This window comes from Macrosteles quadrilineatus, unplaced genomic scaffold (assembly GCF_028750875.1).
Source record: "Macrosteles quadrilineatus isolate MER2022 unplaced genomic scaffold, UCM_ALF_1.0 Scaffold_8__2_contigs__length_117827958, whole genome shotgun sequence".
NCBI lineage: Eukaryota > Metazoa > Arthropoda > Insecta > Hemiptera > Cicadellidae > Macrosteles > Macrosteles quadrilineatus.
Window position 1 is genome coordinate 61858649 of NW_026542601.1, and position 54537 is coordinate 61913185.

The following is a 54537-nucleotide window of genomic DNA, read 5'->3' on the forward strand; positions in this document are numbered from 1 at the left end:
GATAGACTTTCTCTGGAGTAATTCTCCAGAGGTTAATGTTACCTCTTACATCCAAGAGTACCAAGATTATTACAGGAAGCTCTCAAGTGATAAAGATAAGAATTAAATTTGCCCTTGATACTTTTCATTAACAAAGATGTATGAAACGTGGACCGTTATTCACAAAGACCATATACATAGTGCACCATGGCATTATTTATTACATGTACAAAAGGATGGAGTAAATATGAATCCTCATTTGTGTTACTGTATAAACAACATATATCTTTTTGAGCAAATTAAAATTATTTTAACAATTTAATTTAATTTTTGTTATGTTTTATTGTGGTGACATCCCTAAAAGTCTTTCCCCATTCCCTTTGAGTCCGGGAGCAAAAATCCCCCTCCCATTCATATACTGGACTTTCTCCCCCCCCCCCCAATAGCTTAGCCAGACAGTCCCCATTCCACACCGAAATAAAATTAAGGACTTACTATTAAGTCAGAAAAAACAGCTAACTTAACTGATAGTTCAACATATTAGGAACAATCGTTTTCCAATTCATACTAAATTATGGACACGATTAAATGTTACAAATTTTTGATGATTTTGAAAATAAATGGCTAAGCTCATTAAAAATTAGGGAGGGTCCCTTCACTTAAACCAGAAGTGATGAAATAGCCACAAACAGACACAACACAACACAAGACTAGTTAGTTAGCTGTTACGGGACTGAAGAAAATGAAACATTTTTTTCTTCCTGTGTCCTCTCTGAGACTGTGTTGTTCTATCTGCTGCATCATAAAGTCAACAGATCATCTCTTGCTATCGCGGCAAATTGTTTAACATTTTGTGGGGTCGCAAATATATCATCATTGCTTCCTGTAGTCTCTAAGTTTGAACCCACGACGTTTTGATTACCAGGCGAGAACTATAACCAATACCCAGCAATAGTGAATAAATATTGATCATACTTTCAAATAGATGTGTCATACCTCACTTGCTACTGCACTGGCTTACCCCTTACAGGTCTACTAGTAACTTTTGCTCAGGAGTAATAATAACCTTGCACTGCCAAAGGGAATCAAAGACACATTTCATGATTCATTATCCTAAAAATACTTTTTATTTCATCATATCACAATCGCTTAAATAAAATAACAAGTTAAATAATTCAACAATAATTTATAAGTTAGGGAGGATGAGGCACTGAAGTGAAGGATGACAGGGCTGTAGTGGCCCTAATGGACGGAATGTGATGCTCTCGCCATCATTATGTGTCTTTGGTGCCTGAAACAGACAAAAGATCTTGTCAAGACAAGAGATTTGAGAAGTACATAGAGTAAGGCATATCCTATAACAGTGTGTATACAGTGTGTATATATTGTTATATCTGAAATACTTACTGTGCTGGTTTTACCCTGATTCAGGATTCCATGGACTCAGGATTAAATATTGAATAAATTGACATTGACTAAATACCAACTACTATAATAACATCTACTTCTAAACTAAATCAAGTTCTAAGGTGTCGTAGCAGTGATTGCTATAATTAGTTGAACACACTAATAGTGAGTTCAGTTTAATGACTCTTTGGACCATACAGTGGTGGCGATAAGAACCCACGGCCCCCCGCTAGTTTATTTACCGGGCACTTCTCCCATAATCTTTAAAAACATTATCACAGGTATTTCCAAATGAGCTTGAACTTGGGCTTGCCGTGGCATCTCCCTAGACACCTCGCATCATCATCGTTCTTCCATGATCTTGGAAAAATTCTGAATATCTTCATAGGGTCAATGAAACATTATCATCGTCTACGTGATTGAAACCAAACCCAGGACATCTCCAGCGTCTCATCATCTTCTCCGGCGATTACGGCCAAATCCCTAACATCTCCTTCGGGGACGGAAACAACATCTTTTTTCAGAATCGCGGCAAAATCCTAAATATCTCCCGCTGAAAAATAAACGTCATCATCGTCTTCTGAGATAGCGTCAAAATCTTGAATGTCTCGCACAGTCACGATATCGTCTTCCACTATCGCAGCAAAATCCTGAACGTCTCCCGCGTTCGTGTGGACATTATTATGGCCTACCACAAAAGAGGCAAAATACAGGGTGCGGCATAAAAACTTATCTATTTTTTTGCAGTGTACTGTTCAGCGACAGGACATCTGAGGGTGGTGGGGGTAGGCTTGTTGGAAAGCCTATTCGATGCCATTATAGAGTCATAGTCATAGAGCAGTGGTCAACCTGAGCAACACGCGTTTGTTATGTATATTATAGTTGTTTTAAAAAGTAATGATTCAGTCATTGCAACTCACCGGCATTTCCATGCATTCTATAAATTAGGTCAACATGGAGAGGTTCCGGTGCGATTATCTGTATAGATAGTCAACAGAATTAAACAGATTAATACACATTAATCTGTAGGGTTAAGAATTAAGATCGAACCTCATAACTAGTTTAACCGAGCGGTCAGATATGTTCCAAGCAGATGTTTGTTTTTAGGCGTGCCTACGAGGACCGTTTTCCACAGCAGCACGGACTCTATAGAATTTTTGTTGTCTGACGTCCTATCTGACTTTGCACAGCTTGTCAGCTTCTTTTTGAACTCAGAATTCATTGTTCTAAAGTTGGTAACACACCACATGATTGTGCCACTTGACGGTATCAACCTCGCCCTAATAAAAAAAATGCACGGAACTGCCACTAAGTTACAATGACTGAATCATTTTTTTAAAATTCGACTTGATAACAAACGCATGATGCTCAGGAGACCAATGATCTATGACCACAGATAATGGCATCGTGTAGGCTTCCCAACGAGCAAAACCCTATCACTCTCAGATAACCTGTTGCTGAACAGTGCGCTACATAAAATAGATCAGTTTTTTTGCCGCGCTCTGTGTTAAACATCTCCCGCAACCGCGGAGACAATATCGTCATCGCCAACCGCGGGGTAATGTTATCCTAGACATCCGCAATCGGCAAAAGCTTGATTGATCCTCACAGACGTGTTCTGCAGTCGCAATGTTGTCGAGGTCGTAACAGCTCGGCTCAAGCTCAATTTTTTGACTTTGTACTAGATTTCTCAAGGTTTTAACAAAATGTTGTAATAAAAAAGGTATAGTAATATACTCATATCAATATTCTTATGATAGGAGGGCCCGTATGGCAGGGCCCGCTTCGGGTCTGGGTCCGATAAAATTTCCCGAAAAATCCCGGTCAAGGCTCGCGGGCCCCCCAGCTCACAGGCCCTGTAGGGGCGCTATGGCCGCCACAGGCACTATAGTGTTTCTTCCATACTGCTGTTCATATATATTGTAGTGAGGGTAGTTTAAAATCAATTAATCAATTGTTTGAGAAGGAAAAACCATAAACAAACATTTGTCATGAACAAATAATGTCACCAAAACACCAAAACGCATGATACAAAGCCAAAAACAATTAATAAAAACTGTTTTTAGTTCACAAATCTACAGGCTTTCAATGATTATACTTTAACTGCTATTCAGTCCAGAATACAGGTAAATACTTCTATTACACTTTTTCCATTTGTAATTTTTTTTACATTATTTAAGATTCACAGCGGTTTCTATGTTTGAAAACTCGCCATTTAAAGATTATTTTAAAGTCAGAAAAAATGGATTAGTTCAAGAATATGAAAATAAATTAGACTTTGTGACTGATAATATTCACTAAATTAAATTGTGCAAACACAGGAATAATGTAAATGTGATACTTGGGTTAGCTGCTAGATTAACAGCTACTGTCATTAAATTACTATCCTAATATTTTACCACATTTTTGACATTAACAGGTCATATTGGTTATATTTATACTTTACATTTCACATGAGTTTCAAAAATATTCTAGTCTTTAAGTTATTTTGAGCAAAATATGAACCTGTTAAAGATGAAGATGAATGAAAATATACTTACACTTGTTACTGACACACACACACAGACATACGTCATGGGATGATAACATCTACAACACAAATGGGTTAGTGGTGTTACTGTTAAGTAAACATAATGTTAAACTGTTATTGATATCATGCATTGAATCTACCACCCTACTCATGCAAGGGAACCTCCACCAGGACTGTATTTACATAGCATCTCTTAGAATATTTACATTTTTTCTGTTTGATAAGAATTAACTGAGATTTGAGTGTGCTGTGGTTAAATACTTAGCAAAATGGATTGCTGCAACATTTGCTTGGTGTTATTTACAAAACAATACTGTGCAGGTTTAGCAGTATTTTATCTTTGGTTGAAAGGCATTTCACTGATTACACAATGTAAATGCGAATAACTACATCTTAATGGATGAATATCTTGGGTTACCAATACCAATGTTGAAAGTATTAAAAAGAAAAATAACTGTAAAAAATAAACCCTTAATAGTTTAAAATTTCTATCTACACAAATCCAAGAGACATGTCACAACATGTAGGGGAGGAATAATAGACCGATCCAGGATAATGTTTCTCCGTCTTCATCCTTCAAAAAGTGAGTGCGTTTTCTTTTAGCTGGGTTAGTTTATGGATTTTTTTTGTGTGTTTTGGTTGATTTGTACTTATGTGTAATAAATCACACTTACTGTCTGTGCCATTTGCTGATATTTTTCTTCCATAAGTATTTAGTAGTTCCAATATGACCCCGTTCGTCCATCCGAATCCAGTTTGGAACTCGTATTCTCCCCCAGTTCCCGTCTGGCCAAGTAATGTCACGTCGTACTGATAACAAATTAAATGTACATGAGTGACTCAAACTTGCATAGCCTAGAAGGATAATAATAATATAAAAGAGGTACTAAAGTATGTCACATCAGGAGACGAGAAAATAACTTCCTTTGAGTTAGGAAATCTAGATCTTTTCAAGGCATGTTGGTGTGTATCAGGTTTTTGTACTTAATAAGCTGAAGAGAGTGGAATTAAATATTTATACAAAATATACTAAAAGTTTGTTACAAAAAACATTACACAAGCTTATGATTCTTGCTGACAGTATTAGAATAAACCACATGCTTTACTTAAATGTTCAAAACTATGGAGTTGTGCAGCGTTACTATGATTCTTCAAACTAAAATTAGTCCCTACTTTTAAAAATCAAATCGCTTTGTTAACTTTATTCAGAACGACAAACAGAACACCCTTCTATTACCAACCAGATTTGACTAGAACTCAGCTAAATACAATATTTTGTCACATTCATGGAGAGAAACAATGTCACTCATCAGTTTGAATTAGCCTGATTAACAGTAAAAGTACCAACACCAGTGCAATAAGTATTAATGTCAGACATTTCTAAAAACTGTAATACAATAATATTAGCTATGTCTAATAACAATAACACTAGTGATATTCCAACTTAAAATCATTAAGTTTGGATATTCAAGCTATTTTTACTACTGATTAGTACAACCATATACTAACCAACACAAGTAGACTTCTCATCTGATTGTCAATTTTGAAGCCCGTTTTTCGTGTTTAATTCATGTCCGGTGACAATGAAATTTTGTTCCTATTATTCTAAGGTTAATTTCATGATTTGTGCTTAACTGGTTATATAACTAGGGGACGTGTTATTGTTTATAATTATATAGTTTTATTTGGTTAAACGAGGTTTTTGACTGAATTAACAAAAATTGTAAGCAAAACACAACCTTTACAGTGCACCGGACAGAACAAACAATAAAATTGGCTTCAGCTGTTCCATAAGGATGAGATATCTACTTAGGGAGTATGTTTTATCTATGAACACAAATTTGTACAACCTCAAAACATGTGGTACCTACTTTTTCAAACATTTTGCGGAAGATCGCGTAACCCTTGTAATTGCTGCGTAGCCACTTGGTCGCGTAGTGTTGCGCAGCTTGTTTCCCCGCCGGGGTTTCTAGCCTGTCCAGCCCCTGTATGAGTATTGCCTGCAGCGGGGGCCAAGCGTTGGGGAAGTCCCACTGTTCACCTGAAGCGTTCAGTGAAGTTGGAACACCACCTGGACATGACAAGTTCAAAATGTATTTTCAAAGAACATTGAAACAATGAAAGTTGAAAAAGTGGTCTTGACATAGTGACTTGCTTGGTAATGTAAAATTTAAATTTAGTTTCTAGTGTTTTTTTTTTTGTTTTTTTTTGGCAAATCCCAACCTAAGTTGGTGTAAAACATACTCAATTATTTTGGAATTAAATCAGATGACTAATATTGTAAGAACAACAGATGGCGTAAATTTAAAGGGATAAAAACTACTGTACTATAGTTCGGCCGCTTAGAAAGCGTCCTCCTCTAGCATTGGTTTAGCATTAGCGCGCAGGTCGCTTTCTAAGCGGCCGAACTATAACCAATTAGAATTTAAGGTGGCTTGAGATTGACACCTTAAAACAAATTAGTGTCATCTGTACTAAGAGAGAATATTAGGAAAAAATAGCTAGCACTAACCAACAATCTAGATCAATCTAGATTAGATGAGCTAGCACATAAATCTTTTACAAAAGAATTTCAAACCTCCGATCTTTGTTTATTTGTCTTTTTGTGTTAATACGACTCTACCTGTGGATGATCAAATACTGTTCTATAAAATCACTAACTGGTAAAGGTAATTTTTTGTGAAATTTTGCACATAAACTAAAATACCTTCCTTCTCTATAGCAACACTTTGTACTTTCTATAGAAGCCTCGTATGCATATCGACAGATAAAAAGACACTAACCGATATATTCGTCCACTTTACTCTCTTCCAGATAATTGAGGGCAAGCCTTGACACAACTTCACGAGGAAATGAGTAGCTCCTAGTCCACAACGGGGCAAAGTTGCTCATGTAAAAGTAGTCTCGAGGCTTCAAATTGACAAGGTCATAGTCCATCCAGATGCCCTTGTCTCCTTGCCACAGAATCTGAAACAACACATAAGTTATCAGATATGACAGGCTCCAATTAGCTGTTAAGTGAGAAAAATTGGTTTGCCCAAACAATCCACAAATTTAAATTGTTATAGTTTTGTAGGATCTAGACGAATTGCAAATTCAGGCATAATTGTTTTACTAAAATTAGATCCCATCAGAGTGAGAGTACATAGTTGTAGTTCTCCGAGGCACTGTACCGAGTTGCATCCTAATGTATAGATGAAAGCACAAGCTTTGAGCAAAAGTCTGTTAAAACCATGACAGCAGTGTCGTCGGTTCGCTTCCTAGTGCCATCACTTAAACATTATCTATACAGTTTGTTCTTGATAAACGCCATACACAGGTCTTAAGGTCCATGTGAACGGGTGTATTCCAGGTTTTAAGCCAAACTATACCTACATCTTTTAAAAATGCATATTGCAAACATATTCACATCAAATAAAATATATTAAATTGGCTATTTACTTACAGCTTCAATAGCTTGAAGTAGTTTGTCAGCTCTGTATTGGTAATGTGATGCTTTCTTGGGATCACCGAGAAGCTTGTAGAAGTTTGAGAGAAGTCTGGCGTTCTGTTCAAGGAAGGCGTTGAGATCAACAGGAATGATGTGAGGAGCATCAATGTTGGAGAGGTTACCTGTGAGGAACATAGTTTGTAATTTAGATAGTACAAATAATGTAGATTAGAGAAATATCAACTTTGCTAACTGACTAGAGTAGACTAAAATATTATTTCAATCTTCCCACTGTTTTCCTTAACACTTACCTCACTTAGGTTATGAATTCACAATTTTCTAATCAGAAAAAGGCAAGTTTAAACTTAATAAAGGGTGAATAATAGATACATTTTAAGCTGAATTACCTCTAATAATATTTCAGGAAACTAACCTCCATTGGTTCCGTTCTTTATGAACCACCTGGTAGAGAAGTCGTGACCAGACTCGGCGGCAGACTTAAGACTGATGTAAATCTCATTCTTTTCTTCTTGGGTTGGTAGCCGGTCTGCTGTTAAGAAGTCCTCCCTAAAAATGTGTGAAGAATGAATTTACTGGTTGTTAAACATACTATTACATTTACATAAACATAATTTTACTATTACTATTAATTCTAAATTTTTAATATAGTTAGCAGCTATCCCACCGTGTAGCTGTGGAAATTTATCAGTGCAAATATAAGTTATTTACCACAAATGTTTTATTCTTAATTCCTTGATCTATAAAATGCATAAAACAGCTTATTGCAGAGTAGAACAAAATACCAATATTGCATTTGTGTTCTGGTTTACTGCTACAACATCCGATATGGGGTACTGGTCATCATGAGTAACACTCTGTCACTTATCCAGTAGCAAAGAACACAGACAAGCTATGAATCCATAGATTAGAGTGTTTGGTTTTTTTGGCTTTGTGTTTGAGAGCCACATTGTCTAAGGAATTTTTTCCCAACCAATAGATTGTGGATCAAAGTATTGAATCACATCTTGGTTTGTCAGGTATGGTGTTTGTCGGTCTGTTAACTCGCTTATCTCTAAAGGGAACGTCTCATTAGAGTTTAGTAGTAGTAATTTATAATAATTTCCATTAGTCTAGTCTAAAACCTCCTAGCCCTCAAACTTACCTGTAAGACTCTGGCCTGGGCCCTGATGAAGGACTGTAGTATCTGGCCAGCTTGTAGCAAATATTGTTCTTCTTTAATCGGACCATTCTATTTGCCATCCAGAAATTGAACTCTTTCTCTAACAACTGAAACATAAATATAAAAATCATTAAAATTTCATCATAAAATTTCCCCTCCTTTACCTTATTCTGTTATAGGCCATCCTAAGGTGTGCTATAAGTGGAGCGTGCTGAGGGGTGGATGGCACCAGGCCTCTTTTGTATGGTGTCTGAATGGTACTTGCAGGATACCAGGGGACCTCCTGCAGTAAGCAGCCTTACCTGGGCATGTAGGGCTCTGTCCAGGTCGACGTCAGATCCCTCAAAACCACGAGAACCTTGTGGAAAGTGCGATCCTCGAAGAGTGGGGCTGAGCGGGACAGAAACCTGCTGGTACCTACGCTTCTTAGATGGAACCTGATGAAGTCAGGAAGAAAGTGGATGAAAGGAAGGCATCAGCAGCGCAGGGCAAACCGGCGCCAAGAAAAAGAAAAAGGGGGACACAAGAGATTAGCCCATACCCCTGAATAAGAACGGTTTGAGAATGTTAACAGGTTTTCTAACTGTACATTGTAGGCTCAGAGATAATCTGAGAAAAAAATAAATATCGTTCAAGAAAGTAACTGCCGGTTCTGCCAATCAGGGAAGAAACACCCAGCCATCTATTGGCTGAATGCAACTCATTTGGACGAAAGAGAGCCAAGAGCTTGGGAATGCACCAAGTAGCAGTTGGAGATTTTCCTCAGTTATAACCCCACCCCACCTGACGCTGAACTTCACTAAGGAGTTAGGATTGGAGGGCGTTCTCTGGACTGGAGACTAGTTTGGACGGGGAGCACAATAGATCTTACAGGTGTAATCTTCCCCTAGGTATCATCAGTATTGGTATGGTAGCAATTGTGATGGTGGCATGGTAGCTCAAACGGCTAAGGCATTGCATTAACAAGTGCAGTGCTCCATATTAAGGTTACTGATGTGTGACCTAGCTGGTGGAAAGGCCCCAACTTGAATAAGCGGTTTGGACTGAGTGGAAGTTGAATGGATTAGTGAGTTTAGTAGGGAATTGTTATCTACTGCTTTGTTTTTCTTAACAGTCGTAGCCTATATACTATAGAGGAGGAGGACATTTTTTTTTTCTGGCTTTTATTTTGGTTAAATATGGACATATCCTTTTGAAATACGTATGTCATAACAGATATAGTCTAAAACAAAATAAATATATTCATTGGATTTTGGGTTTCTAACAAATAATGGTTACAGTACAACTGAGTTTACATACTTGGCCAGTTAATAGTTTAGTAACACAAGAGTATTGGTATTGTTCACTTATCTACTAAGACATGAATAAATCATTCACCTCCACTAAAAGATTACTTAAGCGCAATACATTACAATAATGATGCAACAATAGCCTATATTTTGTATGCCTCTGATAGGTATGCGATAGCTGATATTTTGTGGGTCTGTGATATATGCGTATTCACGTCTCTGATAACGGCTTATCTAGGCCAAGGACCTTAAAGGTGTTAAAGCAATCAGCTATTGGTTATTCAAAAGGCATTTGCGATTATTTGATGTCTCAAGAAAGGGAAGCCAAATGATAATACACTGTAGTGTAATTACAGTGAAATAAAACAAAAACCACTTATGACCAAATATTTTACTTACTACTATTCACGCATAACTGCAAACTAAAACTTATGAAAATTGTTACAAATGTGTGTTGTGCCTTGGGAGATAAGTTTATTACTAACTACATAGACAAACATAATAAATATAGACTGTCAGAGGATGATTCCGTGATGTGCCGCTCGGTGTTCGATTCGTTGCCGTTTTTGGTTCCTCGCTGTATGCTACCAGCAAACACTGCAGCAGTGTGCGCCGAAACTACACGGCAATCCTAGCGGTGGACGCCAGAACTTATGCTAACCGCAGCACAGCTGACGGTCTATATTTATTCTATTTGTCTTGAGAATTTGGTTGTCTATTTAGAACCAAAAAAATATAAAAATATAATTTGGTTGTCTATTTGGGGAGCGATCTAAAGCATTATTGTCTCAGGCTGGAGACATACGGTACTTGCAGTATGCTATTTTATACAACCAACATGTATAAAAGTTACTGTTGATAAGGTAAACTTACGTCAATGTTCTGCCGGACAAAGTCTAAATCCTTGGTATGCTTGTAATACTGATTGACCATTGGTATGAGCAATGGTGGCTGTGATCTCTGTAGGTAATACTTGCGACTGCCATTAGGTATCAGATTGTAGTTGCGCAACAGGTAGATTAAATTTTCTATGATACCTGCATACAAAAATGGATGTATCAGTTAATGCTTTATTGGTGTTTAAGGGAGTTAATGATTAAATCTGAAAACATTAAGAGGTTATACACTGAGCTATTTCTTAATGCCATGAGTCACAAGACTGAAATACTCTATGGACCTTTGCATTTGTTATTTCGTCCAGGAATTATAACAAGAAAGGTAAAAAATCTTTGATTATTTAATCTCAGAGTAAAAGTACTTTTTGAAAGATGTTCTGGCAATTGACCTTGAAAGAGTCATGAGCATTACTCTGTCCATCTAGAACAGCGACAAGTTAACTGCGGTTGATGTAAGTAGCCAAGAGAGAAAATGTGAAATCCATATATCTAGGGCCCTCTGTACTTAGTCACCAAAATATGGTACCTACGAAAATGGAAAATAGGAAATGAAAAAAGAGAAGGCAATCTCCGTTCCTCTGTTCTTAAAAATCTGAATTTGTACCTGGTTGATAACTATCAATAACTTAGTAGATTTGCATTCTATACTATCGGACTTTTTGAAGCAATGATCAATCGTGTAGCATTACCCACCTCTAGCAGTATGGACCATATCACAGAGAAGTATTCCATTCAAGATCCAATATGTGTCCCAGTAGTACAACTCCCTAAACCTGCCTCCGGGTATCACAAAGCTGGAACAAACATGCTGTGGTTAGTTAGACAGAGGGTATAGACTCGCCTTTGGCTCGCTGGGGGCTCCGCCCCCAGGCCCCCTTTTTTGGTAGGGGGTAAATAGAAATGGGCCATGGCGCAAGACCTGCAATTGAGCCAAATTTCAGATCTTTAGCTATTTTAGAAGTGGGTAAAATTTATTTAGACCGATGGACCTGTAGGAATAACATTGGGGGGGGGGGATTCTATATTTCGTGGGGGTGGGTGTTATATTTGTAAAATGTAACTTTTCGGAAAGGGCGCAAGATCTACAATCATTCAAAATTTCAGATATCCAGTTAATCTAGAAATGTGTAAACGTGATTTAGACTTATGCACCTGTAAGAATAACATTGGGGGCATTTAATATTGGGGGGGGGGGGGGGTTGTAAATTCGATAGGGGGATGAAACCTTAAGTAAACCAGAGTAAATCTATAGCATGAACGGACCATGGGAACGGGGACTTATGGTGGTTTTTATGGGGTTACAAATGTTTTCTCCATAAGAATAACATGGGGCTCGTAAAAACTTTCAAATGTTGGCATTAAACCTAAGTTTTGGGGGTTAAGGAGTAAAGTTACGAAAAAACACGTACCGTGTAAAATTTTAACTAAAGTAAGGAGAATACAAAGCAATAATAATATTTGCAAAAAAGGAATGATTTAAGTATGAAAAAATAGCGAAAACCGGTAAAAAGTTGAAAGAAATTTACCAAATTTTGAAAGTAGGGAGTTTTTTGAACCCGAAAGAGTGCGATTTTCGGAATACACCCAAGAGGGTTTTGTAGAAAATTCAATTCCTGTTCCTGAATATACTTTCAAATCTTTTCTAGCTCTTACTGTTTTCGAGCTAAATCCGTTTGAAAAAAACGTGTTTTATCGTTTTCAGAGGTCCGCCATTTTGGATTTTTGGGGGGGTTAAAATTTGAAAATGGGACTTTTGAAAATTTCACCATTAGCTTATCATCCCTTACTACAATACTACCAAATTACAAGTCTCTAGCACATTTCTAAACGATTCATATGACCATACCAAAGTCATTATATTTCAATCTTATTCTCCATAAGAATAACACGGGGCTCGTAAAAGTGGCAAAAAACCTTCAAATTTTGAGATTAAAACTAAGTTTTGGGGGTCAAGGAGTAAAGTTACGAAAAAACATGTAAAGAGTAAAATTTAAAGTAAAGTTAGGAGAATACAAAGCAATAATAATTTTTGAAAAAAAAAATATTTAAGTATGAAAACATGGCGAAAACCGGTAAAAATGTAATAAAAATTCACCAAATTTTGAAAGTAGGGCGTTTTTTGAAGCTGAAGGAGTGCGATACCGTTAATATAAGATCCCCTACTACAATAATACCAAGTTTCAAGTCTCTAGCATGTTTCTAAACAGTTCAGATGAGCATACGAAAGTCGACCACTTTCAATGTTATTCTCCATAAGAATAACACGGGGCTTGTAAAAGTGGTAAAAAAACTTTAAATTTTGACATTAAACCTAAGTTTTGGGGGTTAAGGAGTAAAGATACAAAAAAACGTTAAATGAGTAGAATTTAAAGTAAATCAAGAAGAACACAGAGCACTAATAATATCTGCAAAAAGTAATTATTTAAGTATGAAAAAATAGCGAAAACCAGTAAAAATTTGAAAGATATTTATCAAATTTTAAAAGTATGGCGTTTTTTGAAGCTGAAGCAGTGCGATTTTTGGAAAACGCTTATTAGGGTTTTGTAGAAAATTTAATTTCCTTTCGCTAAAATTCTTTCCAACCTTTTCTAGCTCTTACAGTTTTCGAGCTACATCCTGTTGAAAAAAAACGTGTTTTTTCGTTTTCAGAGGTCCGCCATTTTGGATTTTTGGGGGGGTTAAAATTTGAAAATGGGACTTTTGGGAATTTCACCATTAGCTTATGATCCCTTACTACAATACTACCAAATTACAAGTCTCTAGCACGTTTCCAAACGATTCAGCTGACCATACCAAAGTCATTAAATTTCAATCTTATTCTCCATAAGAATAACATAGGGCTCGTAAAAGTAGCAAAAAACCTTCAAATTTTGAGATTAAAATTAATTTTGGGGGTCAAGCAGTGAAGTTACGAAAAAACAATTACCAAGTGAAATTTAAAGTAAAGTAAGGACAATACAAAGCAATAATAATATTTGCGGAAAACAATTATTTAGGTATGAAAAAATGACGAAAACCGGTAAAAATTCAATAAAAATTTACCAAATTTTGAAAGTAGGGCGGTTTTTGAAGCTGAAGGAGTCCGATTTTTGGAAAACGCCTAAGAGGGTTTTGTATAAAATTTAATTCCTGTTCCTGGATATACTTTCAAATCTTTTCTATCTCTTACCGTTTTCGAGCTACATCCGGTCGAAAAAAAGTGTTTTTTCGTTTTCAGAGGTCCGCCATTTTGGATTTTTGGGGGGGTTAAAATTTGAAAATGGGACTTTTGCAAATTCCACCGGTATTGTAAGACCTCACACTACAATACTACGCAAATTTGAAGTCTCTAGCACGTTTCTAAGTGGTTCAGATGGGAACACGAAAGTCGGCCATTTTTAATGTTATTCCCCATAAGAATAACATGGGGGGGGGAATTCGAATTTTCGGGGGGGTTAAAATTTGAAAATGCGACTTTTTGGAATTTTATGGGTGGTTTGGGCACTAGACCTACAACCACCGAAAATTTCAAGTCTCTAGCTCATCTAGAAGTGGTCTAGAATTTGTATCCCCAGTCAGTTACACATCGGATTGTATAGTATTTAGACGGGCTGTATAGTTAATTAGATATGAAGCTGGGAGGTCAACAGAGTGACAAAATAGCTATATCTTAAGCTATGGTTCCACAGACTAGGGAATTTTTGGCGTGCGGTGCGTAAAATCTGTAGGGGTGGTTTCCTGAGGCTGTGGAAATTACGTTATGGAAATTCATTCGTGTTCAACTAACTGCACGGTCACAATAATTGATGACTCCTTTCCTCTGGGGGATTCTGGACTGCCAATGCTTTCAGACCAGTATGATTTGTCTGCCGTGCGGAACCATAAATTCCGGTCGCGTAGACGTATGTCAGTGGAACCGGACCCAGGAAACTCCATTGAACCAGGGTCGTTGTAATTTCGCACCCCACGCCAAAAATTCCGTAGTCTGTGTAACCATAGCCTTATGGAGAAGTTAGCTGATAATTAGTCACCTGCTATCATTCTTAATATTTCACTGCGGAATGAGTAATACCAAACTAAGGAGAGGCTCTTTTTGTATCCTCATTGTGGGTACCGTAGCAATAACTTGTGGAAATTAAAAGTGGGACAGGTCTTGGATTAGTTGTGTGACTGAGCAGCTGAAACTTAGATTTAGTGAGTCAAAAAAAGTGAATTGCAGTGATCATGCAATATATCAATGACATGAATGTGCATTTTTGTTCAGAGTGACAAACTCTATGTGAGAAATTGGTATACATTACTACAGTAATTTCAGGTAGAGTCTTTCATAATTTTTCTTAACTTAAATGTTGTATTTATTTTGGTTTAGTTGAAAAGACAGTGACATCAGATTACAATAAAGTTACTTACACATTTTACAGATACTTTTTACTTGCAGCTAATTTATACCTTTAATTTGGCTATTTAGTATTATAATATATGAAGTCATCATTGTATTGGTATTTCAGACTTTAATGCATGAAGGAAAACTATTTTTGCTCACCATTCATCATTATTAACAACTAGTTAACTATTTGTTTCCGAACAGGAAAACTATCTTGTGTATCTAGAGAAAAAAACAGTGGTAAATAATGCCAGGACAACAATTTTGAGATAGCACAAGGAAAGGCTGGTAAATAATAATGTACAAGCCCACAATTGCATGATTCTCCTGATATGTAGATAATAACTAAGCTCTGAGATGGCGAATAGTTGACAAAAGAAGCCTACTATGTATTGTATGAAAATGCAGAGTTATATTATTCTTTTAGCTATAATTTTATCAATGTGCCAAGCCATCAAGAGTGCTAACGTTTTTAATCTCCAATTATCTAATATATAAAATAATGTAATTTGCACTTAATGATTAACCTATGCACTAATTTCACATAACAAATTGATTATTCACTGTTCTGTGAAACTTGTACGTTTATCAAATGTGCTGTACCTGTGACAACTCACCCATTAGGAACATAAAGTAGAGAGTAAAGACCCTGATTAATCTTAACGTCGGGTTTGACTTTCCGACTCAGAGTGAAGAAGACATTGTTGAGATCTTCAACCCACTGTTTGAACAGAGGATCGTCCACGCGGTCGACCAGCGACGGCTTGGTTGTGTAGTCAGTTGGTTTCCACTCCTGTAACATAACAATGAAATGTTTGACTTATGAACAAACTTGGATACTTGAGTACATTGGTTACTCATAAGACAGACTGGACTTGTAGTAATAGAAACTAGAACCCTTCTACTTGAAAACTAAATCAAAGCATGCATGTTCACTATCACTAAAAATAAACTTAAAAAAGTGTGCTGCCCAAATCAATTAACACATTTGCATACAATTGCCCAGTTATAATTGTTCAGAGAATGCAGGAGACAACAAATATCTCAGGTTTTACTGGGTGGCAAAATAGTATCAGACAGTTAAATATTTTGAAAAATAATAATAGAGCAACAGAATTTGCAGCAAGGTAGGAATATAAAAATAATTTAGACATCATTCAGTGTTATACAATTCCTCAGGGGAATGACCAGCTAGGAGACAGAAGAAAAAATTAAATTTAAGCATAGGTACTACCACATTATTGTTATTAGCAAAATTTTAAAATTCAAGATATCCTTGAATGGTTGCCATTTTCGTCCCAGTTCTCCTTTTGAGTTTGCGGTATTGTATTCTTCTCATAAAGACCTTTAGTTTGATGAGCATATCAACCTATACTTACTTTAAAGAATTTCTTCTGGCTTCTAGCAGGCTGTTCCCAACACAAAATTCAAAAAAAATGTCAGCCCACTGCCATTTTTGGATTGGTTGTCCGTTTGAGTTCGGATTTCTAACTGTATTGTATTCTACTAATAAAGACCTTTTATTTTATGAACATGTCAACCTATGCTTTCATTAAAGGTATTTTTTAACTTCTAGTGGGCCGACCCCCTGAGGAGGTAGAGTTTCATTGAATAATATGTTAATGGTTTAACTTTGCTCTACCCTTGTTATTTTTCAAAATATTTAACCGTCCTCAGACTTTTTTATCCTCCTGCAGGGAAAACAATATCTCTCAAGCTCATAGAGCGAATCATGCGAACCGCGACCCTGACAACAGTAAGATCTATGTTTCAATATTTGTTTCCAGCAGATTGTCATATCTTTAGAATGATTCACTTCCTGCTAGGATGCATAGAACAGTTAGTAAAAATATAAAATCAATCATTGCTTCAGTTAGTGAAAATATAAAACCAATCATTGCTTCAGTTAGTGAAAATATAAAACCAATCATTGCCTCTCATTTCATAAAAAAAATCTTGTTGGTTTTCACACACAAACCAAACTGGCCGAGCCTGGGATTGTTTTGATTTTCACATTACTTCAGGCTAGACCTAGGGGTTGGGCCATTATCACTTAGATAAAATCCATTGGTGATTTGGCGGGATTTGAACCCGGAACCAGGGCCGTCCGAAGGGGCGGGGGCAACCGGGGCAAGCTAATGATACATGTTACTGTATACTAAGTTTAAAAATTATATCTAAGCAATCACACTGCTTGTAGATAAAGTTTTCAACTCACTTCTAACTCGTCTCCTTGTTCAAAATTACTATCAACAAACTCTTGTAATTTGTCTGTCGGTGGCGTACCTCCATACTGCCTTCTGAGGGCTTCATACCTACAACAACAGCTCGTCAGCAATCTGTATCTGTTTACCATATCACAGTAGACAAAAAATTAGTTAAAATCAGAAACATCAGTAAACTTGCCAATAAAAAAAAATTTTAAGTAAGTGGCAAGAAACAAGTATAGTACCTTCATCTAAATAGCTAAACAACATCACCTCGCAAATGAATACACTTTAAACTTGAGCATTAATTGGTTGAAATAAATAGTTCAGCAGTAAGATTTTAAATTCAGCGTATTCATCAATAAAACTTCTGAATAATCTGACAACACTTCAGAGAATCGATAGTTTTCTTTTTCTACCTATTGGGAAATACATAAAAATCTCTCTACAGATTCTTGATCGGCATACTATTGTTGGAGTTGTATTGGGATTAGAAAAAGTTTGAAATCATAACCTTCTCCCCGTGGTAATATGAAAGGATACTGAAGACAAAAAAAGGATTTGTGTGTTTCATCAATTCTTTGGTTGGATTTGTCTCGTCTGTTGGTTACAACTTTGTCTAACTAATGTTTACCTTAACAATAAATATATAGGCTATCAGAGATATGTAAGCAACTATAAGTTCTAAAAGAACATAAAATTAAATGAATGTAATAACAAAATAAGTACAAAACAATTGGCAAAACAGTAACAACTTACTTAGATACAACTTCGTCTTCTGAGTACTTTAACTTCATGTCAACAAAAGTTTTGGAGTCTGTGTATAGCCTAGCCATCTGAACATCGTGAAGCAGCACACCCTGGCAGTAGATATTGCTGAAAACAGAACAAATACAAATAATTAAAAACAAATTTAAACACCAGGAAATTATCTTAGAACCATAATCAGGTAGCATCTGAAAAATTTTAATATGTTTTGTAAGTTTGATAAGTTATAGGTAAAATATTTGTTAAAAAAGGTTTTTCCAAAATGTTGTACACTGAGAAACACAAATAATTTTGTTTGGCTACATTGTGATAAGATAAAAACATTATCATATCATAATTTACTCTACATAATCCTTAACATGATCGGTTTCTTTAGCTAGAAAACCCAGGACCCTTTATTGAAAGCCAAATGAAAAAGGACAATTAGTTGGGCACATTTTCCAGCCCTCAAACAGCTATTAAATCTTTTATGATCAAATATTACCAACTATTCACAACATTACATAAATTATTTCCAAATTAGCATTGAAGTTTAAAAGTAATAAAATACAACATCAAATAAAAATTCAACAAGTTGACCGCTAATATGTTATTTAATATTTTGTTAAACTCAAGAAACCTATTAGATTCACATTTGCAGGAAAAAGACACATTTTAATGACTGTGTGACCATGTTGTATCTAATTTATAATAAATCCCCAATAACACTAATCCTCATAGAGAACTATGTAACAACACATATATACTGATGGGCAATGAAGTTAAGAATACAGGAATACCAAAATATAACATAGTTTTGTCATTAAAATGTGTCTCACAGTACTTTCAATTTGGGTTGTGCGTTATTAAACACCTGTATAAGCCAAGTTTGATTAAAAAAACACTTTGAGAAATGTGTGTGTGGCTGATGAATGGAAGATGTATTCTAGAATCTACGTAGCATATGTTTTGTTGTATCTGCTTAATGTTTAGTACTATTGGTAAATTACAGTGGTTTGGGCGACTAGAAAATACAATTAATGTCATTGAGTTATTTAATGACTATATAACTTCATTTAATCCCTATTAAATGAAGTATGAAGTATAGGAAAGTATTAGTAATACAACACAGGGTTAGACCAAAGGTTTAATTGATTTGTACCTGTTACAGTAAAAAAATATAACATTTACTACTGTTAAAATGTAGATATATTTCTGCTTGACCCTTTAGAGGCGAAAGTTAATTACATCAGTACAGACTGTTTGCTATTGGTGCATGTGGCAAAGATCCCGTATTTTGCTCAATTTTTAACTGTGCAGATCCAAAATAGCAAGATTCTGCGACTGGTGAATTGATCGTAAAATGACTCCAAATATTACAAAGAGACACCAAATTACAGAGTGAAGTAAGTTTCCATATCTACAACTTTTATTTTCCAAGATAACCAGAGTAAAGGTCGTACTCGCGCTGTAAAGGCCAATGTCTCTATAAAAACACAGCAGCAGCATGTTGGAAAATATTTTTCTTTTTTGTAACATATCCGTTATTATATTAACAAGTTTTATCTCCTTCATCGCAAATGTATGTCAAACCACGTTTAACCTGTAAAATTTTCATTCTACTCTGAACAAGAAAAATTGACTTTTAAGGCCTAATATATCTTGAAAACTTTATATTGACACCTTATTTAAAATTACTTTACCAATATATTTCTCATTAGTCCATACCAGTAAAGCTTGTTTCCTATGTTATGTGTTGCAATCAAACATTTTGGCTGTCTGCTTTGGAAATACATTTTTGAAAACAACACATTGTTGACTTTTGGTTAAACGTACCCAAGTCAAAAAGAAGAGAATTAAAGTTATGTGACTGGGTTATTTATTTTTTTAACGGTTTTCTGGTAAACATTTTCACGTTATTACAAAAAATATGTGAGGTTAGAAAGTGAATTTAGAACCATTGTTATGAGAACTATTATCTAAGTAAACACGGCCATTTGAATATGATAGTTTTTACTTGACAGGTAGGTTAAATGTAACCCTCACACATTTTATTCTTCGTATTTAAATAGAATAAATAGTACAGTTATATTTGCACAGCAGGTATAGTTGCCATGGGTTTTCAAACGCTACACGCTGAAATATAAAGGAACGTGTACATTACAGGTTGTTCATTTACTAAAGAAACAACTAGTGGTCTGCATTCATAAAGATTTCTTAATAAACATACATATATAAATAAACATATATAAATAGTAGGTACCCTAAATACATTCTTGAAATAGAGGTTTATAAAATAACGATAATGATGGTCAGTTAAATACAGATTATATACAAATGAGCTGCAAAAGAGTGCATATAACACCAAGTCGTTGATTGAAGTTCAGATGAACGTAAGTACAAGCATAGTCAAAGGTACAAGTTAGTAGAGCGAACCTGTTATAACAAAGAAAGCTGCTACAGAAGTTTTTACTAAGTAACAACCAGTTTGCGTTACGCACTTCCACATTACCGGAAACATTTTCGTTAATTGTTGAACTGTCGTACTTTCTCTTGAGCACTAGCACTGGCCAATACATTCTCTATGTAAACTTGTACAATTTATTGTTATGAAGTTAATGATAATTGATAAACGATTTTGTAAAGACCGTTACCAAATCGTAATATTTACGCTCTTTCCATAGATTAATTATAACTTTGCGCGTTTGAAAGAACGTTAGTTTCTTTCTTTTATCTGAAACATAACCATCAACGAGGTAGTGATAATTGTGGCATATATATAAACCGCACGGCTAAAATACTCCTTGCAGTAATAAAGTGTTCTATTAATCTAAAATTCCTATGAATGATGGTGCTGAAATGACTATGTTCGGATGAAAAATGCTTACCAAAGAAAACTAAAGGCCTAAGAACGTAGTAAATCGATAAGCTATTACGTGTTTAAAAATGCACGTCAAAGGGCCAAGAAAAGAACCCAAGGAATTCAAGGATGAAGAAGGGCCAATGACGTATAAACATTTTTCACTTTATTTATTTAATACAAGAGAAGAGGTTGTAATAATGTTCGAATGGGAGACTGAAAATCTTAAATGATTTCTAGCAATGAACTAGAACTACCGCGATGGCAAGCAAGTTACCAACAAGGAAAACATGACGTTTCTTTGATTATTTAACAAATGAATATTATCTTTCAAACAGATTGTTCAAAACTAACCGTGTATGCACAACAAAATGCATCGTTAAGTTGGTAACAACAACTCTACACTAATTAATCTGCTTTTTAAGAGTAACCTGGGTATTAATAAATAAGTTTATTCAGTTTTTCGGTAAGCATAAACCTTTTGGTATTTTAATTAAAACCACACTAAATATTGCTAAAAAAACTACTACAGTCGATTATCCCCAGCGAAAACAATACAGTACAAACTATCGCTTAAAAATACGTAAACATAAAATATGAGTATGAGTTACATTTTAAGCATAAAATCTTTCCTAATTAATCCTTTAGCGTTCCTCGTACACGTGAATTTTTAATGTCGTAGGTACTAAATTGTTGTTATGTTATGTTTGTTAGACTCAAAGACGCTAATAATAATTTTAAATTATAAATCCTTGTTATCTCCTGTTCCAAATGCTCAGCAAAAATTAAAATGATTAGCGCACTTATTTAATTGGTATAATTAAAAAAAAAAAAAACATTTAATAATGTTTTAAATCCGTTGGGTTTGTAGCTAAGACGTTATTAAGGTGATCAGATACGCTATCCTGTATTTTAGAAATAATGTATATCGTCAACAAACCCATAGAAAAAAAACAAAAAAAAATAACTAAGCGCTTCAAACGTTCAAAAATTGATCAAACCTAACACTTTTCAGTCCTTAAAACAACTATTTGAGATTTTCTTCTTTGTCTTCTACTACACTAGCCAAGTCTTCCCAGGTGCTAAAGCTGACTTCTTCCGCTTCCGCACTATTATCACAGTAAGTTCTACATTTGTTTGTCCAACCAAAAGGTACCATCTTCTCCTTGATTTTTCTTTGCATCTTGATTTTTCTATGCTTCGAAACAAACTTTCCTGGATCCACCAAAGAGGGAGAAACAGCTGAGGTTATCTTTTCTTTCGTAGCTGTCCAGAACCAGTCTGTCTTGGCAGATCGAGTTGTGAACTTGGACTTGGGTCGGGTTTTCGCGTTTTCAAAATCTGTTTCTAAACTTTTCTTGGCGTCACAAGAAGTTTCAAGTATTCTCAAATCGTCTTTGAATCCAGGTTCAAATTTACCTGATGTTTTCAACATCAAAACGTCTTTACTCAGATGCACTAATTCGTCAAGAAGAAATTTGCATTGCTTTCTCAATTCCATGTTCTCTTCTCGTAGAAAATGTACTGAATTCTTCAACTCCCTCGTCACTTCTTTCAATTTGAACAGCTCGTCTCGGACCACATGTGAATGCTCGTCCAAAATGCTTCCTACTGAAGTGAGGATCTGAGAACTCAGGTCTTCCCTTGATGAACTTTCTCTAATCCCGATCACTGGGGGCCAGTGGTAGAACTTTCTTGAAGAAGACAAATTCTTGGTTGGAGACATTTTCGAAGTCTTGGCAAAAGCCATGCTCGATTGCACTGAATAACGTGTAGAGGCCTGCACAACAAAGTGTCAATGTGGTTCCAACACACAGCCTTCCCCAACTGAGCGCAGCACACCTGCATATAGGATATCTCGCGAGATGTGAGATGCAACGATAAATCAATCAGTTAAGAGTTTAATTACATAAGTCATAACACGTGGAGAAAATAAATTAAACGTGCAAGATACGTATATTATGTCTAAAATTAAACGTTGAAAATGGCCAACTGGTTCAGGGCATTAGAGTAGAGCGAAAAGTCTTGTTTGTAGCTTGTCAGGTGATATTCATCTATATACCCATTAAATTGCATAATTTATGTCGAAATTGATCTAAGGAGCAGTCATGACACATGTCAGTTTGTTAATCAAACCTAGAATACCTTGCTCTAAAACAGAGCTGTTTATTATAATTTTGTGAGTGTGATCTAACGTTGAAGAGACAGAATCAAAGAGAGTCAAAGAGAGTAAGAGTAGAAAGCATGGTTTTGTACTTTGTATTTTTGCATGGTTTGCTTTGTATGACATATTTTATTTTGACCATTGCACTGCACGTATTTCCATATTTTATGCAATAAAGGGTTTTGATTTGACTTGACTCAAAACGGCTGAATCTTTTAAACAGGTAAATTTCAATATGCAAATGTGTGGAATTTCATTATGGAAGTCAATTGAGGGTATTTTAAATTTCAGATAAAAACGTGCTGCAATGACAAAACGTCCATACAATAATTTGCCTGGTATAATTTAGCTTGCCCTTGACTTAGACTACAATGAAAACAATGGCTTTAACGAGTATAACAATTAGGATACGGATTTCATTTAATCGTCCAATAAAACTATTTCATAATCTTGCCATATCTATTTATAATTTCAATGTGCTCATAAGATTTACTCAACACGTTTAAACCTACTCGCATCCAAAGCGATGTTTTAGCTGTCTTGGAGCCCTTTGGAGCAGACGACGGAGTTAATCATACTACCTTATCATACTAATCATATTAATTTTATAAGGCTGGATATCAATGTGTTTGTTTGAGGCTCAATCACACATTAACTACTGGTCGGATTGGGCTGAAATTGGGAATATCTCACGTTTCCCAATAAACATATATGAATATTCATTTTCACATTTCACGTGTTTAGCAATAACATAAAACACTGTGCATCGACGTGTGAAAATGTGTAGATATAATAGTGATCGTAAAGTAAAAATCGTAATTAAAATGTGTTGAAAAGCTGTTTGAATGTATTGTTTAATGTAATTTAAATACAAATAATTTCAATACATTTTTTCAACAGTAAATAACAATATTTTATTTCATTTGTGAATGCTAGCTGTTTTAGTTAGTTGCATATAAAGAATGATTTCATTATTGTCAAATCGTATGATTTATATTTTAATCAATTGATTGGTGCAATCCTGTATACTAATTTTTGCGTAATCGTGTAGTAGAGTATACGATACAATATACATAATTATTGTATAGCTACTGTGATATAACTTTTTTAAAACATTATATGTTTCAAATAATTAGAACTAGCAGCCAGCGTCACTTCGTGATTTCAAAATCCGTGATATATTTTAATTAACTTACAATTTTCTATTGATCTGAGATCAGTTGAAAGTTATCTATTTTTTACGTGATAATCAATAACTTATCAATGACTTGTAATTTGCCAAGCAAACCCTGAACATAACTTTGTAATTAGTGTTTCCAATACAAACTCGTGCATAAAAAAGTGAAACGAACTTATTTGAAAACACAAAGTCCTATCAACACACAAAACCTACATTTTCTTCTTTACATTTTGTTTAAATAACATTACAATATTTTACTTGAATTCATTAAAACATTACCAAATGTAACGATTACCCAATTTTCGTATGGGTGTAAACTAAATTGTATCATGGCCATATGTTTTTATGTAAACAAATGTAACTTTGAAAAGTTCAGATGATTGACAACAGGATTCAGCACAAACTATGAAATTTTAAGAGCCTTTAGACGAAGGGCTTTCACGGGATATCAACCAAACCCTCAAAAGGCACATCTAGCTAGAGGATAAGAGCTTTAAATTGATACCCAATATGCCTACGAAAATCAATATTTAAGGTCGATTTGCCGAATAAAAAAATCCAACAAATTCATTTAATAATATAGATGTTTATAAAAAAAACTATAGGGTTCGTTTTAGTCTCTATTGTCAAATACTAAGTATGGAATTATTACAATCCTAAATTGTTATACATAAAATGTATATATATGCCTATATGCGGAAAAATCATAAAAAAATATTTTATCGTCTCTCGGTGACTCACACACACTATAACAGTCATAGCTGTACCAAAATATTAGGGTAATCTCCTAAAATTATGCATTCTACGTACAAAGTGTAGGCAAAAAGTATGACGTCTTAATGATTGGGCCAGAAATACATCTAGAACATAATTTTATTCCCCCTGAATAAACATTCAATTAAATGTGCCAAAAGTTGATTAAACTCTATCAAGTAATGTACATTTTTTAGTAACGAGATCCTCCCTAAAAAGCTCAAAGCACATCTGCTAGGAAATATGTACTGTGATAAAAACACTGATTAATATTCCTCCACCATTCTAAGTCTAAAGTGCATACAGTACCCACACGATGGCACAATATCTTTCGCTTACAATAATCCAAAAAGTTAGAACATATCTGTAAACTCGATGATATCATCATGTTAACTGCAGTTCCATACAAATAATTTGCTAAAAAAACCCAGAAGAGATAAAAAATGCGCACTCTGAAAAATGTATTCGCTTTTTAAATTTATATATACATATATTTAATTGCAGGAGTAAAACAATCTTCAAATAACAACACTACGTGATAACAAAATCATTTAAATAAGAAAACCCAACCAGGCACAAATTTCCCAAGCGTTTCCACCACAAAAATATACCAAAACTGAAAAAAAAAATCTGCCGACCGCTACAAACCTTTCACAAGTGGGGGGAAGACTCCTTAAACTCTTGGGAAGAAGGGTGAGCGCTGACACTTCGTAGATCACCAATAGAAATACCGCGACACCATAGGACACCATCACCGACACCATAGTAGAGCGAGAGCGGCACCAACGACACCAGTGCTACCTCTGGGCGAACAGAGGAACTATATATATGTCACCTGGTGGCGCGGTCGCCAACTATCAGTAATGTATGCACAGATAGACCTAACCTTAAATCACTTTGGTGTCACTTGTCAACGAAATGGGATTTTATTGAAAAATGTTAATAATAAAAGTATAATAATTTCGGTCTCAAATAGACCAACACATTTTCTAATTTCAGTTTTTTTTTTTTACTATTTTACTCAGCAATGGATTTATAAATTAATTCACAATACCTCTCTTATTATGTCAATACATGAACTTTAACGCAGGTCTGCAACTATTTAGGATTGTCGTTTCTCGTAATCGTATAAAATAAAAATAAAAAGGAATGCTACAATAACAGACACACTACTTTGAACATCAACACCACAAAATGGCCAAATTAATTTTTTCCATTCAACATTTTTGACTACAATATTACTCATTGGAACGATCTAAAACTATCTACCCGAAATAATCCATTACAATTTTAAATTAAAATTCTCCACACATGGGTTCCAACATTTTTAACTAACTGACATACACGAATAGAAATCTAAGAAACATCCTAAGACCTTAGTGTCAATTAATTAAAAACATAGCTTTACTTTTAAAACAACGCAATTGTAAGTGAAAATTAGTTTGATTCGCAAAAATTCCAAAGATAAACCAAAATGAGTGGTATAAACACGATTTACAAAAATGGTGATATTTAAATCTAAAAAACTACATCTTTAACAATTACTTAAGTGTTTCAAACTGGTCAAATGCCTTACAGAGAATAAAGATAACAAATTTTCCAAATATTTCAAGTAAAATACAACGGATTGTTCTCAAATTGTACTATGCATTACCCATATACAAAATCCACCCCTTATATTTATTCAGAGTTAAATAAGCTATGTTTAAAACCAACAATGAAATGTTAACGCGATCTCCTAGAAGTTTACCTGTATATTTATGGTTGGACGCCTACACATGATATATAATTAACCCACTTAAGCAGATTACAAAGACAATAGACTGAGGACGATACGATATCTATTGGGCCACCGACGCCGAACAACTGAGCCACAACTGATTTACTAACAACTGATTACCTTCGACTGATTGTGACGAAATCATCTGGTCAACCGGTCTAGGAAATTCTCATTATTGGCGTTTCCTTCAAGGTCAAACGTGGTGTAATTATTATATAAAACCACGCGGATGTAAGGGGTTAATCAGGCGAAACGTCCTAGAATAGTCAGAAATCGGTCAAATTTTAAACTTAGTTTTAGTTTAAAAAAGATTGGTTTAAAAATTTAGATAAAAATACCTTGAGATCTTTGAGGTTTGAAATAATCTACACAATAGATTGGAGAAACCCAATAGTACTGTATAGTGAAATAAAGTCTATAATTTAAAATCAATGTTTGGTTTTATAGAAAAATTGTGTGAGATTTGTTTGTAAATAAATCTATGTAGTTTAATTATTACTTTTAACTGTGTTGAATATCTTGATCTGTTTTAAAATATTGTCCAAAATAAAATTGAGACAAAGCTATGAAGCGAGATTTGTTGAGGTTTCATATTGAATAGTTGAATAAACCGTTTATATCTCAACGCAATCGGATACATTTTATACTGTAGCTACAAAATAAATTTAAAAAAATAATGCGTTTGGACAAATAACACATAGTATAATTACAAAAAAAATATATAAGAAATGGTTTGGTAAAATCCAGTAACTTGATTAACCAATGGTATATCCTAACTTAACTGTATAGACTTCAACCTCCGATCAAAGAGAAACTCGAATACAAGTTATGAAAACATCTGCATTGTATAAAACTTACCCTACTGAAATTTAAAACTATATTCAAACACAAAACAACGAGTGAGCCCCTCTTGATCAGGTAAGATCTCAGTACTGTATATCCCTATGCACCGACCTAACCTAACCTAACCGCCACAATTACCTGGCCTGCACGGCAGAATTGACACCACTTTATAACCCATCTCCACTGACATAGCTTTCTGACTCAATGTCAACTGATAAGTCGCTTATCAGTGTTGATTAGCTTATCAGTTAATGACAATGACTGATAAGCCACCTCGTGAACTTGTTAACCTGCGTATGATGCTGTTTATTTTGTTTTGGCATTAACGCAGGTGTAAAATCGTATGTTTATGTTTATAGTTATACTCATAAATTACCTTTACAATTTCACGTCAAATTGCATAAGTATAACAAATATTAAAGATTGACTTAAAGATACAGAATTAAGTCACAGTAAACCAATGTTTCGACTGAGTTTGCAATAATTCTAGTACCTCACTAACGAGCCTATTCTGAAGTAAGAGAGTTTGATCCTTCTGCGAATGTTAACAATACAGAACTGATTACACGAAGAAATCGTTAGCATTCGAGTCACTTTCAAGCGAAACAAACCGACAATATTTGCATTTATTTTAATAACTTACGCACGTACTCAGGTAAAATCAGTGACATTTCTTAAGACTATGTCAGAATATTTAATTTTGCTTTTTCTAAGACATACAATCATTAGAGACGTATTTTGTATATATTTAAATGCATAATTGTAATACAAATTTGTAAACTTTTGTTGTTTAACATACTAACTTTTTAATATACTCAATTACTATCGCATTTTATAGACACGGTATAAACAAATTACTAACTATGTACACATAAATTACAACCCATTTTGAAATTTCAAATATGGATGTTTTGGTTTGTATTATTATCCTCATATTGAGTTATTTACATGGATCTTTAAAATCAAGTAAATTTCAATGCAAATGTCGGCTGTTATTGTGAACATTTTGCAAATAGGCAAAGCATTCTGAGTGCTGAAACCACAGTAAAAGCTTAACACTTCTTAAAAAATGCACTTTCGCAACAAATTTCAAAGTATTGAAAACACCAATTATTATTGCCCATCACTTATCCTACAGTGTTTCAAAATAAGTTTTCTGTATTATTTGAAATTCATTATCAAATGCGTTGATGGTAGTTATTGTCAAAAGAGAGAACACTGTAAATCAAAACAACTGTTAAACTAGTACGGAAAATTTTTAAAATGTTTCCACTTTGATTGCCCTCTAAATCACGTCAACGACTTGATTGATAGCCTCCAACAAATTTGGTTTCACTTGACTCAGCTTTTTAATCTATTAACCGTTACCTTTCTCATGGAACACATATTAATCCAAACAAGTATTGCAATCCGTCAAATGTGCAAATCCTTGTCGAGTGTTTTCGTGTATGTAGGCCAAGAAGGGATTTACACACTTGACTTAGACTTAAGTGCAATCTGAGAAGGATAAAATATTTATTCCTTGAGATAATTCTGAGCATTGTTCTCCAAACAAGATAAAACTCACAAAGAAACTCCATATGTATCTCAAGGATAAAAGTATGAAACACAATAGATGCAATGTAAATTTAGGATTAACCATACATTGTATGGTATATTTTTGTTGAAGACCGAAGACCTGTTAAAATTTGTGTGGATGGTTACTATTTCATTAATTAATTCTTGATTTAATAAACTCTCAAATTATTTCAATACCCCTTAAAATCTCACGTTTCTAGTTCTGGGTCTAGTATTGTCACAAGTATTTAAAACATAAAAGGTTCCCTATATAAACTTCCCAAGAATCAACACACGCTGGTGTACTGGAGATTGTATTTTCCCTGTTCATGAAAATGGAAGTGCGATCACGCATTTCCTGCTGATAAAATCCAAGAAAGGAGAAATCGAGCGTGCAGAGATTCGATGTTATCGTCATATCTACGAACAGATGACTCATAATGTCCTTCGACTGGGCACACCCCATGTTACGCCTATATTTAGTCTAACTTGCACTTACTCTAAAATAAATGTAGTTGAGTAATGTGATGAATCATTTTACATCCGGATAAATGTTTCGTTCACCACCTTGATGATACACAAATGGCGTTTTTGGAAAAGAAATGTAGAAGAGCTGTAAAAGATGTATTCTTTTACCCGAATAAAAAAAAAGAAAAATTAATTGCGTTGAGAAGTAAATAAATCGCCCGGTCCGATGCTAGGTAATTTTTACGGTGAACATGAAATATTACTGTAACATCCTCTTTGCTTTCCTAAAACTCTTCCTAATCTAGGTAGATGTGTCGTCAATACTTAGACACTACCTGCACATTTTCAACACTTAAAAACACCTATTACCGTGGGAGATGTGATTCGGGAGTGTAAAATATGACCAAAGACCTGAATGTAGACTATACTAAATTTTGAATCAGCATCTAAATCAATGAGACCGTTAAGTCCGATGTATACACATTTCTAAAATGGTATCTAAAAGAACAACTGCTCCTAAAGAAATCGACTTCTAACTTTTCACATACCGATACATCAAATTCTAAATTGAATTTGCGCGAGAGTACTGTATATCGATAGCCATTGGCGGACAGGTAATACATTTGAAGCGTGATATCGATTAAGTTTTATTGCTAGTCAAAGACGTATTTGCACACCGATAAACTTATTTTTCCTCACGAAATTCGACAGCTATAAAACCACCTGCTTCATGACTCTGACGTTAGTCTGACTCATTCAAGAAATTTATGTTTACTAGTATTTAGTTTTAGTAAGTAGATTATTTGTCAGATAAAATATTATTTGCTTTAAAACTGATATACATTTAGTAAAAATATTTACTGATTGCATAACGGTTAAAAAAAAATTAAACATTTGCAAAATACGCCCTCTTTTTCTATTAGGTAGATTTAGTGAGGTGCGCATGCTCAGGACATTCACAAGTTATACATGAACACAACCATAGGTTTTATGTAATTAGTTTTCAAAATTATTTGCTTATTAATCTTGCAACACCGAATGAATTTCACAGCACTGTACAAATTGCATGTCAACTATTTAAGTTAAACCAAGCCTTTGAGACCAATGTTCTTGGATCAATGTTGTTGGATATTTTCTTGATTTACAACTTTAATGGAATAACATAACGAAACCTAAAACGACTGTGTATTTAAGTTGGTTGTATTCTAGGGTCCTTTCCTTTTCAATACAAATCAGGTGTCGAATACCGAAACATTGTGAAACTTTGCGCGTTACTATTGATTATTAATAATACAATTAAAGCTTAGAACATACTCGTACATCGGTCACAATAAACTTCACAAACAACAAAAACATAAAAAATATTCAATTGTCCGTCCCGATTAGGGTCAATTGTTAATTACGTAGTGAGATATTCTTATTGCCCCTAAGTGTGCTAGATAACAAGGGTGTTTTTATTGTCAAGTAGCTAGTTGAGAGTTAGCGTTATCTAGCTTATCAGTTGTTCGCGACCTGGGCCATGCGGGCTTAGTTAGGAAGGCGTTTTATTCATCATCACGTCTTCAAGTAGCTCTAAACTCTAAATTCGGTACTCAAAAACGCCTGTTTGTCAGCCTCATGCTTGACTGATGTCTGATGATATTGGTGAAAGATGATCACAGTTGGTACAGTTTGCATTTTAAAAATCTAAATTTAAAAATCTTTTACGTCAGAAAAAAACTTAAAACTTTTGGTAAAACCATTGACTATTGGAGCCAACGGTTAAACAGGTCAAACTTAATTTTAAAATGTTCCAATACCGAAGATCTGGCATACACCATACGAATCTCATGTTGTAATCTGCAAGGCTTGCAAAATCGGGTAATTATCAAAGATTCTCTCGTTGTAAGTTACTCAAAAATTAGTTGTAAAGGCCTAACGAAATTTTTTAAGCTTTTTAATGTGCGGCTTAGAATTGTAATTTAAGAAAAATACCTACATTTTTCCTAATGACGTGCCTGGGACCATTTGTCTGCCCCATCATTCAATATCAATAATAGTAATATTTCATCACTAGGGCATAAAGTGACTTTTTACGACCCCAGCTCAAGGAAAGATCGGATTTTTTTTATGTCCCAAACGATTTTGATAAAAAAATTAGTATGTTTTAGCCCTTTAAATTCTGAACAAAATAGTGCAACCCCCCATTCCTGTAAAAATTACGGTTCAAAAGCCAATGAAACTTTTGAGATTTTACCTATTAAATATCATAATTGATTAGTTACTCTCATCGCTTACCCATGATAAAGGTTGTTGACAGGCTAATGGGATAAAGTATGTGTCAGATTGCTGTACCGTTTATTTGATTTTCTAATGGAAACAAGCAGCTGTTCGGTAGGCGATTCAACCGTTTTGTCTATTACGATTGTGTTAGTGTACACATACTAAAAGAACAATAATATACAATCAATTAAACAATCGATACCTACTTTTGATACATGCAATTTTTTACAGTCGAAAATTACAACTACCTACTGTAAGTTGACAACAGCTGATTTTTTACACCCTACGGGCTAAAAACGATTTTAGAGAGTAAAAATGTTACTTTAGACCCGCAACCCATGCATTTAAAACGGCTGTTTTTGCTGCAGTATGACGGAAAAATAATTAAAGCATAGACAGCTGGATTATTTTACATTGTGTTCATATTTCATTTCATCATACTGTAAAGCTTAAAGCTACGCCTAACTGTGTCCGTGGCCTAACATAAAAGTTAGCCTTTTCTGATAGACCCCCGATGTAGACGGACGCTCTTAAAATTCATTTAGAAATTTTGACAATTTTAACAGAAGAACCAAGTCCCTAAAAAGGATTACAAAAGTTTTAATAACATGGTTTTTTCAATAAGTCAATCACACAATTATTTAATTGTCTCAGATTATGCTTGTTTTAGAAAAAAAAATCCTAAAACCTTATAATAATTGTGTGGCCATAATTTCAAATTGTTAGTAAAAATTTACGAAGTTAATGCATACATATATTACTTTTATACGTATTTTGCTAAAATGAGGTTGAGACAATACAATTTTATTCAGCACCCACATACAAACAAGAGGCAACAACAAGGCAATAGCCATGTTGTAATCTGTTCATAAATTGCAATTGCAATTTTAAGTACAATCTAAGCATATCTCTACTGTTGTACAGTATTCTGAATTACATGAACAGACCAGTTGTTGCGTCAGTTATATTTGACGGTTCATACTTTACAATGCTTACTTAATGATTATATTTACGTCGGCGATTGCTATCTTGAATTGGTGTTTTTCAATGTGTGAAATTATTTTAAAATGCAAAACTGTTGTATAATACATTTGTGCTTATTAAATTGGTGATCGGTTCTGGTTTGCCTAAGATAAAACATAAAGGAAAATAAAAAATTGGTTTCAATTAGGCGAGTTGATAAAAATGTTTCAAATATTTTTTTGGTATACTGAGAAATAATTCTGATGCATACCATACTTTCAATATAATATGTACCGTCCTATACTGTGAATTAAAAATGAATAATTATACTGTATTAAATACCATTAATCAGAATGAATACTCAATTTATTGTAATTTTAGATTAGCCTACGTGTAAAGCAATACAACTATCCTTAACTATTAGGAAAATATTTTTATTTGTTTACTGATTTTGATTTCAAAATAGTTTACCCTTTAGGTTATTCGGTACTCTTGATTATTTTGATCGTACCATGTTATTACATGAAAACAGTACCATGTTAGTGTACCCTTCTCCAGAATACTCGTCAATATTTTAACAATGAGTAAACTATGCCAGTACACATTGCTCATATGAACATATGCGCAAACATGTCGTAACATATGGTAAAGTAAACCCCAATAAAAGTTAAGTTACACAAGAACCGATCAAAATCTTCTTCAATGAATAAGTTTGTAGCCTAACTATACTTCTAATTGTTTTAGAATACGATAGTAACTTTAACATACCTAATAAACGTAAAATGCAAATTTCCAATTTTTCTTACATTCTCCGAACATTCACTGTATTAATCGAACGTGGAAAAGAAAGAGATAACGCACGTGAAACACCACGTGAATGATAAGAATAGCCTTGGGACAATAATGTAAAGCAATCAGCTGAATGTACTGATGGTAACTTCTACAGCTGATTTACTCGACAGTAAATAGTGATTTAGCACTGGGAATAGATCTAAGATAAACTAATGCATGTAAATGTATCGAAAAAATAAAAATACTAGTAGAATGAATTCAAATGTGCGTAATAAAATGTGCACTGCAATTCCGTAGTAACTTGTAAATTATTAGGTAAAGTCAAGATAGAAGGAGTAACATTCAAAGGACAACGTGGTTTATTTTAGGAACTGATTGAAAACGAAACTGGTTGAAAACTAACTCATTAACGCTTTTGCTAAATCAATGTCCCGTTGTTGTGCAGTAAAGCTACTCAGGTCAACTTGGTTGCGTCAAAAATAGATTATCAAGCACACACAACTGAGCATTATTGTTGTCAAGACGACCAAACATTTTAGCAACCCCTCAAGTGAGACTTGAAACGTTAACATAATAAAGGGTAAAATATAAATATATTGTTACAAATAATGCCGAAACATGCGTTGTTAAGTTATATTACTGCATGTATCTAGAAGAAGGTAAGTTGAAAACAGTCCTTATGTAGATTATATTTTATCAGCGATAAAAAGTCTAAACCTATAAGCATTAATCTCGTCTAAAATGCTTGTATGGAAAATAAACAATATGTGACCGAACGGTACTACAAATAAACAAACGGAGACAACCTATCTCCATGATGAACACGATAAACATATAAAAGTATTCCTAACAGCTGGAGGAAGTAAACAATCTCGGAAGATGTCTGGCGAAATCGATGTGGAAGCTGTGACGTAACGTGGGGAGAATAGAAAGGCAGTAAAAACTCTAACAGAAACACGATCTAAAACGCCGAACAAACGGCGTGAAAAGAAACATAAACAAAACGTGAGGCAATACCTGTAATACCGCCTTTGTTGAATAACTGCGACATTTTTGACGACTCGGAACACGAACGAACAGGAGCGCACAACCATCACAGAGGCGCGGGTGGTTGGCAACACTGGTGATCACTGATCAGCTGTTGCTGACGTCATACGCGCCGAAAAATCTCACGCACAGCGGGAAACGCGGCTAGCACACGTGGTAAAACCGTGGAGACGCAGCGCGGGTGGCAACACTGGGGATTGAGATGGTGACGTCAGTCGTTATTAAAAACTCCTACACGCGGGAAAACCGGGATATTTCTGTCGCAGACAGCCTCCGGGTGGTAACACTGGTTCTAAACAGCTGATCAGTTGCTGTGACGGCTGACGGTGACGTAGTTTGCACAGAAATATCGAAATACCCCACACACAAACGCACATGCTGGTCTAGGAACTAGGAAGCAGCTTCACTGACCACTGAGTTGCCCAATGGAGATAGTGACCTGACTCCCGCCACTCCCGATTATTGGCGTATCAATTAGGAAACTGGATATAGATTAATTTCTCCCATGAAATACGAAATACTGCATTCACGATTGTTGGATGAAATAATCTATACACTTTAATATTATTATTAATTTAATGTTATACACACAGTAACTAATACAAAATAAAATGACAACAATTAGTAAATCATTGATTATATTTGTCAATACTGTAGTTAGACCAATAAAACGCACGCAACAAAGAGGGGGTTAAAATATACATATTCATATCAGAGTTTAAAAACCGTTCTGGAAATGGTATTTATTCAAAAAAATAAAACGTCACAACGAAAGCAATTTATTTACTGTGAATGTTTTTTCCCCAGAATGCAAATGCTTCAGTCAATCAATATCAATCAATTCAATAGTGCTCATTAAAAGACCATATAAAAACATACACTAGGCCATGCACTAGGCTACATTGTTAATCACGATCTTATAAACATATTATAAGGCAATTAAGTGTAAGGCATATTATAAATCAGTGAACTAATACAGAATGTATGTTTTACGGATGATAAAAAATGAATTATTGCTTAAAATTCTAGTTTATTTTACAGAATTGTATTGAATATAGTCAGTGAAATACCAGCCCTAAAACTATAGTTCATGTTACTTTTCGACCGTTAGTTTTTACATGGTTTCTACAGTTTTAACATTTTTCCTGTTTTCTGTTTGAGTTTCATCACTAAATGTAGTGCAGAATTATTACGAGTGATTGAAAAAACGATTACACTATTTAGGAGCAAATGAAAATTAAACATATTCATCTATGTTTTGAAAATTTGTTAAGTTCATTTTTCTGACCAATCGCCATTTCTATTTTAAAGAAAAAACTACATTCTTCAGCCCAATAAGTTTATATTTAAATGCAAAAATCCTATTTAACATCTGCCTGTTTTCAACTCAGATCGATGATACCCAGTGTATGCGTTTACTATTATTCTACCGTAAAATATCCGCAGTACTGCCTAAACTGCCTTTGGCCGTTTTTAAGGTATCCCAATTCAATATTGACCCCACTCAAAGTCATGCGGATTGTCACTTGGAATTCTCTCGCGACTTACCGTCCGTCGTCCAGAACTACCGGGGGCTCGTCATACTCCCAGGCGACCGCTGCGTCGCGTACCTCATGGTCCATCCCAGGACCACGACCGACCACACTCTGACACCGCCATCCTCGCACAGGACACTGGATAATCAGGACATCCGCGGCTGCCGACCTAGGTCATACCCCAGCTCGCGAATTGAGATTGATTGTGTTTTCTTGCGCAGCGAATCTAAGGTCGATTAGTTGATAAACAGAGTGAGGGTGATATTTGGTCTTGTTAGCTTTGATATAGCGTGAGCAACAGCATTGGTAACGGTTAACTGGTAGATGGAGACCCCGAATTTTGTGCATTTTAGGGTACTTTTGGAAATCGGCGTTCACGGAATCAGATGCCTATATTTTCCTGCATAGACACAACATACCTAAAAATTTCTGAGATCTGAAATCAAGCTATTGAACCGCGAAATTTGTGACACGCATGGTGTATTTTCAAATGCAAGGTAATACATTGTTTTGTTCGAGTTTATAATGTTCAGTTATAAATACTTTACTAAGTTTCTCGTCGTTTAAATAGCATAATTATTTACTTTGTCTTTCACTAATTTACCATGTCTTTAAGTAACCAGTTTAGAAATTAAAAGATCACAAAAAAGTCACCAACTTACTACTGTACAACTTATTGGCAGGAGCATAAATTAAATGTTAGAACTATCCTACTTACAATAATCTCGCTTAAAACATAACGATAGAATGAAAAGTAAAATTAGCTAGCGCTATTAACACAACTGTTCAAACCGCTGCATGTCAAGAATTTATTTGATTAGCATTGACAATCGCCATGTAATATCAAAAGAGCGAAGTAGTATTTAGGCTAAACAAACATGGCTAAACCAAATACAATCTGATTTAAACTGGGTTTAAAAATAATATTGTGTACGTCTCTAACGATTTATCTTACAACTCGATGCCCTTAGTAAGCTTTAACGTTTCCCAACCCTAAATTATTATTTATGTTTACACATACAAATTGCACTCCAGCCCTATATCGCTATATGAAATACTGTAGGCAGGAGAATACAGTATTAATATTTTGTCATATTGAGTTATCAATTAATGATGCTACCGAACAATAAGGTCGACGTTAGACAGTGACAAGGCCAGGGTTTTGTCCGTTTCCTTACAAAAACCATTAAAAAATGCAAATGGCGTACACACAAATAACATAAAAGTATTGTATATGTAGACCCCTGGCAAAATAACATTACACATTACTTTAAGAGTCCTAAATTCCCAAGTTAGAATTATTGCGTCAGAACGCAATTTAAAAAGCCTTAAAGTTAAGTTTAAGTTAAAAGCCTTCAGTGATACCTTGATATTGACAAGTATTTTATTTTTTGGGTCAAGATCACCAAGCCCGTTGTGATTTGTAAATCTTGTGAAAACCCACAAATTTAAATCAATCTAAGGTTGGATTACGAATATTATTTAAACCTCCAATGTAGGTCTCAGAGGCTGTACAGATTTTAAGGGTATTTTAAACTACCCGTACTTATATTTCCAGCTGCTTAACAGATCAACTCTACCTTAGGACTTATGAGAAAGAAGTATACAGAGCTAGTGCCTACTATCTCTTGCGCTAGTCAAAATTCTACTTACATCTTGCTTCTCATATACGCCCAGTAGATCATAAGCGCTATCACACCAAGGCAAATGACGACTAGGGCTATACACACACCAAGTAACACTTTGAACAATATCTCTTGCACGTCTTCTGTGAAGATCCTCCCTAGTCCACTGACTTGGGGCAACGCTTCATCGTCACTCCGCAAAACGCCTTCACTAGGCGCAGTGCTATCGCTCGCACCCGCGTTTCGTCTGGTACCCGGCAACACCTCATAGGGGTTATGCAGCAATCTCTTATCAAGCTTTGATATATCACTGTGTGTTTCTGTCTCGTCTGTTCTAGGCGATATTTCAGGCGGATTTTCATTTTGACTGGGTAGACTCGTTTCGCTCACTTGACCTAATGTTCTTCTTATTTTGGACAACAAGTTACCACTAACCCCTTTCATGCGATAACTAATTGGACGTAAAAGGGTTAGATGTACTTACTATGCGAACATTTTACTAGTTAAAGAAACCAGTTATGTTTTCAGGTTAGTGTTTATGTTTGTTTACAAACACGGCAGTTGACATGTTAATGGTTTGATTTTTGCTATTATCTTGGGGTAATGAAGTATATTAGATTAGTGTTAGTCAGCTGTAGCCAGGCCTTTTTTACTACAAGCATACAACAAGCTACAAGGTAACTTAGTTGAACTATCGTCTCATAGAGTGTGCTGAAATTACTACTATAAGTACTACCATTGGCTATTGGATACTGAAGTAGACGTCCCATATATAGACCAGCTGTAGCCTATTTTTTTGTTTAAAAAAAGAACGTAGTTGTGTGAGCCAGTCACATAATGCGCTAGTGACAAAAACTCTATTTTCTACCTTTATTTTTTGTTGCTGGCCAAATGATCATAACAGTTGCTATAGTTCACAGTTGTATTAATAGTCAAAGGTACTACCGTGTACTACCATTGACTATTGGATCAATAGTCAAATTTACCAACTCTGAAATTCCGTTTTCTCTTAGTATTTTATTTTACTTAGCGTATGAGGATAAGGAAATGGTATAGTTTGGGCAACGAGAAAGAACGTCGCATTTCATACAAGTAAACCCTATCGGAAGCTCAATTGGATTAAGTTATTTTCCACTCTCAAATAGACTTATTTCATCTCTGTGCACGGGAATAGAATTTCTACTTATATTTAAGGTAATGTCATTTTCATTCCTGATAGAGGTATATTTTGGAAACAAGTTCGTTTGGTATATGTTAGCATTTCCCTTACTGCAAGTGGTGTTAGTGATAAAATTGTATGCAACAGACCAACAATTAATTAACCATTATTGTTACTAAAGTTATTGTTATTATAGTTATTTAAAGGTATTTAATTTACACTAAACGTTAACTTAGGGTATACATTTGAGATACTATATAATGGTGTATGTATAACTAGCTCACGCGTTGTATTATTGAAATTCAAATACTAGGATAATTAAGAATTCAACCCAGTTTAAAAAAACTATAATTCACATTTTTTCCATGTTTAGGCTGCGGCTAGTTTTACAATAAAAATGCAATCAGTTGAATTGAGTCCAGAGTGCGCTGGTATCACTGATTTATGCTAACTTTCTAACCAAAAAAGGCCAATGTTCATTTTATCTATCACATCAACATAAATTAAGTGAAGCAATCGAAATTGGAAAATAACATTCTCTATGCCCATTCAATAAAATTCTATTAAAATAAATTGGCTGCAACTGGTCAATATATATTGAATGCATAGTTTCCAAATCAATGGTTACATCCAGTTGGCGAGTTCCCGTGCGGTATTCCATGTAGCGCCTGCAGCCCGGTCGATACTGTTTTCACACAGCAGAGGCTCGCCAGTGGCCTACTTCATAGTTGCAGGCGCCACATAAAATGTCTCTTGTGCGCTCTACCTTCATACTCACTGACCTGCTCACTTTCAATCCACTTTCAATGAATTTATGAATATTCTGCAAAATCAATTTTATTTCAGGTGTTTTGTCAAATTTGCTTTAACATATGTGTTGATTTGATTCAAATAGAACAGGTTCCCAAAAAGTTAGATGATACTCATCATGTGTTAAATAATTATTGTTGATACTCATCATGTGTTAAATAATTGTTGATACTCATCATGTGTTAAATAATTGTTGTACATAACATTTTCTGTTTCAATGTTGAGCACTTTATTTCAGCCTACATAATTTAATTTCCAGCAGATAAATTGCATAGTAACAAGTGCCGTCCCTAACATTTATTTGGATTTTGTTTGCTTACAACAAGTAGCCTATCTAAATTATATACAGCCGCTTTTGTAATTCACTCACTGGGGGAAACAAATGTTTGAGCACTTCTAGAGGTGCTAGGGAGTTTAAATTTGGCAAGCTTGTCGGTCTTATGAAAGAAAGTGGTTCAAGAACTGTTTGGGGGGTTTCTATTATTTGTTGAAGGGGGTTACATATAAAAAAATTCTAAATTCCTATAATATAGGGGGTTTATGAAATAGGGGGTTCATTTTAAATAGGGGGTTCATAATACTGTGCTGTGTTTTTAACAAGTATTTCGCGATTACTATACCACGTTATTCTTCCTCTTTCACTCTCAATTACGTCAACTCAATAATTATATGAATAAGAAGTCGTCCATGTAACCACGTACTCTGCCCAGCTTGTCATTGAGAAACGTTACTAATGTTGTACAAATTGTATCAATAAAATATGCCTTTATTCCAGCAAGAATTGGAGACGGTCGAGCAAAAATCTAACCGCATTTGCACGGCGAATTGGCAAACCACAAAGAAATTATAGATAATATCAAGTAATAAAACATTCTGTATTACAATTTGAAACCTAATTCAGTTTACTACTTAATTGAATGCATGTAGACTATTATTGTCACACGTGATCATATCAAATCAAATCAAATCAAATAATAGGCCTACATTTCGTTATATAAAAAAAATAAATAAATAAAATATAAATAAACAGAGTGACATTACTGTGAACGGCTTTATAATACAAAAGTATCTAAAAATTAATGGTTGATAAAATATAATTTAGTGATCTTAAAGAAACTAAATTTTTAACAAATAGCCTTCAGTAAATAAGCTAGTGTACATACGAGCTGGTGCATTTTAGTAAAATTAGTCACTGACGTTATTATTTTCTGCAGAACCATTGAAAAAATATACAAATGTTTCAATGGAACATGCAATATCATTGGTAGTTCATAGTAAGTATTGAGCTATAATTAGCCACTTTCAACAATAAAACCACTACTATCATATTAGCTGATTTAAAAGAATTAAACATTTTCTTTATCTTTGGTGATTTAATTTTGTTCGCGTTGTGGATATTCGCGAATGTTTAAAGAACTTTAAGTAATTTAAATATAAACAGTCGAAACAAGCGTTCTTTAGTTATGTCGCAGATACGACGTAATATGAACGTGACATAGTTGTTATGTCTTAGTCTCGTAATATAAAGCTTATTACATCATTCAGGGACTTCAAGCGATGAGAATTTCCTTAGCAAGCACGTGCGCTTTGACAAGGTGTCGACAAAACACAATCTGTCAGCATTTAAAGCACAATATCGCAGTGCTTTCATTCGGCACGATCATCAAACTTTGTACCTACTTAAATACTTTTACGGTTTAACAAATTGTATTGTACTAGATAATATTTATTTTATACTGCGATAGCTAGGTTAGCTTAGTAACGACTCGTTTGCATAGTTTTTTATACTTAGTTAATTTCATGGATGTAGTTTACTCAAAGAACTACAGATGCTTCTATGACAAAAGTATATACTGCACAATACTTACAAACGAGCTTATTTTGAAAATTAGAATACCAAGTAAAAATTGTCGAAAAAATATTAAGTATTTCACATAACCTCTTCCAATTACTTCCTCTTCATCGATGCCTACCTTTACCTATGGTTAGATAGATATAGTCGTTATAGTGATATTCAAACATTTATTTACATTACATTACTAGATATAAAGTCCTAATTTAAAACTATTACTTTGACGGTGGATAACCCAAACAGATTATTTTAAAATAATTAGTTATTGAGAAGAATGCATTTCCAAGAAGGTGTCGATTTTGAAGTAACCTGAAGTTCACTACAATTAGTATCAATTTATTAATGCCATTGACTATATATTGTTCAGATAACATTTAATTTGTATCTTAGAAGTTTGTGTCACATAATATATTTATTTATTTAAAGTATACACAACAATATAGAAATGATCAGTTAGGCTACTATACCTAAGCTTTACATTTTATAATAATACTGTTTAATACAGCATAACTCTGTATAATGTAGTTTTATGTGTTTATAACCTGAAAACCATTTGCATCAAATATGGAAATTATGTGTTACGTTCTCGTAAATACTTATTATTTAGAGAATTCTTAAATTGTTGAGGTTATGTTTTGCAATATACCCGCCTAGGCCATAATCATCTCATGACCGTAACACCTTCCAACAATGGTATTTATTACAGTTAGTATTATACTTTGAAGGTCTCTGGTTGGTTAACCGCGGAAGTTCATCAACCAATGGAAGGCCTCGCTTTCCTTCCGTCTGTCTGTCTATACGTTTGACTGTCTGTCTACTAAACGCACCTAACAATGAATATTGAGTTGCAGAATGTAATATATTCACTGGTTTGTATCTTTGCGATTCACGATGACATTTGCGATTCAATTTAGTGAATTAATGACACTTAGGCGTGCAAAGATCTGCATAGTCTACGCTGGTTCTATTGTAGTCGTACCTCGAACTGGGCTTTGTACGAGTATATGACACTCAAGGAAAAATAAAATAAAAATAAACTCGAAAAATGTTTATTTGGCCTTACATATTAGTTTTACAATTATTTTATTCATTATTTTGAATAGTTAAGTACAAAAACAGACGCAACCGAAATGTAAAAATCAAACAAAAAATCTATGTAAAAATTTGAATGTTTTAAAATCATACACATTCAACATTTCCTCTAACAAAGAATCCAAGGCATATTTTAGATGTATTAAATTGATTACTAAATTATTAAAGTGTAATCAGTTAAACACGAGTTATCTTCGGCGAACTTCACGTGACTTGTGTACGAACACGTGAGTTCTTTTCCAACCGAATATACACAATCATGTTTGATATGACTATGATGAAACGAGCGCAGTTGTTACCGGTGTTGATATGATAGTGTTAGAATGTGTTGGGAAACAGAAACGTGCAAGCGAAGCGGTGTTTTCGTCATGCTTATTTGGCGCAACTGCAGAATTATATCCGTCGATGAATTTGAACTGCAATCAACATAAGATTCTCAAGTTATCGACATTTTCACTTTGAGAATTATGATTAGGAATCGCATTTAAAATGATAAGTTGACTAAGACGAGTATTAACACATTAGCACAATTTTTTTTACGCAAGCTCTTTGACATCAGACTGTATTTAAACTTGGCAATTGAATCACTCAATAACTTCTGAACATATAGAAGCCAACTTACCAGGGTTATTGAGACAAACAGTAAACACGTTATTTTACAAACAAATTTAAATTTGAAAATGCATGTAATATTTAAAAAAATCTTACTAATCCTAATAGGCATATTGTAAATCTGAAAGTTTGTGTGTTTGTTTGTTTGTTTGAAGTTCAATCACGCATTAACTACTGGGCGGATTGGGCTGAAATTTGACATGATTATAGCTCACATTCCCGATGAATATATAGGCCTTATCATATCTCAAAAATCCTTTCGGGCTCCGCCCCAGTGGCTCTGTAGTTTCCCATGTTATGAGTATTCATATTTAAAGGGAATTAAAGTATTTAGTCAGCTGTTTCAACTAAAAAAGTTGGTTGTATGATATGCAAAAGCATTAAAGCTATAAGATTTAACAACAGGATGCAGCACTATTATTTTTTTACATTTATGAAAATAACTTATTTGACTAAGTAGCAACTAAAAACTGTGATAAGCAATGGGAACTTCCAAATGTTATCAAAATGCTTCCTCCCCCATTGCAAACGCAAAGCTTGAGTATAACTGCAATAACAATTGTATACTCATCAACCCCGTACGAAGGACGGGTACTCTCCTAGTAACATCATATTTTTTCAATTTTTAACATTAGCCTTATAGGTTGCTATGATGGTTACGAGATAACAACGTAGGTCCTAGATGTAAACAAAAAAATCATAGATACACTTATTAGCAAACTAACAAACGATCTAAATACAGTACAGAGAAAAAGACGTTCTGGTGAAAGCAATTGATCAAAGAATATACAGAAAGTATCACAGGGCGTTAGGGTTATTTGTTTACTATTATGTTCGCTCCGCTTAGTTGGCGGACCTGAGACCGCACATCATAGAAAAAAAAAAAAATTATAATTGAGTATGGTGATTGCATGCAAGATCAACAATATCAACAACCTTGTGAGTGCCGTGAGAATGGGCGATACTGTAATTTTATTTTAAGTTTTATTTATTAATGAAAAATTACAAATCACGTCTTGATTTTGTGGGGTGCGATGGGTGTAGGCATAAATTTACAATTTAATGGACGTGTGTATTTGTTAATGTTATGTTATGTTATGTTGTTAATTGTTATGTTTATGTTTTGCTAAGGTTTTATATCAAACCTATTTTGTCAAACTCCTCTTACTACCAAAGTACACAATGTGCTTTGCCAATTTACTTCTGTACAGTACTAAATATGTTTAAAAATCCATGTATATTCAACTTATCTTGTTAATAGTAAAACGAAATTACAGTTTTTACAGGATAACGTCAAATAAGGCCTTCAAGCTCTTTGAGCAATTACTGAACAGGCAGTTAAGGAAGAGGAGGTTCTGTACAAACATACTCTAGCTAGTTTAGATTATCTCTAAAAACGTGGTTTGCAACGAGAGCAATTCCGCAAAATCGCGATTTTGCCACACATTATAGTACAGTGACGACCGTATCAGAAACGTCCGTTTCCCGCTACACTATCGCAATGATAGCAACAGTCAGTATAACACGTCGTTCCTGTGACAATTCTGGTCACGTTTGTTTTGAAAAATGCTATTAAAGATCAACAATTACAACGTTGGTGCATTTTAAAACTATTTAATTTGCTAAGCATAGAGACGTCGCCTTACTGGTTCCTTGTTATTCTGGAGTAGGACTTTACAACATAAAATAATCAGTGTGTAACGTTACTTTGTGTATTAATAATATCTGGGTAGCTTATTGGACTAAAAGATTGTGTAGTACCACTAATGTTAGGGCTACCAGTTCGATCCTGGAATATTAGCAACTTCTTTGTTCAGTAGCTCGAAACTATACCCAGTGTGTCATTTATCACACACTCTTCTTCGCCTTGAAATTCACACTTTTGTGTCTGCGTCGTGTAAATATAATTTGAATCCATCACAACAAAAGATTGGTGCCTTAATAAGCTTTTATTTAGACGAGAACTTTTTGAACTGTTTTATGGAAAGTTTGGTTATAAAAGTACATCGCAAATTGCTTGTGGACGGTCAAAACTCATTTGATGAGTTCACGTTATATTAAGGCGAGTCAGCGCGCTGAATTCTTTCTGACGACGTTTCAAGACAAATTACTTCCAGCGGACTCAAGGCCGAATGTAATTGTTGGTAATGCGGACAAAATTTCAGTGAAAGGAATCAGGAAACGTGTCATTGGAGGTTGTATGTCATAAACCCTACAGTTTGTTCCCTACTTAGATTGCGAAGCAATTTCGTTAAATTGCTGCAAGATTATGAGTTTTAAAATTACAGAACACATTTGAACTCAAAAAGGCTCGAAATCTACTTAAACTTCGTAATACCAAAGCCACGAAGTCATTTTATAATATTCATAAAATTGGATGATAAATAATAAAAAATAAATAAAAAATGAATGATACGAAAAAGATTTATTTTTTTTAACACACGAATATGCGCAATAAACATGAACAAACACCCGCACCTCATAATTATATTCTCATAGAGTAGTTTTTAATGTGATCTGTTATCGCAGTTTACGGTAATTTACCAAAATGATGGTTAACAATACCTAATTATCATTGGCACGGTAGTTAAATTCTCTCGTTGGAGCAATGGCAACTTTAACATTTTTCTTTTTCGATGGATGTTTTTCACATTATAATGAATGACAAATTATTGTTTCAGACAGGAAAACATTTATTTAAACTTAACATTTATTTGTGTACTGCAATAATGATGTTATGTATTGTACAGAAGTATCGTATTAGTTTTAAGTTTAATAAAACACTTTATTCACAAACATGACGGGGGTTTTCTTGGTGGTGACCTTTTAATCGTTTTATGTTATTCAAGAATAATATACAATAGGCAAAACTAAAAGTTGAAAAACATTACTCGTTTACATTTGCAAACAAACCAACAATGAAGGTACTCGTGCATGGTTACACAATTATTACATATATTAATAGTACAGTAGTTCACAAAACATAGTGGAATATTTACTTTTGTATATGTACACAAATTACGTATGCCGCATGCCATAATATTCAAAGCGTTAGAATATTATAAGCGCAACGTGGGTTCTATCGTTGTTTCTACAACAAAAATCATCCTTGCTAGAAAAACAGGCCATGCTGCAGGATCCATGACGTCACACTAGTGGATAGATTCAATGATAGATTCAGTGCCATATCCGATTTGTTTTTGGTCAATAAGCTGGTTTTGTCAGATTTTAATGGTAAGATTTTTGTACAACTATCCACCACTGTGACGTAGTGTTGCGCTGCCCGCGCTGCAGCATGGCTTGATAAAATATATATTTTTTATTTGTAAATAATTATCAATATCCAAATACTAGAATAATTTAGTTATCAATTTGCAGACGTAAAAATGGACAATATAACAGACTACTTAAGCCGAAAAGAAACGTTGTTCAATAGGCCAATTACGAAATTCAAATTACTTTAATAATTTGTTTTCTATTTGAATAATATATAATAAAACTATAATATTATATTTTCTTGAGTCAAACACCTCTTATTAATGGCAAAATAACATTATTGTGTCATATTAGTAGTTTTAAGCAACAAGAAACAGCATTTTGTAAAAACAAATTTCAACCTGTGCAAAAAGTAGATTTTATCTTTAGACAAAGCTGGAACGATATGGAATTAGAAAATATTGAAATTCGTAACATACATCTCACTCTAGTATTAAGTCATGAGACCGTAAATTAGAAAACACAAATGTTTGAATTAATAAACTTTAGAATACGCACAAGTCGCGCAGTATAAAATGCATACATATGCGGGGGTATAGTATTTAGATTTTACCATACAATAAAATATATTGGTTCAATAGTTCAACCACAAAAGTCACATAAAAATAGCTTATTCTATGTCGAATAAAATCACATGTTGTAGCTTTTCCTCACTGGCTCTTAGACTATTGGCTTATTGGGAAAACTCCTTACAATTCTTCCTATAATAATACAAATTCATAAATAAACATTATGCACAAAAGCTACACACCAATAATTATTTACAAAACACAAAACCGAGAAAAAGCAATTTATATTATTTTAAATCATTTTCAAATTTGACTCACCTATATGCATTTGAGTTCATGTACCACTCGGAAGGTCCGTACTCTAACTCACTAACTCCTTCATCGCGCACCTTGAGGACCGGGTAGCCTCTGGGGCAAGGGGGTTGGGGAACTGGGAGACGGAACATGGAGGAGATTCTGTCCAGACATATCCTGGACCAAGATGTTACCAAGGATAACTCAGCCATGACGAGGATATGTAAACTAAAGTAAAGAGGAACTAAGAGGGTAGAGGAACTCGCGCGAACGCGGTCAGGGTAGTTCGACTACTGAACTGACACAGAAGCGCCGCCTCCTCTCAGCAATAGATATCCCGCAGGTAGACTGGAAAATCCCTTTTATCCCAGAATGTCGTTTAGGCTATCCCACTGTTACCCGTACATACACAAAAACGTCCTTCTAGCTTGTTCACAACTGTTTAAGTGTATAAAGTTGTTCCTACAAACGAAAGTGGTTTTTACGGGATGCACTGCCATTATTTTTGTAGTTTTTGGTAACTGTTCAACCAAAACGGTAGTGATATAGAACTTGTTATTACCAAACGCTTACAAATAATTCCTAACTGCATTTTCCGTTTCAAGTTAAAATATCTACATTTAGTAGGCCTACCATAATGTGGTCAAATCACTTCAATCTGTAGCATAACAAAACTCGGAGGTATTCACAACATCAATGCAAACTATAGTACTATAATGTCAAACAATAATTCCCCGAATGATGAAACCACAATTTCCCGTAATAGTAAGAATATCCCATGATTGGATAAAAATCCCTGAAACGGGATCACTGCGGAACGATTTGACAGAAGCGCAGAGGTGTTGCGCTGGTCGCGACATCGATTGCTGTGGAACATAACCTCAAAAACGCCCGCCAATCCAGAGCGCCGCGCGCATTATTCAGCAATGTAGTCGATCCAGCTGATAGCCTGATCATCTGATCTCGGAAAGGACGATATTTAAAATTTGGCAACTAAACGTACTGATTCATTCATCTGAAAATAACACCAAGTGCTTGACGAGCGAGCACGGTTTAAAATACGCGTATAAATATACTCCGTTTGATGTAGGGAACATACGTAGTGAAGGAAAGCACACTAATTAAATATTTACACACATTTGTTTGGAAATAATGATGTGCTCTATGAGAAAAAATTTTCAGTATCTTTTAGTATACTTGGTTATTTAAAACATGTTATTTTCAATTAATTGTATACTGTAACTTGTTTTTTTTTTAATCTTTTTATGCCGGTTTGCAAACGTTAAAGACTATGTAAAGGTATTGCATCTGTTTACAAACAGCCGTAAGTGATTATGTCTCACCATTTGAATCGTATTAATTACATAACATTTATGCATATACAGTAGGCCTACATGAGTATAAATTCATTCCATGCATTTGGAATTTGATGAAAATTTGAATGACAATGTGTCTATGCTGAAAATTGTTTCCATCGGAACAATATTGTACAATTGTGAGTAAAAATGTGTCTTAACTTTAATTACCAAAAAGAACATAAACCAAATTAAATAACCATATCCTATAAACTGTATCAGCAATCTGATACGTACTTTCTCCCATTAGTTTGTCAACAACCTTTATCATGGCTAAGCGGTGGGAGTAACTATATTTTATGGAGAAAATCACAAAAAATGTTAAGAAATTTTGAACCGTACTTTTACAGTGATGGTGGTTGTACCATTAAGTTTAGAATCATAAGGACCATAACAATACAATTTTTTTAATCGATCGACGAATTGTTTGCTAAAAAATAAGATTTTCTGTCGTTTTCTGTTTTTAATAGGAAAATTAAATTACTATAACTTTTGAACCGTAATTTTTAAGCAATTGGGGTTATACCATTTTGTTTAGAGTTAAAAGGACTATAGCATATTAAATTTGTATCAAAACCTTTCGGGCCATTTTCGAGAAAATTTTATTTTCCTAAGTTATGGGAAAATCACTATTAAAAATCAAAATTAAAAAATTGAAAATGACTATGTATAGGGGCAGAAAAAAAACTTTAATTATCTGAAGAATCATTAAAACTGTGTTGTTAATTGTTTTATATATAAAAAACTAGTGTTGTAGATTGCTTACAATATAGCAAGATCTACTGTATTAAAATAATTATAGTACAGGACATCTGTAAAGCATCTTTTGCTATTCTAGTGATATAAACAGTATTGCTTGATGACGACACTGTTTAATTATGGAAAAAGGTTTCAATCAGCCCCAAAACAGCCTTTATGTATAATATAAATAAACCGAACTGTAAAAAATCAAACAGTTATTATCAGGGCCTTTTTATACCATAGATTTGTTTGTAAAACAATTTTGCGTAATGTAACAAAACAAAATATTGAACATTTTAAAATCGAAATAACTTCTGCAACCTCAAAGGCCAAAAAACATAGTATCTAATGGAAGAATGAAATAAAAGATGAATCTCAGAAGTCCTTACTGGGAAAGGATTAAAAGTCGCAGCAAAATGTGAAATTAGTTCATATATTTTTAATTAACCACCGTATAGTAATTAATTGATCAAACTGTTCAAACATTTAGTTATCTCATGTTGGCAGCGGCTGCATATACCTATAGTCGACGTCATCACGTTGGCTCTGTTCCTGTTCTGTTGGTAGCAATGTGTGACGTAGCATTCCAGATACAGACAGCCAGACACACCTCCCAACCCAACCAAGGTCAACTTCTACTGTACAATTCTAGTTTAGTTGGCCAACCGTATTTAACATATTTGTCATATTCCCGGCCTAACTGTACAGAATAACCCATTTAACTCACTCTTGCTTATAGCGTCTGCTTGTCGTCTGCTCACATTGTGTGACAAGTCTTCCGCAAATCCATCCATTGTGCAATTGGAGTGTCTCATTAGTTTTAGTGTTTGACTATAAAAAACTACTTTATGAGTTCGATAGTAAATTAAAAGTAATTAATTATTATAGGCTGTACCGAACCAAATCTGCACCGAGTAAAATACTGTACGCAGGTAATTAGGCCAGAACCGTACCGTACCGATTTTTTTGGTGCGCGGTGCACCGCAGGATTATGTTTTATTTGATCCTACAAACCACTCTAGGATTTGCGAAATGCTCCCAGTGTCTACCTGGCCGGGTGAGTCATCAGCCCTACCGCCGGTCATCACCCCTCGAGGCACCGGCCGATGGACCTACGATTCACACGATAAAAAATGCAACAAATAAAAACGTTTTCTAATTGAATTTAAATTCTAAAATCATCATAAAAAATACGAGGTGTCCCATAATATTTTTTTTAAGTTAACTGCCATATTGGAAAATATCGGTTATTTAAAAAGTGGCATTCATATTTTTGCATGTCATATGAAAATATTTGAAGTTCCCCATAATTTTGCTCTCTAAATGTAATAGATCCTGAGATAGCGATGGTGGCACAGTTAAGTGGTTCACTTAGTATATTCGCAGAACACTAAAGTTTTTAAGTTAATATTTCAAGTACGTTAATGGGATGTTATAGATGCATCATATATTGTGGCAAATCTCTATTATTTATTCTGTTGTGATATCCACCCTTAGGGCCTATAAGAAATATTCAAATAGTTTATAATATCTTAACATAGATGGGCATATGTTATTTTAACTTTCGAGTTACAACCGTTCATTTTATATATCTGACTTAGGGTCTTTTGGGTCCCTTAGGGGACTTAGGGTCCCAAAAATCCTTAATATCTTTTTTTCAGGGTATGGGGACAATGATTAAAATCTTGCCTTGGGCGTTTAATACCCTCAGGGCGGCCGCAAGGCATATAAAGGATACAAAGGATATAAAGGATCCTTTATACGCCATGGGGCGGCCCTGCTTCTGATATCTGACTTAGGGTTTATGGCGCAAAAACCCTAATGCCTTTGTGTTTTTTTTTTTTTGGGGGGGGGGGGCACTGATTAAAATCTCGCCCCGGGAGTCTATCACCCTCAGGTCGATAAAAATTTAGTTATAGTTCAAGGCCTAAGTTTATTTTAAAATAAATTAAATAGTTTAAGGCATTGTTCAGAATCGATCATTTATGGTTCACAATTAGACATTAAATGGTTCATTGTAACTTATAAGTTTGAATACAATTTCGTAAATTTGTATTTCTTGTTCCGCAGCGCAAACCTGTTTTTGTTGGTGGAATAGTGTAATATGTTTATTACATTCGCAGTATAACAGTACAGGATAAAATTATTTACAAAAGTAAACTAAATGGTCCATCACCTCAGATAGTTTAGATACGAATTTGTGATTTTTCATTACTCGTTCTACTGTGAGATCCTGGTTTCACAGAGTTTTAAGGGTACCGAGAATCATTATAACATTACATTGTGTATTGTATGAGGTTAAGGTCCGTGAAACCTGCTAACAACCTAGCATAGACTTTGAGATGATTAAGTAAGTCCAACCAGATCTTATTATCGGATTTTCCTCATCTGATATTTTATTTCTTCAAAAGAAATAAATAAATTCAAATTGTCAAATAAATTAAGTTTATTAACCAACAAACTATTTGTAAAATAAAAATATAACTACAGCAGATTATTCTTTGTAAACACAACTTTGACCTTGATAATTCCTTATCTGTTAACAAATTTTAATTAAAGCACAATAATTTTCATCACCACAGAGCATTAAAAATGTTTTTATTAAAATGAATTTGACTTGCTTCCAATGATAATGACAAAACACTTCTACAAAAGCCTCATCCTCCAAGTAGATAACACTAGCTCTCATTGTTTTCTAAGCAATAAACAATGGTACTCTGTTATCATTGTGCAATATGATAAGGGATATACTATAGAGTGTCTTTTCCACATGAAATGTCATGTCATACCTATTTAATGATTTGATCGAAATACGTTTATATGATGTTTTATATTTGTCAATTTTACTTCTGTGTATCTGTAGGCTAAGGTAAAATGCATTAATTTACTCCAATTATTGAGCTAGACCTAGCTATTTTGTTTCACTTCGACTCACCAAGGTAGCTGGGTTGACCCCCCGAATTTCTTATCTATGTTAAGGATTATGCCAAAGCTATAATGAATTACATTAATTTAGATAATATGAGGAGTATATTCTAGAGTTAATATAAAAACTAGGTAAAATAAAATTTTACATCATGAGCTTACACAAACCACGATTGCCTCCCAAAAACATCACTAATCTAAAAGGGGGGGAGGCAAAAAGTCCACATTACTCCCTCCCTAAAAATGTTCTCTTGGCCAAACAATTATTTCATCACGGATTTACTGTATTATATTTTAAAATGAGTGCATTGTATCTGTATAAATAAAGATTAGTAATAGCAAACTCACTAAATGTTTTTATATCGTTTAATTTAGAACAAAGAATGGGACGGTAAATATTTAGTTAAAAAAATCATTATCTTTTTATATACTTAAGACCAATTTTCAAATATTGGAAAATAACTATTATATTTACTTTGAGGGTGCAGTGTTATCAATCGTGTATGGTTAATATTTCTGTAATCGTTAGCATCCTTAAATTACAGAAAAAGAAAAGTATTTGCTTCTAATTTATATGTATATTCTCTTCGTATAGGGTCAGTAACTTTTTGTCAAATTTCCAATTGCAAACTGCTAAATCGAACTCATATAGGCCTAAACGCAAAAATTTAAACTGAAACATTAAACAAATTATTTCTAATACTTTTGTTATTTTAGGTACGGTACATGCTTCTTCTCTCATTATGTATCTCTCTATAAAATAATTTAGAAGAATTATTAATACGATAGTACCGTATCTTGATGCGTTGTGTTGTAGGGACTTTTTTTGATACATCAAAGAACCTAGAACTACCTCAGAACATATAGATACTGTGAGTAAGTGTTACTATTTATTTTCTGCCCCCCCCCCTCCCCTATGTGTTTGCAACATACATCCATCGATATATAAACACAATGTTTGTTATATATCGATGCATACATCATAACTCCTTGAAGAATGGTATGCCTATATAAGACATCCAATATCTTTCAGAGCCGAAACAAAATCTGACCAACTCAGTAGCTAAATTCAATTGAAACCACCTGTTCGGGCCCTGATCAACAACTTATATTCGTGACGTAATTTATAATGTATAGCAGTGATCTCATAACCTCAAACTGTGCAGTGCAACATCAGGCTCTATTGCGTCAGTCTGTCGAGCCTCCAGAACCCGCTAGATCCTGTAGTAGATGACGTAACAGGGGGGTGTGTCGGAGGTGTGTCCCCCTTCCAGTGGCGAGCCCCCCAGGGGGACAGTGAAGGGGGCCCAAGGTCACCCGGGCGTCGACGTATACACTGCAATTGCGGCGTGGCTTTTCCCTACATGGGATATTTTTAGTACGAGAGGGATAAATTTGTATTATGGTATGCAATATGGATACAACTTTTTATTTGGTTTTCTCCACTCGTAAAGTTTGATATTTAAAATACAGTTGACAATATATTTTGTGTAACTTGAGTGTACAACTTTTTGCCATTTTTCATTATTATTAGATGTAAATGACCAATTGGCGAAAAACGCTGAGTAAAAGCGGTTTCATTTTTTTATTCGCCTACCAGTTTTTGGCCTAATTCTGAATGAATATTATGCTTTTACGTTTAACTTAATTTTACCCGAACCTCGAAGCTTTTGTCAGTGTTATGCTAGTTTTAGTTTCTACCATTGTTCAAATTTAGTTCTAAAATAGTTTATCGTGTAATTAATTGTTGGTTGTTACATTGGCTGGATAAAAAAATATGTTCACTGTCCCCAATAAACAATGGCAATAAACAATAAATAATGGTAATATCTTTTACCATTATTTAGTAAATATAATATGGTCCGAAATCCTGTTTTCATTATGTTTGTCCCTATTTAAAAAATGAATCGATTTCAGACTATTTTGCAATCTGTATACAGTTTTCGGTACATTTTATCTTGGTCTAATCATTTACCTGGCTGTTTTCTATAGTTCTTTCATGTCGTACTTTATCTGATTCAATTATTAATAAAAATAAAATTACCAAAATAATTT

At 34.3% G+C, this 54537-nt stretch overlaps 1 protein-coding gene across 6 annotated transcripts; it reads right to left on the reverse strand.

Annotated features, from left to right (window-relative positions):
• Window positions 1–1083: 1083 nt before the first annotated feature.
• On the reverse strand, window positions 1084–47746 carry LOC128999376 (trehalase-like). 6 transcript variants are annotated; one of them, XM_054425847.1, is made up of 14 exons: window positions 33627–33718; window positions 25634–25788; window positions 18041–18157; window positions 17293–17389; window positions 15692–15867; window positions 11405–11505; window positions 10689–10852; window positions 8509–8633; window positions 7780–7913; window positions 7362–7528; window positions 6700–6883; window positions 5788–5987; window positions 4591–4726; window positions 1084–1270 (listed from the first exon to the last, which is right to left on the reverse strand). In XM_054425847.1, the coding sequence occupies exons 2-14, from the start codon at window positions 25747–25749 to the stop codon at window positions 1254–1256; spliced, it is 1734 nt and encodes a 577-aa protein (XP_054281822.1). In that variant the 5' UTR covers window positions 25750–25788; window positions 33627–33718; the 3' UTR covers window positions 1084–1253. The 6 variants fall into 6 exon arrangements, with proteins under 6 accessions (XP_054281822.1, XP_054281820.1, XP_054281823.1 ...); XM_054425845.1 differs by lacking the exon at window positions 33627–33718 and adding an exon at window positions 27624–27740; XM_054425848.1 differs by lacking the exon at window positions 33627–33718 and adding an exon at window positions 26736–26834.
• Window positions 47747–54537: the final 6791 nt, after the last annotated feature.

What these genes read in the sequence shown, in the direction of transcription:
- LOC128999376 (XM_054425844.1), bottom strand. Translation starts at nt 47,673, where the DNA reads ATGGCTGAGTTATCCTTGGTAACATCTTGGTCCAGGATATGTCTGGAC. An exon ending in AACAAGGAGACGAGTTAGAA is followed by an intron (nt 15,868 to 17,292) that starts GTGAGTTGAAAA and finishes GTTATGTTACAG; the next exon opens with GAGTGGAAACCAACTGACTA. An exon ending in CCCAGGCCAGAGTCTTACAG is followed by an intron (nt 7,914 to 8,508) that starts GTAAGTTTGAGG and finishes ACACATTTTTAG; the next exon opens with GGAGGACTTCTTAACAGCAG.